The sequence below is a fragment of the Chenopodium quinoa genome, unplaced genomic scaffold (genome assembly GCF_001683475.1).
Source record: "Chenopodium quinoa cultivar QQ74 unplaced genomic scaffold, ASM168347v1, whole genome shotgun sequence".
Classification (NCBI taxonomy): Eukaryota; Viridiplantae; Streptophyta; class Magnoliopsida; order Caryophyllales; family Amaranthaceae; genus Chenopodium; species Chenopodium quinoa.
In genome coordinates this window covers 2,697,582-2,758,529 of record NW_018742418.1, presented here as the reverse complement: position 1 = coordinate 2,758,529, position 60,948 = coordinate 2,697,582, and the positions used below count along the sequence as shown (strand labels likewise).

The 60,948-nt window shown below is 35.7% G+C and overlaps 4 protein-coding genes and 1 long non-coding RNA gene across 6 annotated transcripts; 1 reads left to right on the top strand and 4 right to left on the bottom strand.

The window, feature by feature from the left end:
- Window positions 1-2,974: 2,974 nt before the first annotated feature.
- Window positions 2,975-7,057, bottom strand: LOC110709249. 2 transcript variants are annotated; one of them, XR_002508891.1, is made up of 2 exons: window positions 5,728-7,057; window positions 2,975-5,627 (listed from the first exon to the last, which is right to left on the bottom strand). It is a non-coding gene; the product is annotated as an uncharacterized LOC110709249 (long non-coding RNA). The 2 variants fall into 2 exon arrangements; XR_002508890.1 differs by having other exon boundaries at window positions 2,975-5,621; window positions 5,728-7,054.
- Window positions 7,058-8,237: 1,180 nt separating this feature from the next.
- Window positions 8,238-15,889, bottom strand: LOC110709241 (glutamate--glyoxylate aminotransferase 2). The gene is made up of 14 exons (XM_021887459.1): window positions 15,764-15,889; window positions 13,969-14,165; window positions 13,418-13,483; window positions 13,215-13,332; window positions 12,328-12,409; window positions 12,124-12,211; window positions 11,855-12,013; window positions 11,281-11,454; window positions 11,049-11,180; window positions 10,057-10,122; window positions 9,890-9,954; window positions 9,573-9,664; window positions 9,324-9,480; window positions 8,238-8,606 (listed from the first exon to the last, which is right to left on the bottom strand). Exons 2-14 carry the CDS (start codon window positions 14,080-14,082, stop codon window positions 8,474-8,476), a joined length of 1,446 nt encoding a protein of 481 aa, XP_021743151.1. The 5' UTR covers window positions 14,083-14,165; window positions 15,764-15,889; the 3' UTR covers window positions 8,238-8,473.
- Window positions 15,890-31,086: 15,197 nt separating this feature from the next.
- Window positions 31,087-33,516, bottom strand: LOC110709236. The gene is made up of 2 exons (XM_021887450.1): window positions 31,884-33,516; window positions 31,087-31,593 (listed from the first exon to the last, which is right to left on the bottom strand). The coding sequence occupies exons 1-2, from the start codon at window positions 32,341-32,343 to the stop codon at window positions 31,559-31,561; spliced, it is 495 nt and encodes a 164-aa protein (XP_021743142.1). The 5' UTR covers window positions 32,344-33,516; the 3' UTR covers window positions 31,087-31,558.
- Window positions 33,517-34,794: 1,278 nt separating this feature from the next.
- Window positions 34,795-39,783, top strand: LOC110709227 (ribose-phosphate pyrophosphokinase 3, mitochondrial-like). The gene is made up of 7 exons (XM_021887439.1): window positions 34,795-35,948; window positions 37,045-37,360; window positions 37,460-37,555; window positions 37,696-37,764; window positions 38,452-38,580; window positions 38,907-39,006; window positions 39,431-39,783. Exons 1-7 carry the CDS (start codon window positions 35,569-35,571, stop codon window positions 39,562-39,564), a joined length of 1,224 nt encoding a protein of 407 aa, XP_021743131.1. The 5' UTR covers window positions 34,795-35,568; the 3' UTR covers window positions 39,565-39,783.
- Window positions 39,784-40,014: 231 nt separating this feature from the next.
- Window positions 40,015-46,459, bottom strand: LOC110709223 (anthranilate phosphoribosyltransferase-like). The gene is made up of 10 exons (XM_021887433.1): window positions 45,911-46,459; window positions 44,314-44,793; window positions 43,992-44,149; window positions 43,603-43,686; window positions 43,455-43,507; window positions 42,982-43,063; window positions 42,596-42,703; window positions 42,266-42,389; window positions 42,068-42,153; window positions 40,015-40,552 (listed from the first exon to the last, which is right to left on the bottom strand). Exons 1-10 carry the CDS (start codon window positions 46,284-46,286, stop codon window positions 40,331-40,333), a joined length of 1,773 nt encoding a protein of 590 aa, XP_021743125.1. The 5' UTR covers window positions 46,287-46,459; the 3' UTR covers window positions 40,015-40,330.
- Window positions 46,460-60,948: the final 14,489 nt, after the last annotated feature.

Here is a 60,948-nt window from a genome sequence, read left to right as displayed (position 1 = left end):
AGTGTTTTGATAAAAGGTTAGAAGAGAGTTTAATATGTTTAACCCCTTTTCATTAAAAATATATTTTCTTGCACCCTTTTACTTATCTTTTGGACAACCCTTTTATTATTGTAGTGGAGAGAGCATCAATATTGACTTGCATGTGCTCCTATATGCTACGACATTTATATTATCACGTATTTATGTACATAAAATAAAACCATAGGATAAAATTATCTAAACATAGGATAATGGTGTCATGATGATGCTTAACAGATAACTAAGTACATTTTTATGTGGTTTGATCAACATCATTGCTTTGACATATGCTATACTTTAAAAAAAAAAAACAGGAGAAATATAAAAACACTGTCAGAGCATCAATATTGAAATCATTCATTGTTGTTAAGATAAAGAAATTTTCTGTATTAAAAGCATTTAAAGAACTGTTACACAAGTTTCATTATTGTAGAGAGTTGCATTTTAATTTTAGGCTTGAAAGACGTTTTTATTGAGTCCCTCTCTCGTTGACCCAACAAAATGAGCGAAAAAGTTTAATGAGTACTCCATAAATGAAAACTGCACCAAATTATACATAGCATGCAAAAAACCCGAATAAATGATACTCGGTATGATGTAAAAAACGACCAATTTAATTATTGTAAATTGTGATCCAATAGGAAAAATATGATCAACAAAGAAATCTACACCAAAATTTGTACGAAGTATATACAAGTAGTACGAAAAACATAAATATATCAATGCAAAAACTAGAAAAGATCCGTTAAAAAACTAGATAAATCGCAATACAAGCGATAAAACTAATAAAAATAACAGTAATTATAAATTTAAGGATGTCATAATAATAATAAGGTACACATCAAAATAAAATCTCCTTCCAAGCTACCTAGATGCCTAAAAAAGCTAAGATATAATTGCATAACATCTAGCTATACTAATTAATTAAAGTGATGTACCTAAGTCATCACAAAATTACAATATATTTTTGTCTAATTATAATAATAACTATTTTTATATAAAATTTTAAAAACCTGACTATGTTTAATATATCTAAATTAACAGCCAACATTATGACGACGAATGAAAACAGCTTCCAAATCAGGAGGAGTAATAAAGAACTCCCTTTTCACGTTTAACATCTTATTCTTACACAATGCGCCACCACTCCTCTTTCGAGGGGGTGGCGGGCAAGGAAGCTTCGAGGGGATTCTCGAACCTTCCGAAGTCGGAGTCGTCGGTCCCGACGACTCGTTCTCTTTTTCTCCATCACTTACAATGACACTAGGACCACTACTCGTATAGATTGGCATCAGAGGAGTCCTCACGTTCACCACCGAATTCGACGATTTCTCAGAAGAAATCCCCATAATAATAGTATTTTTTTTATTTTTATTATTTTTTGTTATTTTGGGAGGATTTAGGAAAAAGGGTTTAATTTAGAGAAAAGAAAAAAGATGAGAGAGAAATTAAACGCGTATAAGATGGAGGAGGAATTGAAGAAGAGAAAGAGGAAGAGTTGAAAGGAATTATATAAAGGAGAGGAGAGAGAAAAAGGGAACCCGAGGAAACTCGTGAGTTGAGTTTTATAATTTTCCCTCCAATTTAAGGGTGGGTGCCCGAGAATTAAGCTGACCGGAATTTGGAAACGGGCAGTCTACTCTATCTGACTTGGCCTTCTTCTTGGCGGCATATTATTTGTGGGTTTTAGGGATCTTCAATTGCTCTATTTGTATCAATGTCTAGTCTACTCACTTCAATTCTCTTGATTTTAGTGATATCCTTAAATTGATTGTGGTGAATTATTTACATTGGGATCCAATCAATTTGAGTTTCTTGTGTTTAATCCAACGATGGATCATTGGCCTGGTTGTATTGAATAATTATGATATAGATTATTGCATACATAAATTAGAGAATATAACATTGTTGTTATTACGTACAATATGAATAAGGTATGTAATACTGTAAAGTCATAGATGCATCCTAACACACTAGAGTCTCTTGTGTTTAACCAACGAGACAATGATTATTGATTCTGTTAATTATAAATAATACTACAATTTTATGTAAATTAAGATACTGACATTACGAAGTACTAGATTTAATTTTTTTTAATTGTGAAATGCGTGTAAGCAAGGAAGGTAATAATGGAGTTTTCGAATCAGACAAACATATAATGAATTGAATAATGGTATTGAGATTATTTATTGTTATTTCCTTATGGTGACTGATGGCATGGGATCCAATGAGAGTTTCATTTTTAAACCAACGACGCAATGACCATTGAGTTTGTTGATTACAAATAGCTTAGATTATTATTATTTATGTAAATTAAAGTTTTAAGATATTGTTATAACGGAATATATGAATTTTACATTTGTTAAAAATACGTGTAAGGAAGGTAATATTGGAGTTTTTCGAAAGTCTGACCTAATGGAATAAGATAAGAGATAAACATTGAGAAAAATGTGTGATATATTCACTAAACATTACTTGATGAATTCCATTATATTGTTAAAAAAAAACCTAATTTTTCGAACGTATTTATCATCTATATACAACCATAAAGCTAAGGTGGTCAATAAAATGATTTCTTAAGACAAAAAGGGCAAAAAGAAAAAATCAACTTCGTATAAGGTAGTTTATGTCATCCCCACTCCTTGGAAACTTTTCATCAGGAAAGAAAAAAGCAATTTATGCAAATTTTATACTATTAAAAAATAAGTCAAAGGTTAGTAGAATATATCATATGTCCTAGATATGTAGACATTGTGAAAGTCTTCCTAAATTGTCAATTTCCAAAGAAAAGTTGTTGCATGCATGCATAGCAGCAATTTTGTAACATGTTCGGAAGATTAGGAATCCGATTTTTTGGAAAAGTAAAGTTCCTAAAATTAAGTATATATACAATGTGTATTAAAATGATTAATAGAGTTACAACTAATTATTCTAAGAAAGTGACAAGCAGCAATCCTTATGGCTAGATAGATTATGTGAGTATACTTTAATTTGCTTGACCTTTAATACAGTATGTTGTTCAATTAGTCCTCTCCATTCCCAAACCTAGTTGTTAGACTTGTAATGGTTTATATTTTCGAAACAGCTAGAATATTCATTCTTAAATTAATAGTATGAGGGGTACTTTAATTTGGGATGACGATCTTACATATATTGCCATATATATTGGTGTGGTGTCGTTTTGACTGGAGTGGTTGAGAGTTATTCTTCCAATTCAAGTGTGCCCGAGAGCCTACAAAACTAAAAGACCTAAGAGTACGATGCCTTGGGGTGATCTCGGAAATGGCCCTTCGACAATCAAGTTAGGGATGCCCTTTAGAGAGAAAATGGCCTGAAAAGCGGGATCTAAAGATTAGAAAAGAATTACCAATCTTTATTAATTACAAGTATGATATACCATACATAGTAATATTATAATGACAAACATGCACATCCAGAGTAAATTAAGGATAAATAATCTGTACTGGTTATACAGTGACAATGATTATGTGCTAGTTTAGTAGTAATGAGTTTGATCATGATAAACATGATTCTTGAGAAGGGTATTGATATCATTATACCAATAATTGGGCAGTGACTTAAACTAGGCTCAAACTTTTTATTTTTTTCATCTTTATTCTTCTCTTTTTTTTATAATAGATGAATGCACTTTTAATTTTTTGTATTACTTACACAGTTATTTGTTGGAAAGAAATAAAGGAGCACTAATCTAAGTACTATACGTATATACCTATAGCGAATATTAAAAGGTTCAATACAAACACAACAGAGGGACTAAAATTACCTATTCAAACTGTATATAATAATATAATACTCAAACTAGCTAGCTATTTTAATTTGTTCAAAAGATTATATGATTAATCCCTTTAATCTATATACTAATATATTAAAAAGCGTTTTTATAATTCATGTCACCCACAATCAATCAAAGAAATTATAACATGATTTTTAAAAGATTTGATCTCTCATGCCCTCAATATTATAACATCAATATCTAAACCATAAATATTTGGATGCTTTTTTTTTTTTTTTTCAAAATAAAAATTTATAAGGTGAAAATAAATTGACCCGGGGCTACTCCCGGACCTAAAAAACTATTTTTCTTGAAATCAAAGACATGCATATAATTTTTTTTTTTTTTTTTTTTGGATACAAATAATAATGCCTTTACCATTATTCTTAAATCATGAAATTTTTCTTAAGAATTCACATTTCTCATATTAACTCAATTTTTATATGGTTTTATTTAATTTAATAGGTGACGAAACTGCTAAAAATATTTAATATATTCATAGTTATTTTAATTAACACAAGATAACAAAAGCTATTATTATGTCCAACGGTAACTTTACCATCAATAATAAGAGTATCCAATATTAGTGTTGTCTTTGCCAGTTTGCCAATTGTTAAAATATCGTTGAGTCAAATTCCTTTTTTATTTTATTTTATTTTATTTTTATTTTTTGGAAGACAGTCAAATTCTTAATTAATTCATAAAAAGATTGGAAGCTTTAGTAAAGAATGAAGGAAACATAATAAGGATACAATAAGGTGCCAACAAATCGAGGTGTGTCTTGTACAACGCCTATCCGGGGGGCCGTGTTGATGGAGAATTTATAAGCCAGTGACTTTGGACCTTAGTGTATGTTGCATAACTTATTACTGCTGTACCCGTCCTTGAATTCTATTCCATTTTTCTTGTGTGGAGTCGTTTTATTTATTTATTTATTTATTTATTTTTTTTAAAAAAAAAAAATTGAGTTTGTCCCATGCTACTAGTGTTCGAAAGTCCATTACATTACTCTCACATTTATTATATTTAATCTAATTAATTTCTGCTCTCATTGATTTTATCAATATTAAAATTAACAAAGCTAAGTAACAATTTTTTTGGGGGTAGGTAAGGGAAAGGATGGCCCAACTAGGTCAGAGCCTCTCACTAGTCAACGCAATAAAGATTATTTGAGAATGAATGGAAAGGTTAGGGTAAGGTAATGTACATATGTGTACAAGTTTAGAGAAACACTCATCTTATTTGGAAATAGAGTAAGAAAATAATTTGAATTTACTAATACTGGAAACAAAAAATTTACTCTATATAAGTATTTTGTAATTATGTAGCTAGCTTTAACAATAATTTCATCAATCTTTTACATGGAGTATGTATCATTTAGTACTGTATAATAAGATATGAAATTAAATTCCGTATACATCAATATCTTTTGTGACTCTCTGTACACTTAAAAAATTATACTAGGCCATAAAAAATAAAGCACAATCTTAACTTTTTTGAAGAAATGAACTCTATTTATAGCACATTACTTACCAAATAGAATTTGTTATATACACCCGGGTGTATCGTACACCCGGGTCATTTGCTCATTTAATCAACAAATGAGCAAATAATTATTGGTCATTTATTAAATGAGCAAAAATTATTGCTCATTTGTTGATTAAATGAGCAAAACAATATTTGAATCATTGTCGTCGTCATCAATGGTATTGCGAATAGCTCTACGAAACTTGAAGAACCCATATCGTCTTCCTCTTCTTTGTAATTTGATTCAACATCATTATCATCAAATTTGCTTCTCCAGCTCCAGCTTTAGCTCCACAAATTACCAAATAAATCAACATCAACCCAAAAATCATCAAATTCAACAAAAATCACAAATTAAAAAGATAAAAATCGGTGAAAAATCAACATACCATAGCTTTCTAGGGTTTGGTCATCTTTCATAATCTGACCTTTGTAGATCAACCTCTGCTGCTCGGCAGGAACATCACAGTTTTGCGCAATCAATAACAAGCAATTTGAAAGCGTTGATGTTGGAATCAAGCGTAGTTTTGACTGAAAATTTGGAGCCGTTGGAACATCAAATGTTAACGGAAACTTCGCCAATGGCAACAGGAACGATGTCGCTTGAATCTCCTACCGCTCTCATAGTTATGGAAAGGGGGAAAATTGATCGATATAAGAGAAGAAGAAAGTCTAACCAGGCAAACTAATCTAAACTTACGAATATACCTCCGGGTGTACTTAGAAGAAGGTACACCCGGGTGTACAAAACAGGCTCTCCTTATGAAAAAGGGAGCCTTTATAAATTTTACCTCAGTGAGATTACCCTCATAAATTCAAGTTTATTTCCTTTTTCCATGGCCATAAATTTAAGATCATTATTACAAGTAGCACAATTATGTGACACAAAAAAAAAAAAAAAAGAAAAAGAAAAAAAAAGGGACCAAGACCAAGGCAGTCGACATTAGACCCAAAAAAAAATAAAAATGTATTCGTATGGTGTGGCACTACGGCAGGATCTCCGATCTAGTACTTGAGAAAATTATCGAACATAAATAGAGATATTTATGATGTAAGCATTAAATTTTCTTCATGAGTTATTTACCAAATTTCTTGGTTTTTCTCTCGTAGGGTGACATCTGAGTATCTGAAATATGTACGAATATGATTATGTCTACTGAATATATTTTCGACTTCTATAGTTATTATGTTTTCAGAGTCTCACCGTCCAAAGTCACAAATTCTCTTGTATTTTTGGTTGGTATACTTTTTGTACTATATATAATTACACTTTGATTACTTTTTGTGATTTATAATTGCGACAAAACATAATCATGTATAATTTTGTTTGAATTTTTTTTAATATTCACTTTTTATAATTTTACAATGCTTAATTAGAGATACTAAATGCTAAAATTGTGCGTTGGCAAATGTTATGCTACTTTACATAGAAGCAATTAATTAAGAAATGGGGGTTACAACGATGATCAAATGGGGTTATTTTAATGTATAAGAGTTTTCAGTAATGGAAAAAGGGATTACTCTTATAAACAAGTATAGTTTTTCTTTTAATAGTAAAAATAAAAGGAGAGAGGCCGGGTTACTTGGATGAACCAATGGGGCTACTTATTTTTCTTTAATTAATTGATGTTGCTCGTATAATATATTGGGGTTACTCTTATGGACAAATTAAGGTTACACACATGATGACATGAGTAATTGATTATGATTATTCTTGTAAGCAAATGTGGCCACACCATATGGCTGGTCATACACAAGACCTAGTCTAAAATAATACAGTGTATTTATATTTGATATGGATGGGGGAAGTTAATTTTCCCCTTAGTTTTCAGGTTACAAACCTTCTTATAAAAGAGGTAAAAAACAGAATACTACTTAAGACGACTATAATATAAAAAATTTATACTCTGTAAATCTGTAATAATAAAATTTTACAATAATATGACAATCCGATCGACTCGAGTAATCGACTAGTAATGCAAGTATAATTATTGCATTTACAATGTTTATTGGGAGCATTGAAAAAGAGAATATTTAAGTTTCTCAACATGAAAGACAAGCTATTTAACGAAATCTTTACTCGTACTTTCTAGTTTCTAGTAAGGCAAATAGCAGTTGGTGTGTAAAAAGCCAACAATACAATGACTTTGATCACTTGCTTTACGTTATGTTTGGAATTAATGGATAACCAAAAAGTCTTTGGAGATTTAAAACAAGGGAAGAAGCAACCTAAGATGCATTAACTGATTTTTACACCTTCACACGTTATCATCATATAGTTAATGGAAGTGGTTTGGAGTTTGAAACTGGTACTATCTTCTTTAATAGTCCTAAAACCAGCCAGACAGTTTGATAATTTTACAAACTCATCACCTCCCTTGGTCTTATAATTCCAAGTATATCCTAATGCTATATACCTTCATGTCCGAAATTAATAGCCACGTTGATAGTGTAATGTTTGCAATGAAACCCAACACCCTTTTTACTATCCATATAAAATAACTGTAGATTGAAGATCTGAAACTGAAAAAGGATAAGAGAACACAGATGTAGTTGGCATGCCACTTGCCACCCCCTAAGACTGAGTTTAACCCAATATTAGTAATAAGCAGAAAGCCATTTCCACTCAACAAAATGAAGGAACACAATTTCTCTGGAAATATTAATATTATACATAACCATTTTACTGTTTCTAGAAAAAACAAACAAAAATACTGCCATTATGTTATAGATTGTTAAAAATCTTACCATTTTGTTTTATGTATTCTTGATACCATGTGACAGCACCTGATAAATTAAGAAACCATCTGTATAATATACTGAGATTAAATTTCTGACCGAAACCAGCTTATTATTGAACCTGAATTGAAAACCAATAGACAACTTCACATGCTGTGTATTACTGGCTTACTGCTATTTGATCTTCATTATTGAGGGAAAACGAGAGCTTGTGTAACAGAAAGCAACTAATTCTTTTACAAATCATACAAAGTTTGGAATCCTGTTTTGCATAGTGTACGTCAACTTCGTGTTTAAAATTTTACAAGCATCGTTTGGGGGGAGAGGGAGAGTATACACCGAATCATATTATGACGATATCATAAAGTAAGGGATTTCAAAGAAATCTCCTATAATTTACATCCTTGAGTAACCTGCTCGTTGATCTTCATAATGCTCCATGAACGCGTCATTGAACTTCTTAAAGCTCTCCATGATAGCAGGCATGTCTTCCTCAGCAGGTAGAATGGTAGTCCTCATGTGGAAAACCCTGTTATACAGTGAAATAGCCTATTATTCAACATCATTATCATGTTTTTTTATGGCTTTTATAAGTTTCTTGGGTTTGAAGTCTTTTCTTTCCTTTTCTTTGGATAGGATGCAGAAAATTCAATAGATGTACACAAATAATCAGGGATGAAGCTCAACATGGAACCTTGTTTACCTAAGTGTTCGACCTCAACCAGTAAAGAAAGAAGTTAAAGGTTTTTATATAGAGTGTGAACAGGTTCTGTGAATTCTAAGTTCAGCTGGCCAAACTTTCCTAGGAAAGGGCACCAGATGCCTATAAGTTTACCAAATTCAATTGGGAAAATGATGTGCATTTTCAAGTTTGACAGGTTCTTCCACATTGAAAAAATAGGCTAACAAACTAATTGAACAGTTTGTGCAAGATACTGAAGAGAATAACGATTCTGTAGATAAAACACTTGCTCTTATTAATAGTTTAATTTTCAACTTGCAGTTAATCAGAATCATTATTGGTGTATATTACTCGGTACACCCTCTCATAGTTACTATGATAGTTAATTCAAGATGCTCGTCTGTTATATACTGACTTACTGAGAGGGCCACGTATGAGACAAGACAACAGTTTTTTTGTTTTGTAAAATTAGGTTATGGAGAAATAGTAAAGGATTTTAATTGTGAAACGAAACTTAAGGCTGCATAATACTTAAAAAAAAAAATGAATGTAATGTTCCAGTACCCTTCTTTCTGTCCAAACCCTGAACCAGGAACAGTGGAGATGCCGGTGGCTTCCAAGAGCTTGAGACAGTAGAAAACATCAGGATGTTTGCCAGCATTCTTTGCGGCCTCAACTGCCTTAGGTGGCAAGCATATTTGAGGGAATGAGTACATGGCACCTGAATCAAGGATTTATCTCACGAATGAATTTCTGTTCAGAAATAAATACAGGATACACAAATTCACACAAAAGATGGAAATTACTCTTTACCTTCTGTGAAATTGCACACAACATTTCTACAGCTGTTAAACCCATCAGTCATTATTCGCGCTCTCTTCCTCAATGATTCCAGAATTCCTTTGCTGCAAAAATATTTATGCATTATTATATATATACTCTGCATGATGGGTTTTTGTCTCCATTCTAGAAATAAAGCCCTATCCAAATTTCCTTCCTCTCAAAAAACTTGTTAAGATAATAGTTCATTGATATAAGAGATTCTTCCTCTCAGTCGATTAGCGAATAGAACAGAAAGGAGAAAATTCATGTCTTCTAACTGCTATCTAAATAAAGTGTAAACCAATTACCTCTCTTGTTCAAATCTAAGGTAAGAGATATCCCCAGGCTTTGGTGGATTGACCATCAATCCTAACTGTTAAAGGGAAAAAGAACAATGATTAAGCATACAGAATCCAAAACCTTGCCTAAGGAAAAACAAGAGCATCCAAACTGCAAATAAGTTTGAGAAACTTACAAATATTTGCCCTGGTACATTGGGACTTAGTGCAATTGAGGCAATCTTGTATATTTCATCAACTGACTGCAATGGAGACCAACAACATCAGATGGCGTATACACTTTCCATTCATATGAAGCAGTCAAGCAATTGCTTACTTGCTTTCTACCGTAAAAAAGATAAGTTACTTGAGGATTAATATTTGAAATATTTCCACTTGCAATCAATGAGAAAATGACTGACTGAACATTTTTGGTAACTAAAGGGTGCTCCTCAGCCATAGCTATGCAGATTGTTCATGAAGCGCATGCCAGAAACACCACTAGCAAACAACTGAAGATTTTTCATGACTGCTAAGGATTGTATAATCAGACCCATCTTTAAACAAAGTAATATTAGAGGGCTTTGTTTTGCTTTATTTCAATTTTTGCAATATGAGGTATTAAGTCACTTATACAGAGTTACGAGAACTGAGGTCTGTGAACTGTGAAGTCATTATTTCTGATTTTTCATGCCACCAAGAAATAAATTATAAATAAAGAAAAGATATTTCCATCAAAAAGCATAAAATTTGGGGTCACCGACTGAAAAACGTACACCATTAGTCGGTCAAAGCAGCTTAAATTGAGGACCCCTCTTTCTCTCAATTAAAGGGAATACTTTGTTTGAATTTAATTTAAATCCAAGTGAGTTTTTTTAAAAAAAATTTCCCATTTCAAATTTCTCATTTTCATAAAAAGTTCATTTGGAAATCTTTCAAACACTTGGTTGTAAGAGAGCTTCAAGTGCTTAACAGTGTAGTTATCATTGGGAAATGGGAATGCACTACAGTATGTCAGTATCTAATGCCCCTTGAATAAGTCAGACACTAATTTTTACTAAAAGAGCTGACGAGGGCAACGTAAAATAGATTTGGAAGCTCTGTAAATGTTAACTAGTTAAGGATGGAATGAGCAGATAACAGAGTAATACAATCACAACTCAAACAAAAATTTGGGACAAAGACAAACCTTCTGAGGAATGTTTGTCATCTCAAAGTATCCACCCCTCTGTCCACATTCACCCCAATATCCTTTTGACACTGTGTGGAAAGACACAAGCTGGAGATCCTTGTTCATTGGTGGGCCCATGTCCATTAAAACCTTCCAGAAAAGGATATTAGGTAAGTTTAAATTCTTGAAGGAAAGATAAATGAACCTGAGCCATATTTTACCAGGCGCTGAAATATTCTGCGTGACATACCTTTCTTGCACTTACAAAGGGGCGCTCATCTTGGTATATGTTTTGTTGATATACTTCATCAGCTAGAAGCACCAACTTTTCTTGGATACAGAAATTCACTATTTCTTGTAAGTTGGCTACACTAAGGCATTGTCCTGTAGGATTTCCAGGGTTAATAATAACCATTGCACGTACCTGACCAACATGAAAGTTAATAATAAGATACATTATCTTGCAAAAACAATGACCAAATTGAAAAAAAAAAATAAAAAAAAAAATTGAGAAGTTCACATATATATTGCATTAGGAATATAGAACCAGAATGTAAGATTAGCATGCCATCAGTAAGCCGAGATAACTGTACGAAGTAGTACTTAGAGCACATATTCCAATAACAGTACATCAGTCATGACCTCAACTTAAACCTTAAAATCTTGGCATTCCAAAAACTAATGGGTATTTATCAACTAGCAAGAGAGGATAAACTTTTAGGAATAACCACACGCATCAAATACAGCTTTGCTACAATTTTCTTTCTGAAACTATTAGCGGTTTTCTATACATCAAACATCATGATTCAGGAGAGCATACTTACTTTTATTCCTTTGAATGTGGCTTGTTGAATTGCATCACGGAGATTATTGATATCAAGCCCCCAGTTTGCAGTCTCCTCCAGGTAATATGGGACAAGAGAACCACCCAATAATGATATTGAAGCAGAATAAAGTGGGTACTGTGGAACAGGAACTAGGATCTGAAAGAAAGATAGATCAATAAGGCAATAATGACCAGAGATCAACACTTCTACTTAAATAAAGGGAAAATATCGGCAAGTAAAAGAAAAAAGGATCAAAAGAGACTTACCCCATCACTTTGGCCTCCAATGACAGCATTCAAAATTTGCATCACTCCCTTGCTAGCACCATCAGTTAGGAAAATGAGTTCTGGATCACTGAAAACCAAGCAGAAACAACATTAGTCATACAGTCAACAAGCAAACTTAGACATATTGAGGCTCGAGTACTGGATGATCAATAACATTGCCATGAGAAACATGCATTAAATCACCTTGGATACCCATCCCGCCTTTCAATAAACTCTGCAATCTCTTTCCTTACGCCAGGAATGCCTCTTGAATCACTGTAAGCACCTAATTCAACATACAATAACAAATGTTACACATACCCCACTTTTCATGAAATATAGTATAACTTGGCATCAAAAGTTGCATTTTTTGTAAGGTTCTGAAAGCACCAAGAGACTGATAAAATAAGGGAGGTGAACAAATGTTAGGTATTATGAAAGATGAAGTTGACAAAGAAATATAAAATAAGGGAGGTGAACAAATGTTAGGTAATAAAAGACGTATCTGCAGAAAGGGAAAGTAAACAAAGTATAAAGTGGAATATCTAACAGAAAGAACATTTGCTACATGAAAAAGAGGTAAAGTTGGGATTTTGGGGTGGGGGTACACTTGCATGAATCAGCAAGGTATTGGGATTACAGACAATAGTACAACTGTATAGTTGTAGGCAACCTACAAAATCAGAAAGATTAGACGATGACAAGGAGAAATGACAATCAGCAAAGAATATTAATTGACATTGATGTATCAACGGATTTACTGATTTAGCATGAATGCAGATTGACTGAGCCAATCCAGCAACATAATGGATAACAGCAGTGTCATCAATATTTTCCCAGTGAAAGCAAATAGACCCAAACTTCTAATAGATACTTCTCTTCTTTCATGAGCCGCCTTTGGGTGATGTATGGAAATCGACTTGATATTAGATTAACAAAGTAACATAAATCCCATTATTGGTACAATCTAGGATGGTCGGATGCATGCAACCTCATTAAATAAGAATATAGATGCAAACATGAATAAGATTTCATTTGTAGCAATTCTGGCATATCACATCAGTAAGAGGAAACAAAAGTTAAAAATGTACCTAGACCGCCTGAAGTCATAGAAAGGTAATGCTTAGCCCTTGCAATTGCATCAGCTGGGAATACAATTCCAACATTAGGATCATCAAGTAGGAACGGAGCTTGACACAAAGCAACCACCTGGAAGAATACGCTTTTTAAAGTTTATACACAAACTTAAATACCGAACCACAAAGTGACTAATATAACTTCTATTATGTAAAACCTGGCGCGGGAATGTCAATGGTTTCTGCCCTAATGCATGAGGATTTCCAACATTTGTGAAGATGATCTGCATGGGTACATGAATAGTCAGAAAATAAGACAAGATTTGAGTGCGATAGAGCACTAAATTAAAATGTCTAGAAAGAAGATGATGCAGGAGAATTAGCTCGAGACATGGTTCATCACTGAGGTATATGCCTTGTGACTAATCACAAGATTAGCTATGTTTTTTCAGCTGTATAACATGTCATCAGGCAGAAGGCCAGTCTTCAAGGCTAGTCATTTAAAATAGTAAGTTTAATAGAATAAATCATTTAATATCAGGAGGCGTAATATCGAGTAGCAAGAGAAACAGAACACTCGAAGCAGTGTTATCACGCCCAAAACAAAAGAGATAAATTGTTCATATATTTCTTCATAAATGATATAAATGTGTATGACAGAATCAAATGGATGAGGAATCTGATCTCAAATCCCAACAGAAAAATCACACTTCAGGTAGGGGTCTCAACAAGCCCAAAGAATGGAGTACAAAAACATTATTCCATTTACCTTCTTCCCTTCTTTCTGGAGCTCAGAAGCTCGAAGATACAGCTCACCCCTAACAGCATATTGGCACTTCTTCACATTTTCATTCAATCCCTCATAGTCCAGTCCCTTCGACATTTTAGTTAAAACTCAAGCTGATGTCCCTCAAGTCAAAAAGAGAGACTAAACAGCACCAAGTAATATGAGCTCAGATCATAAACCTGAAATTCAAATGTGGTAATCATATTAGATACAAAATAATAATAGTAAAAAAAAAAATTGCATTACACAAGCAATAACAACAGAGGTTTTATTACATACATCAAAGACTAGGCAAATACAGAGTTAAACATTTCTTTCCATGCAATTTTTCTACAAACTGCAAACCCATTAGACACATTTGCATGCTTGATCACCACTGTTCTCTAGCCAAATAAAACATTAAAATCAAGCAGCTTTTCAGTCATCATGATCATCAGAGTTATCTACTTCATAAAATTTGAATAACTGAAAACAAATTGATAACACCACGCCAAAATCAACTTATTTTAGGGCTATAAAACCAAAGCACTTGGCTTGTTCTTGATCGTTTTTTATTTTCAGTTTTCTGTTTTTATGAAAACATAAAACCAAAGAAGAAACTAGAAAAAAGTTTGTTTCCAATTTTTTGTTGTCAGTTTCCAAAATTATCATGATTAAAATAATTTAGACCATTTTTTTTATTCATTATATGACTATATGTTAAGCCTTATATCTTGTATAGCTAATAGGCTAAAATTACTGGCCCTAATCTCTTGTTAGGTTGTATATATATAAACTTCTTCATACAGTAATACAACTACGGAAAATTAATTCCTGACATGGTATCAGAGCCAACGTGACACTAGGATCACGTTGGCGAATCTCATCCACCCCCCACTTTCAAGTGGAATATTAAGCGATGGGTATGAGAAGGGCCCATGCTACATCCACACTAAATGGGCTCTCGTGTGAGGGGGCGTGATAGCGTATAAAAACATATTCGAGGGCCTCAACCAGCGGATATTAGTCCGTTTTATGTGAATACAATTGATCAACCAGCGGATATTTTCACTAAGGCCTTGAGCAAAAACCATTTCTTGTATATACTTGTCAAAGTTGGGCATTTGTGATTTGCATGCTCCAACTTGAGGGGGTGTTAAGCCTTATATCTTGTATAGCTAATGGGCCAATGTTACCGGCCCTAATCTCTTGTTAGGTTGTATATATATATACTTCTTCATACAGTAATACAACTACACAACTACGGAAAATTAATTCCTGACACTATATCATATGGTTTTAAAAAATAAAAAACAGAAAACTACAGAGAACGGACCCAATTACGGCATCAATATCCGAAATAGCAAGCAAATAATGACAGCAAAAATTCACGATGTGGGTTACACTAATCATCCTCTTTTGAATAACAAACCATCTTTCATCAATAATTAACAAACACCATTAAGTTCTAATCAAAAACCATAATCAACTAATACAGCCAACAAAACCACAAAAAATTGTATAATCATGTAATTAATCACTAAAATCAATCGCTTAAATGCAAATTAATGAATTAATCTCAACCGAGTAATCATGCATTTCAATACTCAACAAATAAACAATTTCAAACCAAAAGAAATTCCATCATTGCTATCAACCCCAACACCCAGAAAATCACAATTAATCATATAATATGAATACCTTCACTAAAAAATTTCCCAGAATAATCATAAAGATCCTTTTTTAAAAAACAAAGTTAAAGAAAATAGACCTGCAAATTAGAGAAGAAGTAGGATACCTGAGAGTTCTTGCTTAGAGTGAAGTAGCCAAGAAACTTGGGCTCGTCAACTGTTGAGATATTAGAAATGGGAAAATGCACGAAAAGAAAATAAGAATATACGTTTTTATTTATTAGGTAGGAAAAGTAAAATTTCCTCCGTTTTTATTTATTTTTGCAACACTTTAACTTTCACATAATCATATACGGTAAAATTTGGTTAAACTTGACCCAATTGATATTTTTAAGGTATCAACTTTTGTATTATTTTTAATTATTTAAAATTATTGGATTAAAATTATAAAATTATGTAAAGTACAATATTAAATAACGTAAAAATGTTACAAGTATTAAGAAACGAAAATACTCTGTAGATGTTTCAAAAAAAAAAAAAAAAAAAAACTCAGTAGATAAATAAAATTAATTGGATTTCATTGTCAAAATTAAGGAATGAAAAACTGGAATTTAGCATAAAATATTGTCACGTGGCAACAAGGAGAGCAATGGTAAGACCACAACCACCCAAAATGTTTAGAGATAATTATATTTTATGTTGATTTATTTTCATTTTAGTTGATTTTTTTGAACAATGTTTTTCAATGAAGGAGGGGAATTGGAATTACAAAGAGATAAAGTTCAAAGAGGGAAGTGTGGTGTAGCTTGAAGCTACAAAAAGTTTCTTGGCGGATATTGAAACTTGTTTTGCTACAAGGTTTATCCATTTTGGGACACAAAATAATTGTATGGTATTTAGTGATTTGCAAAGACATTTTTGTTATTAAAATTTCTTAGTTTTGATGTTTGGTCCACGTATAATAAAGCAACTTTAATATCACCATCGTTCTTACTTCTTACGATTTTTTGTATTGTCAATAGCTTGATACTATTATTATTATTATTATTATTATTATTATTATTATGCCATGATTGATACTTCATATATATTAACCCTTTCAATGATGTTGATTATATGATGCTAGTTATAGGATTTCAAAATCAAATTAGAAACTATAATTTATTCAAACATAAGAATCTCTCTTTTTAACTCACTAAAGTCCCGTTTAGTAGTTTTTTTTTTTGTTTTTTTTTTTTTTATTTATTTATTTTTATTTTTATTTTTGAACGGGAAGAAAATATTATCATCAATAAATAGCTATTCGACATCTACAACAATAACATTGATGTATAAACCACAGATTTAGAGAAAATAACATAACTTTTACATTCAAAATCATAACTAGTTTGCATATTTGATTGGCATTGCTCACACTCCACCGCTTCAAACTTGGTAAGATCAGAAATTTTCGATGTATTCGCATCTTTCTAAGTACAGACCTTCGCAATCAGCGCTGGTGTTCTGATCGTAAAGTTGATGACAAACCCTAAATCCATATGAATCTAAAACACCTTCCTAATTATTAAAACCCTAAAAATAAAGAATCAAAATCCCAAAAAATTGGGACAGACTCTCACAAATGGAGAGAATAAAGGAAAGCAAAAGGAAAACAAAATAAACACCTAAATTAAATTAAGAAAAAAGGGTCGAAAATAGTCTAAAATTCGAAGAAATTAGACTATTTTCGGCCTAAACGGCCAAAAAAAATTGAAACCTTAAAATAGAAGAGAGGAGAGAGGAGAGAGAAGAGAGAAAAAGGAGAAGAGGGGGCTAGGTCTGTTTAGTTTGATGTAAAATGTTTTTCTTGGAAAATGATTTTTTCATTTTCTTGTGTTTGGTTTGTAAAGGGTGGAAAAACAATTTTCTCAATGGTCGAAAATTACATTTTGAATGATGGAAAACATTTTCCCTTACAAGACAAGGGAAACCACATTTTCCTCCCTTTGCCTTCCCTCCTTTTTGTTAGACGTATATGCTATAAAAAACTATAAAAACTTATCTCAATGGAATGCATGCAAACCAAATGACAGTAGCCGCGTCGTGGATAACCACTGACCTAATAAAAGACGATTCCGCGCTACCTCCCGGTGCAGTAGACGCAAAACGGTCACCCTCTAGGATAAGCATAGCGCTGGAGTTTGTGTGCACTCACAAACCTGACTGGAACTCAGAATGTTTGCCCAGAAATAAGAGAACAGTGTTCAGAATCTTTGAGGGTAAAGAGTTTTTGTGTTTTATATAATGGCTGGTGAAAGCACAACTATTTATAGGGAAGAAGCAATAAACGATTACCACAAGAAAGTATCTAGGTTCGTTTAGCCAAGTGACCAGATACGTTACACCAAAACGACAAGAAATAAATCTGCCAATTAATTAGCCGAAATCAAGGGCTAATTAAACTCTAACAGTAAAAATATAATTGAGAAAATTCCATTTATCAAAGTAAGAAAAAGAGATAAATAATTCTCCAAAAAGATAGAGGGCCCACAGTCCACCCACACCCGCGCATTCCCCGAGTCCACGAGTTCGACCCGGCTCGACGCGCGTGCGTGTGTGTGTGTGTGTGAGGTATAGTCAACAACCCACTTCCCATTTAAGCAACTAAGTAGGAGTAAGGTATTATAATATTTAAACAAGGGAGAGCACTCTTTTTCTTTCAATGTGGGACATTTACCTCACTTTTATATCACTCTTTTCTTTGTTTTTCATCAAGAATTTCCAACAATCCCCCATAGATTCGAAGATGAAGAAAAGAAAATAAGGAAACTGAATTCTGGGCAAAACAAACAATTTCATAAGTGTCAATGACTCGCGACTTAAATTGACACATAGCTTAGAGAACATCAAGCTATGATCCCTTTCCTACCAAGTGACCTTAGTCTTGAACTTAATAGGGGGTTAGGAACCCGTCACTTGAGTCACACAATTGACCATGTATAATATTCTGAAATTCCGCGAGTAAAATGACGCATTATACTGGCCATACGTTCGAGCCTGGATGCTCATAGGTGCTCTAGAGTATAAGCCCACGAAATACTCATAGGAAGCGGCCACACTTCCACACCTAAGTAGGTGAATCCCATCAAGTGTGAGCTAGAACACACCACCAAAAATATGGTTATGGGTTCATTAAGAGCCTTATGCTCAACCTCTTTCTCCATTGTAGCAAAGCACAAAACAAACATCTAGGGATGGACAAAAATAAAAATTTTGCTTCCGAATTATTATATAATGTTCCCCTTTGAACTCATAATGAGTAGGAGTTCATTACTTTACAATTCATACAACGGGCTTTAGCCCCATACCTTTCGATGTTTCCAAAACTAGTTTTCTTCTAGGCCTTAATTCAATGGATCCGCAACATTCTTTTCGGACTTTACATAGTCCAGTGATATCACCCCTTCAGATAACAAATTTCTGACAGCTTTATGCCTCAGACGAATGTGTCTCTTCTTCCCATTGTAGGCATAGTTGTTTGCAACAGCAATCACAGCTTGCGAATCACAATGAAGTGCAACTGAAGGAGCTAGCTTCCCCCACAGTGGAATATCATCAAGCATGTTCCATAACCATTATGCCTCATGACTTGCCAGTTCAAGAGCAATGAATTCAGATTTCATAGTAGACATAGCAGTACAAGATTGCTTACTAGATTTCCATGATATAGCTCCACCCCTAAGAGTGAGACATAACCACTAGTGGAGTTCACTTCGTCGTTGTCAGACACCCAGTTGGCATCACAAAAGCCCTCCAAAACTCCTGGAAATTTGGAATAATGCAAACCCCAATCCATGGTACCTTTAAGATACCTAAGCAATCTCCTGAGAGCAATCCAATGATCACTACTCGGGTTATGAGTGTACCTGCTCAATCTACTAACAGAGTAAGCAATGTCAGGTCTAGTGTAGTTCATAAGAAACATAATACTACCAATAATATTAGCATATTCAGACTGATGAATAGGATTCACCTTTATTTTTCTGTAGGTGGAAACTGGGGTCATATGGAGTCCTAACTGGATCGACATTAGATGAGTCAAACTTTTTGAGAAGCTTTTCAATATAGTGTGACTGGTTAAGATAGATGCCATTTGGAGTCTTTTTGATTTTTACTCCCAAAATCACATTTGCCTCACCCATGTCTTTTATTTCAAAATTAGAACTTAAAAATTCTTTTGTCTTATTTACTCGATCCAAGTTAGTCCCAAAAATTAACATGTCATCCACATAAAGATAAATAATCACACAACCATGGCTATCATGCTTAGAATAAACACAAGAATCACCTTCATTAACATGAAAACCATTACTAGTCATAGTCTTGTCAAATTTGTCATGCCATTGCTTTGGAGCTTGCTTAAGCTCATACAATGACTTGACTAACTTACAAACCTTGTTTTCTTGGCCTCGGAAACGAATCCTTTGGGTTGGACCATGTAAATCTCCTCATCCAATTCACCATTCAAAAAATGCAGTTTTGACATCCATTTGGTGAACAACAAGATAAAAAATGCAAGCAAGAGCAATCAAAGTCCTAATGGTTGCAATTTTAGTGATAGGGGAGTAAGTATCAAAATAATCAATGCCACGTTTTTCAGTAAAACCCCTCACTACTATTCTAGCCTTATACTTGTCTATGGATCCGTCGGGTTTTAACTTCTTCCTAAAGATCCATTTACAAGTAATGGGCTTGCAACCCCTAGGACAATCAACCAATTCCCAAGCGTTATTATTGAGAATTGATTGTAACTCACTATCAATTGCTTCTTTCCAAAAAAAATAGCATCATCTGACCTCATTGCCTCATCATAGATTCTTGGATCATCTTCCAACGCAAAGATATGAACAAAATCATCATCAATATTGAAAGATTCAGATAACAAGTTAGCAACAAAATCAAGTCCAAAACTATTATCCTTTCGTGCCCTTTTGCTTCTCCTTAGCTCCAAAACAAAATCATTGTTAGTAATAGGAGCATTGGCAAACTAACAGAACTACTAGCAGGTAATTCACTATCATTAGAAGGAGACATTTTCCAAGGAAAAATGTTCTCAAAGAATTCGGCATCTCTTGCCTCAATGATATGGCCACCTGCATAAGAGTTGTTAGTACCTTTAACAAGAAAACGATAAGCTGCACTTTGATAAGCATAGCCAATAAAGATAGTATCAATGGTTTTAGGACCAATTTTGTCCCTCTTAAAGCTAGGTATGCCTACTTTTTCTAGGCACCCCCACACTTCCAATTATTTCAGGTTTAGTACTCGACCATTCCATATTTCGTATGGAGTCTTTTCAAGCTTCTTGTGAGGAACCCTGTTCAAAACATGACAAGCAGAAAGAATAGCCTCCCCCCACATGTTATCAGGAAGCCCAAAACTAATAAGCATAGAATTCATCATATTCGTTAAAGTTCTATTTTTCCTTTCAGCTATACCATTTTGTTCGGGTGTATAGGGAGCTGTTGTTTCATGTATGATGCTGATTTTCTCACAGAATGCCTTAAGAGTGTTGGGGCCGTACTCACCACCCCTTATCAAACCTAACCCTCTTAATCTTCTGGTCCAATTCGTTTTCTACCTCAACTTTATATCCGAGGAATATTTCCTTAGCTTCGTCCTTAGACCTGACAAGATAAACCATGGTAAAACGTGAGCAGTCATCAACAAATGTTATGTAATACTTTTTTCCCCCTCTGCTCTCATGATTATTAAAATCATCCAAGTCACTATGAACAAGCTCTAGTACTTCAGTTTGCCTATCTACTGATTTAAATGGTTTCTTTGAATACTTAGCTTCAACACAAATTTCACATTTCCAAAAATCAGTATTAGAAAACCGTGGGATTAAGTTTAAGTGTTTAAGCCTTTTAATTGAATCAATATTAACATGACCCAATCTTGCATGCCATAAATCAATAGACTCAGTGATATAAGCAGAAGAAGTACTAGCATTCTTATTCATAGTGTTAACTTTAACATCAAGAGTAAAAAGCCCCCCATTATAAAAGCCCTTCCCCACAAATTCCCCATTGTGAGTAAGAACTAATCTATTAGAATCAAAAGGGAGCTTCAGTCCAGCTTTCATGAGAAAACTGCCAGAAATAAGGTTTCTGCACATTTCTGGAACATGCAAAACATTAGTAAGAGTAAGCAATTTTCCAGAAGTGAGAGTGAGAACGATCTTTCCTTTTCCTTGGACAGAAGCACTAGCTAAGTTACCCATGAAAACATTTTCACCATCAACCTTGTCGTAGGTAGTGAACATGTCTTTGTTGGTGCAAATGTGTCTTGTTGCGCCAGTGTCAACAATCCACTCAGTAGGATCACCTGTCATGTTAGCTTCTAAAACAACAACAATAATTTCATCAGTACTTTCAATAAGGTTAACTTGGTTCTGCTCGGTTTTCTTCTTGACCCTGCAATCTTTCGCCTGTGACCAGTCAGACCACCCTCAAAACAAGTTCCCTTAAACTTATATTTCTAGACTTTTCCTTTGGGTTTAAGTGGAGTGTTTTTGGACTGGTTGTTGTGTTTAAGTTCAACAAGGTTGGCTTTGGCAAAAGAAGAGGAAGGGAAAACAGATTGGCCTTTATATTTAATACAGTTCTCTTCCTAAATTTTTAGGTGTCCTACAAGTTCCTCTAGGGTAAGGTCTTTCTTTTTGTGCATCAATTGGTTACGAAAATCCTTCCAAGAGGGAGGGAGTTTCTCAATACAAACAAAAGCAAGGGTTATATCACAGAAAGACAAACCTTCAGCAGCCATATTAATACAAACATTCTCATAAGCATGCACTTGATCAATAATAGGTTTATCATCCTAAACTTGAAAACTCAACCACTTACTAACACAATAACGTTTAGTTCTAGCATCATCGGTACCATACTTTTTCTCTAAAGCATCCCAAATATCCTTAGCATGATAAAAACCCATATAAATATCCAACAGATTATTCGATATATGATGCAGCAACATGCCCTTACAGCTTCAATCATCCTTAGCAAACTTAACATCAATTTCAGACAAATCATCCTTATCAACAGGTTCAACAATTTCATCAAGCACATAAGCAACATCAATTTGCTCCAAATAAAAACGCATCCTAACAGCCCGACGTTTGTAATTCTTTCCATCAAGAGGTTCTAACTTAGACATATCAGGAATCAGAAATTTGGAAGCCATAATAGTCTTTTAGATTATTAGACCTATATGCTATAAAAAACAGTAAAAACTTATCTCAATGGAATGCGAACCAAATGACATTAGCCGCGTCGTGGATAACCACTGACCTAAAAGACGATTTCGCGCTACCTCCCGGTGGAGCAGACGCAAAGCGGTCGCCCTCCAGGATAAGCACGACGCTGGAGTTTGTGTGCACTCACAAACCCGAAACTCAGAATGTTTGCCCAGAAATCAGAGAATAGTGTTTAGAATTTTTTAGAGAAGAGAGTTTCTGTGTTATATATAATGGCTGGTGAAAGCACGACTATTTATAGGGAAGAAGCAGGAAACAGTTACCACAAGAAAGTGTCTAGGTTCGTTTACCCAAGTGACCAGATACGTTACACCAAAACGACAAGAAATAAATCTGCCAATTAATTAACCGGAATCAAGGGCTAATTAAACTCTAACAGTCAAATTATAATTAAGAAAATTGTGTTTACCAAAGTAAGAAAAAGAGATAAAAATTTCTCCAAAAAGAAAGAGGGCCCACAGCCCGCCCACGCCCACGCATTCCCTAAGTCAACGAGTCCGACCCGGCTCGGCGCGCGCGTGTAGTGGTGTCAAAACCGAACCGATCCGAAAAAAAAACATTCGTTTCGAACTGTAACTGATCTGATTTGACTCGAGAAATTATGGACCCAAATCCGATCTGTAACCGACCCGAACTTAATCCGAATCCGAATTTAACCCGATATGAACTTGACTCGGCACTGTTGAATTCAACCCGAACCGGATATGACCCGACTTGAACTCAAACCAAATCGATTTGACCCGACTTGAACTGAACCCGATCCGAAAATGACCCGACAAATAACCGATTTAATCCGATCTGTTTTTAAATTGAACTGATATTAACCTGACTCGATTTTAAACCGATCCGATTTTAACTCGGCCATAATTTTAAACCTAACCGATTATTGACCTTTTTTTTTCAAGTTCTTATACTACTATCCATTTACAAATTTACTAATTATTGATAAGTTAGAAAGTCTAAAACTCTAACAAATATCTTATACAAATTGAATTAGTAATAAAGCAAACTAATAGTACTCATAGCATCATGAGATTAAACAATTGAAAAGTAGTACCTTAAAAAAAGAGGACATTATTTTTTTGTATATCACCATATGAGACTATTATCTATCAATCTATTAGTCTATCACTAGTTCATTACTATTTGTCTCACTTATGTACGTAGGTATGATAAGTCATCGATAATTATTCAATTTGAATTTGGCTCCAAGATAAATATTGCACAAGAACTGATTGATTGAGAAAACTAATTCTTCACATTTCGTAATAATTAACCACGCAATATGAGAAATGACACATGAATGACTTGATATCGACCCAATAATAAGGTAAAAATTCAATAATTACTCTAGTTTAAAAATGACCTTATTTGGATATTGAATTTAGTCAACTCGACCTAATTCTAGACAAACACGGAAAGGATTTGAATCGGAATTGTCCAAATATTGAATCAACCTTATCTTAATCAAACCGAACTTGACCGAACCAAAATCATTCGAAATTAACCCGGTCAAACCCGTTTTGAACCTGATTTGAATTTATCCAAACCGAACATGAACCGATTTGGAATTGACTCGACTCATATCCGACCTGGACTCGATAGACCATGACCCGAATTTTACCCAACCCGACTCGATTCGAGTTAGAAGAATAATTTTGACCTGAACATATCCGATCCGAACAAACCCAACCCAAACTCCATCCGATTATCCAAATTAACACCTCTACGTACGTGTGTGTGTGAGGTATAGTCAACAACCCACTCCCACTTAAGAAACTAAGTAGGACTAAAGGGAGAGCTCTCTTTTTCTTTCAATGTGGGACATTTACCCCACTTTTATACCACTCTTTTCTTTGTTTTTTTTCAAGAATTTCCAACACTTTTTACTTTCAATTCCTCTCATCCATCCTCATATTTCCATTCCTATTTTACGTTTTACTATAACGAACTTTTCTTGTATGGAAATTAAATAAACAAAGGAAAACTAATTTGCAATTGTGGTTTTCTTTAAAAACATGTCTTTCATGAAACTAATTTTTCATTAAAAAAGTTTTATATCAAACCAAACAGGCAAGTCATTTGAATTTATAATAGCAAGAAAGACGTTCAACATACTCCAAGGTTCACAATCCTCGTGTTATTTTAAGAGTAATATGAATAGAACTTAGCGGTTTGGAACCACTAAGTCATGTTTAGGTTGGACTATCACTTCAATGTTTGGTGCCATGTTTAATGGGGTGAAAAACTTCGCTTCTTCATGACGAAGATTTTGCTTGCCTTCATGCTCTCAGGTGGATAAAAGCCTTCACTTCCATGGCAATATAGATGTACACAGACTCTACTAAAGTGGTTTATCTTCTTAAAACATCGAGAGTATGTAGGGGATATCTCTCTGCACTGGACATAATAGGATATCAAAATAATGGAATTCGCCTTTCAAAGTTTCAATGATGTTATATCCTCAAGGTGGATTGTGATTAAAGTAGTAACACATCAATTTGCAAATCGTTTTTACACCTGCAATTTAATGTACTTAGTAGTTGTAAAAAAAAAAAAAAAAAAAAAAAAAAAAAATTGTCAATTTTATTTTACTTTTCTTATATATCCCAGTACACTTATAATAAATGTGCGTGGATTAGTTTTAAGGTGCATCGTATATGATCTCATGGCAAAATATACAAATATAAATGGGGAGTTACTGTGATGGAAGGACGAGTGTAAAGTTTGTAGCATGTGGGATTTAATATCAATCGTAAATGCACATTTAATTATCACATGTAATTTAGAAAAAGATCAAAGTGTTTAAGGGACAACGAAGTAAGCCCTCTTTTTCGTAATGATATTCTTATTTGGAATCTTTTGTGTAAATTAAGGTAAGGAAAAGAATCTTGAGATAAAGTACATTTGGACCATTTAAATATTATGGGAGTATGAGACAACTTTTTTTTGGAAAAAAAAGTTCATTGGAACCCCTTATTATTTTGGAATAAAGACATTGAGACTATTTTTTTGGATTTGGACCATTAAAATGAGGGTATTATGAGAAATTAATGAGAACATGTGAGAAATTAAAATAGAAAGTAGAAATATCATTTTGAAACACTCAAAATGGAAAACAAAAATATCATTGTGGAACGGAGGGAGTAAAATTATAGACATTTCATGTAATTGAAAGGATGATTGAATAACAAGCCACATAAGAAAAAGAATAAAACTGGCAATCTGAGGCACTATCCCATGCTTTGTGAGATTAACTTGACAAGGTCCTTAGATTTTTTGTCAAACCTCACCTTGAGAGTTGAGACACAACAAGCAACAAAGAGGTAGGCAGTACGGAGTAGTTTACAATGTTACCGATGCAAAATGTATTGCTTGAGATTAGCAGATTAATACCCTTAATAGTCCAAGGGTTGATTATAACATAATGATGGACTATTGGGCCATATAGAAAATTTGGGCCAGAAGTTGGCCGAAAGGTCATATGCCTAAGCTTGGGAAGTATTTGTATAACTAAAGCAATTCCATGATGTATAGCTTCATCACTTTATGGAATAAAGGCATATATGGCCTTATACCGTTATACTTCGTACATGAGACGCCCTAATTTATCACATCAATAAACAAATTTGCTCACTCAACATGGTATTTTTGTAATCATGTCAATATCTATAAAGCCCACTTTTAATTTATTTACAATTTTGTCACTTAATAAACATATTTTGTTTATAAAGGTGATAAAATTGTATTTTCTCCTTATACATAGATTAGAGGTTTTGACAAATTAATCGCGAAAGCTCAAATATTCTCATTCATCTTTAACGTATATTTATACAAGAGAATAGCTAGGGGAATAATTAACCTATCAAGATAATATCACAATATATTCCTAAAATATTATCATATAAGATATATTCTATCTTAACATCCCCCCTCAAATTGGAGCATGAAAATCTCGAATGCCCAACTTGTCAAGTAAAAACTCTAATTGAGCCTTCCCCAAAGCTTTCGTAAAAATATCTGCTAGTTGCGCCTTCGTAGGCACATACGAAGGTGAAATTAAACCATCCTTAATCGCATCTCGCACAAAATGCATGTCCGCCTCAATATGTTTCGTTCTTTCATGAAATACCGGATTTTGAGCTATGTATAGTGCAGACTGACCATAACAAAATAGGTTCACCCAAATCCCCAAGTAGTTGTTTCAACCATTTCAGCTCACAAGTCACATCAGCCATCGACCTATATTCCGCCTTAGCAGAAGAGCAAGAAACAGCATGATGTTTCTTGGTTTTCCAAGACACAGAAGAAAAACCAAGTAACGCAAACCAACCTATCAACGACCTCCTCGTCAGAGGACAACTTGCCCAATCAGAATCACACCACTCTTCAAGCTGCAACTCGCTGTCTGAACAAAGAAGTATTCCTTGACCCGGAATTTTCTTAAGTAACGAACCACACGAAGTGCGACCTCCCAATGTTCTTCTCCAGGACTCTGCATGAACCGAGACAATATATGAACAGGATATACAAGATTTGGTCTAATCACAGACAAATAAATTAGGCGCCCAACAAGCCACCTATATTTCTCCACATCATCCAACACCCTACCTTCTGCTAGGGCCAATTTATGATTCTGTTCCATCGGAAAATCTGCAGGCTTATTACCCAATAATCCAGTCTCAGAAATAATATCAAGAGAATATTTCCGTTGACAAATATAAAATCCCTGCTTGTTTCAAGCAACCTCAAGTTTTAGGAGGTATTTCAACACTCCCAAATCTTTCATCTTAAAAAAATTTCCCAAATATGCCTTAAACCTTGACAAGGCAATTTTATCATTCCCTGGAACAATCAGATCATCAACATAGATCAACACATTCAACTGTAATTTTCCTTTGGTTAGAGTGAACAAAGAATAATTTGAATAGGCGAGGATTGTTTAAATCCATAATTCTTCAAAGCCGTAGTCAATTTAGCAAACTAACATCTGGGAGCTTGTTTTAGGCCATATAATGACTTCTTCATCCTACAAACATAATCAGAGTTATCTTTATTGAAACCAGGATGAATTTTCATATAAATTTCTTCCTCTAGGTTTCCATGCAAAAATGCATTATGCACATCCATCTGATGCACTTCCTAGTCTTTCACGGCAGCTACCGCAAGAAATGTTCGAACTGTCGCCATTTTAGCAATCAGAGTAAACGTCTCATTGTGATCTAGGCCTTCAACCTGATGATTTCCCAAGATTATCAATCTCGCCTCTAATCTTAGCAAATTACCATGTTCATCTCGCTTCTTTGTATACACCCATTTACTTCCAAGAGCTTTCTTCCCAAGCGAAAGCTTCTCAAGAACCCATGTGCCTTGCTCTTCTAGAGCTCTAATCTCCGCGGCCATTGCATCTCTCCACCCTGCATGTTTCATAGCCTCTTTAAAATTTTTAGGCTCATGACCTGCTGTTATTGATAACTAGTTATTTCGCATGATTTTAGGGTACTTTTGAACCTTGTTTTTGTTATTATTCGGCATCAAAGTTCATTATTTATCCTATTTTTATGCAAATTTTGTACCATCCATGCTTCACGGGTTGTTTGTGTTTTTGATGTAATGTAGCTATTTTTAGTACTATGGATGTGAGCAAGGAGAAGGGCAAGCTTGGTTGATAGATCCATGGAGTAAGAAGGATGAGTGCCTTAAAGAGAAATAAAAAGATTTTGGAGAGCCTTGAAGGGTTGTTTGTGTAAGTGTCAACTTAAACTGACCATAACTTTTGATCTAATCAACCTTTTAAAGTGATTCAAATTGGAGATTAAAGTTCGTCTCAAGAGCTTTCCGACGACTAGTCACAAGTCCATTTTTGGCAAGAAACAAATAATTTACAGCCTCCCGAATTTAAGCGATCTAGGCAGGGAATTCTGCACGGAGGTGCAACAAAATGGCACGACCGTGCAAAGCTGCACGTCCGTGCCAAAATCTGCACGTCCATGCAGACCTGCTCGATTCTTGGCAGCACTTTTTCACCCTTCTTCACGTCCGTGCCAAACTTTGCACGTCCGTGCCAAATTTCTCACGTCCGTGCAAGCTTGTTTCCGGGCTCTTTTCTCGTTTTCTCCGTCCTTTTTGTTTTGAGGGTAATATATATACCCCCTTGGCTCCCCTTGTATGCTTATCCAAGTTTTTAGAGCTTTTCTCTTAGTTTTTAATCTTATTAGAACATTAAAACTCTCAAATCATTAGTTAGATTTTAATTATTAGCTTGGAAAACTCAATTTCAATCATTGTAGAAGACAAAATTCCACCATTGTTGTTCAAGTTTGAAGCTTCTAGTAACATTCTTTTTCCTTACTCTTTTATCTTCTCTCTACTTAGTTGTTAGCTACTTGTTTAATTCTTGTATGCTTAGATTGTTAATTAGCTTAATTCTTAGTTTGATTTTGCTCATGAACTGTTTGAAATCTTTAATTGCTTTAATTTCCATGGATTATGAGTAGTCTAATTTCTAGGGTTTGGGTAAAACCCTCAATGTAGTCACAAAGAACTTGTTACATGTGCTAATTTGATTATTGTGGGGTGTTAATTAGTTGAGCTTAAGTGGTTTCATTGTTTAGTTTTTGTATATGGCCATTGCTAGAACTATTTATCTAAGCTTTCTCAACGAATGATCGAGAGATGAACTTGAGTTAGCTCCCTTATGCTTAATTGACTTGAAATGCCATGAGAATAGGAATTTCCATTCAAGGGAATGTTTATGTCGTCGTGATTATGCTTTAATACTTGTTTTATGCTTTGTAATCACGAGAGTAGGTTGTATTCATGATTCAAGTAATCCCTCTAGCTTGAGAGAGTAGTTGGGTGCCTTAAATGACTTCTCTTAATTTATCCCCTAATTTACCTTGATTGATGCATGTTAATTGTGATTTGTGATGAAGTTGAGTGGTGTAACCCGAGCCCTAGATTCCTCTTAATTAATATTGTTAATTTCCCCTTAGCCTTAGTTGAAATGAACTAGTAGAAGTTACTTAAAACCAACCCAAATTTGACTTGATTTAGCTTATTTAAAACAGTAGTATTTTGGTGGTTGATTCAACACCTCTCTTGGGTTTGACCCTTTCTTACCCTTGCTATTGGTTAGTGAGACCAAGATAGGATTTATATTTGGTAGGCTCGACGATGGCCTATCAGTTATAGTTGCAATGTATTTTTTATGGTTTTTTGAGAAACGTGAGCAATCAACAAAATATGTGAGAGGATAAGGAGTACCTGAGAAGGATGATGATGATGTTGGTGCCTTGTTGGATGTACTGTTTTTCCGTATTGTATGAATCACGTAATCCTTTAATTTTGTTGAAGGAATTTTATGTTGTTTACCTTTACCCATCTCCTCAACATCATTACATCCCTGTACTTGCTGAAATTCATTCACACACTCTCCCTGCTTAATCACATGGCGCTTTACACCCCTCTGTTGCTGCTGTAACTCATGCTCAGGCACACTTCCCCCCTGTCGCTGCTGCTCACGGCCAACATCCGCATGATTCCCAACGGGCTGGGCAAACTCTCCTCATGACTACTGGTTAGCCCTGCCAGTGCCTGCTGGGTTTCCATTGGGTTGTTTAGTGGGTTGGCGTGGCTGTGGCATCATCAATTCCCACTCGTCGTCACTCTAAGCATCCCCCATATTAATAATTTGTAAAGGAACCATGTTCCCCTCATTCGACTGAGCAACATATGGGAAAATATTCTCAAAAAATCTCACATCACACGAAGCAAAAGTTTCCTTGGTCTCCAAATCAAACACTTTCCATCCCTTCTTCCTAAATGGGTATCCTAGAAAAACACACTTCCTATTCCGACTCGCAAATTTGTCACCCTTATTCTTTTGATTGTGAGCGTAGCACAAGCAACCAAAAATATGAATATAATCATATGATGGAGGTTTATTAAACAAAACTTTAAATGGTGTTTTATTTCCAAGCAACGGGGTTGGGGTTCTATTAATCAAATGACATGCCGCTAAAACACATTCCCCCAAAATTTTTTATGGTAAATTTCCTTGAAATATCAATGCTCTCGCCACATTTAAAATATATGTTGATGCTTCCGCTCAACTCTGCCATTTTGTTGGGGTGTACCCACACACGAAGTTTCAAACAATATGCCATGATTAAAAAAGTAATTTTGCAAGGAATTAAATTCCGTCCTATTGTCACTCCTAACAATTTTAATTACTTGATTAAATTGTTGTTTAACAATAGCAATAAAATTCAAAAACATCAATTCAACCTCCATTTTATTTCTCAATAAATAAATCCAAACACCCCTAGAAAAATCATCAACTATTGTCAAAAAATAATGAGCTCCACACAAAGAAGGTGTTTTATACGAGCCCCACAAATCAATATGAACAAGTTCAAATATACGACTTGCTTTATTATCACTAATTGGAAAACTACATCTAGATTGCTTTGCACGAGGACAAACATCACATGTTTTATTATTAAGTCTCCTTGAAGAACCACTCACAATCGGAATCATCTTCAACACTGTCTCTGATGGATGACCTATCCGTTGATGCCATAGATCCAACAAAGACTCTCCATCTACTGCTAGAACCTTCACTTGTGGAACACCATGGAAAAGGTACAGTCTATCTTCACGTTCACCCACACCAATCACCCTCCTCGTCTGCAGGTCCTGTATACCACATATTTTGTTAGTGAATTGCATTATACATTTAGATTCATCATTTAATTGAGTTACGGATATTAAATTGCAAGTTAATTGAGGCACATAAAGAACATTCTCAAGTTGTAATCCTCCTGGCAATATCACCATCCTAACTGATCCGCGTTAGCCGATTGTCTATCTAGCAACCCCACGGGACAATTTTTTTACTCTCTTCACATTTTTTAGCATCGTAAAATCACAAGTAACGTGATTTGATGCCCCCGTATCGACAATCCAAGGCATACTATTCATCTTACCGTGTAATGATTTATTTGTTGGATTTAAAATATCCAATATTTTCTGAATTTGGGTAGCCGAAATACCCACCAAGCCAGCTGCATCATCAGAGGTAGATGCCCCACCTTGTTGCTGCTTTGTCGAGCCCCCTGCCACTTTACTTGCACGGACAGAAGACTGTTGGGAAGAGGAGCTAGACGGTGCCGAGCCACTGCTGCTGTTACGAGACCCTCGGCCACCACTGCCACATCCCCCTCCACGTCCACGACCACTTTTGCCTCGTCCACGATTACCCCACCACTCGGGATAGCCAATCAATTGAAAACAACCCACTTCATCATGTCCTTCCCGATTGTAATGGTTACATAATTTATCACTATTGTCAACAAACTTTGATTTCGACTTCGCATCCACCCAAAACGCCATAACCGTATCTTTGGGTTCCTTGGTCGAACCCCTACCACGAAGCCTCTCTGCCATGACTATATTTTGATAAGCTATATCAATTGATGGAAGAGATTTTTGCGCAAGAAATTATGCTCTGATCGGAGCATAATGGTCTTCTAGCCCAATCAAAAAATAGTGGAGGTAATCTTCCTCCCTAATTTCTTCCACCTGGGCAAGTATGTTGCATACACACTTCCCACACGCACACTTCGGCACATGTATAAACGTGAGAAGTTCTTTCCACACCTTCAAGAGCTGGCCAAAATAGTCAGCCACCGACTCTTGCGGAGTTTGCTTAGCTTGCACTCGCCCAAGGCTGTCTTCAATTGGCACAAATGAGTACCACTAACAACACAAAATCGATTCTCAAATTCGTCCACTAACACTAGCATCATCATAATCACCGATCGTGGGGCGTAGCTTTGAATCAAAAGTGTTAGAAATCTATGATACCAACACCAACTGTACCGCAATCCAGTCCACCAATTTCGATTTATCTTTTGGTTGTAGGATTGTGCCATCCACAAAACCAAATTTTCTTTTAGCCATCAAAGATCGACGGATAGCTTGTGCCTACTCATCATAATTCTCGCGCACGCAATTGAATAGGCGTGATCACATTACCGGGATTATCAAGGTAATATGTTAAGTCAATCTATCGGTGTCTTCTCACCCATCACTCACGATTTGTTCTCACACGGAAAAAAAATTTTATTTAGGATTTGGTTTGGCTTTTGATACAATGACAAATTAATCACAAAAGCACAAATATTCTCATTCATCTTTAACGTATATTTATACAAGAGTATAGCTTGGGGAATAATTAACCTATCAAGATAATACCACAATATATTCCTAAAATATTATCATATAAGATATATTCTATCTTAACAGATTTAGTGCATGTTGTAGTATAGAATGTATTAACCCATAAATCCTAAAACATTTAGAACACTTTTTTTTGTCCGTCTTAAATTAGCTTAAACACTTTCTATTTGGAAAAAACACACTATTATTTTCAATACATCTCATTCATTTCCAATAGGTTTAGCCCTAACCTTTCTCATAACCTTTCAAAACACACAAATTCTCCCAAAAAAAAGCGGGTGTACGTTAATTTATTATTAGACGGGTTAAAGTTATCATACAAGTATTTAAAGTTTCCCTTTATACCACAAAAGTTATTAATCTTTTAATAATAAATTTTATCTTACAAAAAAAACTTATAATGTATTAGATTAATTATATTAACCTTTATACTATATAATCACGACTCTATAATAAGAAATTTCACCTTAAAATAAAATTCAAACCAACGACAAATTAAAGTTAACCTTTTAGTGGTTATAGTTACCATAAAAATAGTTGAAATTACTCTCAAACTGACCGTCTTATAATAAAATTAACCTACACCCGCCTTACATAATACTTATTGTTAAAAAAAAATCACCGTTATTTTTATATCAACCATAATTGAATTATAATAAAGAAGTATTTAATAACATTCAACAACTTATCATCTACAAGAACAAGACTACAACTCTGCCCAAATCTTTAGGCAATGTGGCATTGTTTCAGCCATACCTAAGGAGGCCGTTAATCTTTAAGACTCATTACTAACCTTATAAATAGGCTTAAGGGACTTGTAAACTTATAAGTAACTTGTAACCAATCAAGACTTTATTTAATCTTTCAATTGTTTTGTTCCATCCATTTTTTGGCACATGTTACACCATTTTTAAATACAATAACTATTGTATGATTTGGGCGTTACTCCAAGTGTAACTTTAGTAATTTTTGTTTATATTAAAGGGTTTAAAAGACTTGTTGATTTTTTTTCTTATTTGTAAGTAAATTATTATACAATGACAACTACTCCGTAGATTTTTCACATTTTTAGCTTATTGTACATTCTTAAATAGTAAAATGTACTTCATATTATATATTTATGTGGTTCTAGCTAAGATGGTAGAAGTGTGATCCTCATTCAATGAAACATTTTAAGAACACTTTTTTTTTTTTTTTTTTTTTTAATACGAAGTACATTATATATTGGAAAAATTGTTAAAAATAATACAAATTTTGAGTGGTCCGCCAAAAACAAGTCAATCTTTTGATTATTTCTAAATAATACAAACTTTGGAGAGTATCCGCTTTAAACAAGTTATGACCTGTTAATAACCTAATTAACAGGTTATGTGGGACACGTGTCATTATCTTATTGGTTTAACCATTTAATTTGTTTTTTTTTTTAATTTTTAAAGATTATTATTATTATTATTATTTTATTTAAAAAAAAAACTCCACCCATCTCCTCCACCAGCCACCAACACCACCGGCACAGCCTACCTCCCAGCCCCCCGTCGTCGGCCGCACCCAGATCCCCCTCCCCCGGCGCCGGCAACGAAACCCCCCCCCCCCCCCGCGCGTCATCCCCGACAACCAGTGAACACCCTTTCGGGGGTCGATTAGGGTTTTTCGGGGTGGGGGATGGGTTTTTGGTGGTTTTACGGGGGAGGGAGGGTTTTGGGAAGGATATTCGTTGGTTGTCGGGGAGGAAGGAAGGGGGTACGGTGACGCGTGGAGGAAGGGGTTGGCGGCGGCATCGGGGAGGGGGATCTGAAAGCGGCCGGCGTCAGGAAGGATTTTGGGGGCGCCGGTGGTGGGTGGCTGGTGGAGGAATCAGGAGATGGTTTTTTTTTTTTTTTTTTTTTTTTTTTTTTTTTTTGAAGAAGAAGAAAATTTAAAAAAATATTTAAATTGTTAAGTTTTTTTTTTTGAAAAGTTTTAATTGTTAATCAACCATAATTAAAGTTGTTATTAAGAGTTAATTACATTGTTAAACAAATTTATTAAAAAAAAATAATTTAACCTGTCATTCAGGTTGCAGGTAAAATAACTTGTTTAAAGCGGATACTCACCAAAGTTTGTATGATTCAGAAATAATCAAAAGTTTGACTTATTTTTAGCGGACCGCTCAAAGTTTGTATTATTTTTGACAATTTTTCCTTATATATTAACAGTTCGCAAATGACTCAGCTCAAATCTTTAACGAGTAGACGTTATAACGAGCACTAGTCGAGGCGAGCCACACACAGCTTACGATCCAGTCCTAAAGGAGGTAGTTATTCCGAGACACCGGGGTAGTAGTTAAATCCCCTCAAAACAGACATGTAACAAACTCCCCCAACCTATATGCCTAGATCAGCTGAAAAATACCCCAATAACCTGTGTTCATCTGCTTAGCCAACCCGCCAAATGGCAGCGATTCCCAACCACCATCTTCATCCCTGCAAAAATTTCGCCATTTCTTCTTCATCTTCTTCTCATTCTAAAACCCTAAATCCCTCTTCTTCAATCTCCTTGAACCCATCAATTACATTCATCGGAAGATTACCCACATTCCGATGCGAATCCCAAAATCGTCGGCATTGGACGATGGTTGATTATCACATCTCTAAACTCAACCCAATTGAAATCATCCCCAATTCTCCCACATTTCAAATGTCTTCAAATCAGGAGAATTCTGTCAAATTTTCGAAGAAGATTTGCCTTTTTTATTGCCCTGAAACTAAAGCTCTTGCTGAGAGAATTGCCTCTCAATCTGATTCTATCCAACTTCGTAGCATTTCTTGGAGGTAATTTCATTGAATTTATTTGATACATTTTATCGAACTATATGATTTATTGATCTTGGTGCAAGCAATTAGATTACTTGTAGTATGATATAGATAACAAATTGGTATATCTACGATTTCTATGTTTCTGTCGGTTTTCGGGTGGGGTCAGTTTTTGATAGCTACTAAGTAATTTTAACCAAGTGTGTGAATATGGAAAATTAGGTAGGACCCATGTGAAGTTTTCTGGACTGTTTGCTTCTTAAGCTTGGAAGAGTGACCAACTTTTCTTGGGTTAATGTTTTCTTGAATGCTTGTTTATATAATTGTACGGAGTACCCCCGTAAATGGATCATCATAGCCTTATATACACATTTGCTTCTATTAGAATTTAGAAGCGTACATTGCTCAAGAACAGGCAATTTAATACATGTTATGAGAATGGATATAATTCTACTACCTAAGCTGTAACTTTTTTGGACTTTGTAGCATAATAATGTGATACTTTATTGAGTAAAGAGCATCAAAGGTATGAAACTTTTTCAATCAAAATTTTGGGTTGAAGATTATTATGTGCTGATCAGTTATATAAATGGGATTACTATTGGAGACTTGTGGCAGTATTTGTTAAATTTCAATTTTCGGACTCTTACAAGCTTTTGTTTTGGATTTTAGATGCCATGGTGATATAGCTGACCTCAGCGGTCCTAAAACTTTGGTGTGGTTGTTTTGCTATTTGTTTATGGCATATAAATGATAAGTATGCAACCTTGATTTTTAATTTTAACCGAAGGAAAATTAATACTGTTAACAGGCATGTTTTATGATTAGACTTTATTTCTCTGTAGAAATTTAAGGTTTAGGGCTGAGTTCGAATAGTTGATTCGCCTGGAGAGTCACTCATCATTGTGGACGTAACAGAAGCAGCAATTTGGGGAACAGGTGTTAGGAGAAGCACATGGTGGGCTTCGATGAGCCCTGACTTAGGTTTCCTAATCTTGCATGTTAGTTGGACTTTATATTTAGTGACTTAAAATATCATCATCTTGTGCTAGTATCAGTCACGCTGGTTCAACATTTTTAAGAGGGTTATCTCACTGTATTACAATGTAATTAGGACTTTTGAAGATGGCTTCCCCAACCTGTTCATATCTAATGCTCAAGGTATACGGGGGCTGCATGTTGCTTTCTTGGCATCATTCAGTTCCCCTAGTGTAATATTTGAGCAACTCTCTGTGATATATGCTCTGCCGAAGCTTTTTGTTGCCTCCTTCACCCTTGTCCTTCCCTTTTTTCCTACTGGCACTTCTGAGCGGATGGAAGATGAAGGGGACGTTGCAACTGCTTTCACTCTTGCTAGGATTTTGTCAAATATACCAATTTCAAGGGGAGGCCCTACTAGCTTGGTGACATTCGATATACATGCCTTGCAGGTTTGCATTGCAGTGCCCCTCTTCTAAAGCCCTCACCTCTTAATGCTCATTTATCTTTGATAGTATGACTGACCTTTCTTATTTATTTTCTGAACTTAGGAAAGATTTTACTTTGGTGACAAAATATTGCCATGCTTCGAGAGTGGAATACCTTTGCTCAAAAAGAGATTGCAACAACTGCCTGATTCTGACAATGTATGGTTTGTTGTAGATCAAATTTTGTATGTGTCTTGAATTATCCAAGCTAGTTATGCCCCCAAACCTATTTTGTGAGATAAGGAGACCCTCAGACATGATCCTGGTACTTACGATGAGTCATCCCTTTTTTTCTTCAGATATCTATTGCTTTTCCTGATGATGGTGCATGGAAACGCTTTCATAAGCAGCTGCAACACTTTCCTACGGTAAATTTGTTATTTGTAAAACTGTAAAAGACAGCTCTCAATACTTGTATCACTTTTCTACGTTTAAAGATTTAAATCAGATATATTATTGTTGCATTTTTAGTCATCACTCAATCTACTAAAAGTTTCAATAATTACTTATCTTCCACAATTTTCTTGAAATCTTTCTGTCCATCTCTATCTGTCCTTTGTTAAGGATAAATTATCATTCTTGATGTGTAGAAGTTCAAACAATGTCAGACACCAGTGGAAAAACATCTTAAAAGTGCAAGATATGTATTGAATCTCAGTGCACACATCTGAATGAATTGAAAAGTAGTAAAAGTGCAGCTAAAGCGTGGGAGCGAAAAAAATATCAACTACCTATAATTTTTTTTTTCTTTGACATAGAGGTTTAATGAAGCCTATTGTGTAGCTGAGTTGCTTGAGTCATTAGATGAGGATATCATGCTTTGTGCCACAGATTGAGTGTTAACTCTTAATGAATGTTCTACTGGGAAAGGGTAGAAAGGTCTAACCACAACACTCTTACCTCTACAACTAATGACTATGGTCAGAAGGACCTCTGCGACACACTCAGCTTTTTATTTCTGTATCTGCTAAACAAAAGACTACATTGTATGATGCAGTTGAATTTTGTATTGCTGATTTAACTTTACTGATACTAAGTACACCTCTGATGTCCAGATAGTTTGTGCAAAAGTTCGAGAAGGTGATAAACGTATTGTTCGTCTGAAGGAGGGTAATCCTAGAGGCCGTCATGTTGTGATTGTTGATGACCTAGTACAATCAGGTGGCACCCTTATAGAATGTCAGGTAGATTCTCTTATGAACTTTAGTTGCTCTCTAATGCTTTGGGTTTCATCTACTGCCTATCAGTTTTGTAATTTCTCACTTTTCACTTGCATTCGTTCCTTGTTGCTGAAAAAGCCATGGCAACTACACTTATCGCATTATTATCTCACTGCTGGTGATTAATTCTCTGAAAAACAAATGTATTGCTGTAGTTTTTTTTTTCGTAAAAGAATAGAGTAATGATGCCCTATGATTTCAATTTATTTTATTATATTTTTGTTTTGACTACACATGAGGCACTCATTCATTTTGCCCTGTTTTCTTTTTTTAATTGTAATATCCTCTAGAAAGTATTGGCTGCTCATGGAGCTGCAAAGATCAGTGCGTACGTCACACATGGAATATTTCCAAATAAATCATGGGAACGCTTTAAACCTGATACATCAGGTACGCTTTTTCAACTGTGATCAACTGATTAAAATCTTTGTAGCAAAGTTTTATGATCGCAGTGTCATTCATATTGGTATAGAATATGCTACCCTCATCCCAAATATTCCGCCACGTAGCTAATTTAGGCCATCACTAAAGAGAACCACTTTCTAGAAATAGTAAATACAACTTCAAACTTTGTCATATTACCCTTGATCAATTGTTCCAAGGAAAAACTAGATTGGTATGTACCGTATGGTTGGAGATGTGAAATTTTATGATTAAAGGATAGTTGCTTCTTAATCAAATGTGGCGGATTTTTGTAGGAGCGAAGAATGTACTTATTGTACGGATTATTTACTTTCATGCTTTAAACTCAATTTACTATTTCAAGTTTTTGGTGCTCAGCTGTGGGTTCACAATTTCACTATTTTACTCACAGGTTGCCCTGAGGAGGGAATGTCATACTTCTGGATCACTGACTCTTGCCCTCTGACAGTGAAGGAGGTGAAGAACCGGCCTCCTTTTGAAGTCATTAGCCTTGCTGGATCAATAGCTGCAGCTCTTCAGATTTAATACAATTGCGACAATTAGCAAAAAGTAGTGCACAAAATGAGTTTTAGTAACTCACCCAGTCTAATCTTTTGTTGTCAGTTTTGTTTGTTGCATATTGTGAAGTATACAAGAGTTTTGGTTTCACAGAGATTGTAAATTGTTGACGGAATTTCAGCAGTTGCTTAAACAGCAACAATTATATGAGATAGTAGACATCAAATTCTTTTCATTTCATTGAAATTCTTGACTGGGTTCTGAGTATTCTGACTGCAAGAAGGGCTCCTACTTCAGAAGTTATGCTTAAATTTTGCAATAACACTTCCCAATAAATTAAAAAAATAATCTAATTATTTGAAGTTACTCCCAAAGTAAGTTCTTGGAATTAAAAATAAATAAAAAAATCCTGCGACATGCAATTCAAACAGAACCACACAGTAAATAAACTTAGGATTAGCTCGCACTGCAATGGGGTTGTACTCAGTTCTCATGGAAAAAATGTCATTGCAACTGTCAAATATACAACTTCCAAACTTAGGTTCCCTTTTCCTACAGAAATTACATTAACAAAATTTCTGACTCGCCAAATTGAGAGGAAAAAATAAAACAAAAAAAAACCTGACATTCTTCAGCCTTGTAAAGAGATTGTAATTTGTAAATGTAGAACCTAAACCACTAATTAAAGAAAATACCCAAACCGACAGACTTCAAACAGATGATAAACAACGAAAGAATATAATTACACATTTGGCTTTGATGTACATAAAGAAACAACACTCCAGAGAGCCTTTCACTTCACTTTATGAGAAATCTTGATGTAATTTAGAAGCCTCTTCAAGGCGTTACCACTGTCAATGGCCTCTCTAGCCCTATCTAGAGCTGATGTAATATCTTCTGCACCACTGCAACCTAATAAGTGATCCACAATTCCTGCATTTAAGACAATCCGATCATACGCAGGGCCCTTCTCCCCACGAAGTGCTGCTATACCAAGCTCTATGTTCTTTGCCACCTGCAGTCAGTCAACAGTTCATGATTTTTCATTTGTACCTTAGGAAGAGGAACAAATTGCAAAAAACTTACATGATCTAGAATCCAAAGGAAGATTGGCTTAGGTCATAGGTTTAATGCAACTGAACCCTAGGATACTTTAATACTACATATTTATTTTCACAATCTATATGTTCTAAAAGACTAAAAGTACTTAAAAGGTTTCTTTTCTTTTCTTTGCTACCCTCTCACTGGGGTACCCACCTATCACAGAATCACAGGCTAAACCCATATAGGATATTAAGGCAAAGTGTAAGGGTTTTTTTTTTTTTTTTTTTTTTTTTTTTTTTTGAGAGAGAACTAAGTGTGGGATATGCATTGAGGGGTATTTGACTTGATATTGCAACATCAAAAACTAGCCATGAAATAAGCTAGTGTCGATAATATTCTACCCCTTTATTCTTAACAGGTCCACACACACACACACAAAATAACTGGACAGTAGAAAGTGAAATTCCTACGTAAACAGGTTTTACAGGGTTAACAGGACCAAGTCACTAAACAGTTACTTCCTCTTTTCCTCTAAATATTGCAACATGGAGGACCGGAGGTATTGCACTGATTGTACGGTGAGGAGAGATAAAGAGACATTAAAATAGAGAGCCATGTGATGAGGAGAGAGAGAAACCAAGTGGAAATAAGGAATTTTCAATATTTGTGAAACTTCCTAGAATGGAAATTGTTTCAATTTAAGGGGAACAGAGGAAGTATAATCTAACCGCCATGTAAGAGTCAAGCATTTCAATTCATTTGAATAGATTCAATTAGCTTTGTTGAATGCATTTAACTTTCATTTGATTCAAAACGCTTTGCCGAATGCATTTGATTCAAAAAGCTTTGTTCAAATGCACTTGACTTTCAATTGATTTAATTAGCTTTGTTGAATGCATTTGACTTTAATTTGATTCAAAAAGCATTGTTTGAGTGTGTTTGACTTTCCTTTCATTTAATTAGCTTTGTTGAATGCATTTGACTTTCATTTGATTCAAAAAACTTTGTTTGAATGTGTTTGACTTTCCTTTCATTTAATTAGCTTTGTTGAATGCATTTGATTTTCATTTGATTCAAAAAGCTTTGTTCAAATGCACTTGACTTTCAATTGATTCAATTAGCTTTGTTTTTAGGTCATGTTAATAATTCCCTGCTTATTTAACAATATCATGAATATGAACCAATCGACACATAACAAGTATACAATTCACACATACGACATCTGCGGATAATTGGACAATCATAAAATTGTACAAAGGTGGATAATCGGACAATCATACAATTTTACAATCAAACAATTATACAAAGGTGGATAATCGGACAAGTCATTTCAAGAAAGATATCTGCTGTTCCGAATTGAAAAAGATGTTCAAGATTGGGAAAATTGAACATGTACTTCGTAAATTTCACAAAGTATGTTACAAACGCAGAATTTCAAACATGAAAAGTAGATCAGTAAAGACCTCAAAAAAAAAGTCTTTCTTACCAATCTATCAGTCCTTGGAGTATCTGAGGGCTCAAAACCATAGTCTTTTGCATTCACTTCCATGCAGAAAGCCTCCCGTGAGACTCCTGAATCATAAACATGCCAGCCTCAACTATTAAAGAGATTAATCAAAGGGAAATAACAAACAGCCAGGAATAAGTTCAAAACACTGAAGAATTGGTGGAAAGTATAACACACCATCAGCTTCAAATGCAGCTCCATTGACTGATGACCGAAATCCAGAACAATAATTGACCGGAAGTCCTTTTGATGTATTTGTGGGCCGCAATCTGGTTGTCATAGACAGTGCCCCTTCTTCACCCTGCATGAAGATAGCTGTATTATAAAGTTGAAGGTTTTTACTTGGAAAGTCATGCCATAAGTAAAAGATGTGCCAACAGATGAGTGTACTGAACTAGAACCATTTAGTTGAGCATTTCTGATTAATGGTCTACAGGGGGGGGGGGGGGGGTGTGCGGCGGACAAGCTAAAGCAAAGATTAAAATGAAAACAAGAAAGCTTTCTGACCTTGACAACTAAGCCAGCATGGATGCCTCTTCTTCTCATAAGCATTAAAAGTGGTTCTTCATATCCTTCATGATAAAATCCTGCAACAATAGATTCCTTTCCTCGAGCCTGTTCAAACCATTTATCTTCTTTTTCATTATATCAAACTCATAAAAACAATTGATATTGCTAACTACATTGATAACAGTAAGCATATAGCTAATATGATACAAAAAATTAAATTTAGAAAACAACAGTTCTCAATGGATTTCAAAGATGACACGTCAGAAAATGCTATCTTGGATATTGCAAGATAGTATACATTATACATAAATCTTAATCTCAATCACATTTCATAAGCAATACCAAATTGCCAAATGCCAATAAGTGGATCGCCTAAAACTTACCCTGACAAACTGCTGAACCTTTTCAGATGTTGCCAGTGGTGGACGCTTCTTTATGTGTTCTCTCAGTCCAATTAATGAGTATCTGCAGAAAGATACAATTCGGACTGTTATAGTAGAAAGCTATGCAACAAAAGAGGGACTCGCCACAGAACAAGTAAAGGGTCAACAACCTCCTAATTGGAGTAAATAAATAAATTAAGCAGAAATGACCACTTTTAAGAAACTTCAGATATTTGGTTAGCGAAGTTAACATTATTTAAGATTTTAAGTGTAATAATCTTTAAACTACAATTCAAGAGGCAAGGATCAACTGACTGTACACTTATTAAGTTTATTATACTTGATTGCTGTCACTGTTTGTCAAAATGTGTAACTCTCTTTGACAGTGACAACTAACAACAGTATTAAAAGACTTATAATTTTACTCATGCAGACATATAAACATAGAATTTGAGACAAGAGCTATAACTTACAGAGATGGACGAACTTCTCGTAGACTTACATATGCAAAGCCCCCATTTTCATCCTGATAAACAATAAGGAAAAATTAATATCATGAAGCCAGTCCAAGGATTCAGCTGGAAGCTAACATTGTCACAGAACCATAATATAGAGGTTAACCTCAATAAGTTGTTTTGCCTGCAGTGCCGTCAAGTGAGTATTAGCCCCCATAAATTGCAGCATTTGTTCTTCAGTTACACCACCCTAAACAAAAAGTCAAAACATTCATATTTATTATTAAAAAAAAAAAAAAAAAAAAAATGAGCAACAGAATCACTTCCAGAGCATCAAAAAGGAATGAGTTTTGAAACTATTGAGCAATGCAACCAGTATTGGCAGAGATTTATGAGACAAGCACATTAAGAGCATACCAGTGTACCACAGCTTATCTGAATATATATATTTTTTGAAGTTCTTTTAGATGTTGACGTTGAATGGTAGAGAGCCACACCACTATATATTTCTATTTGCTCCTACTGTCTATCTATTCCATATAACAAACAACTTACCTTTGGTGGCATCCAGTCCACACCATGAAGCAAGGATGATTGACCATAACATGATCTCACAGCAGCTACGAATAATGTGCTCCTGAAAAAGCGTGTGTTGCCATCATAAGGTTCACCATAATGGGTCAAGGATTCAACATCAGCAACAGGAGGAGGACCTAATTTTTTAGAAATAAACAATCAACTAGTGCATTTGAGATGATGAACCAAAACCAGTTATTTACCACATATAGTGCCCCTTTAAAGCAATAAGCAAAATACACTTCTAAATGATATGCCAACAGGGCATCAGCCCCATATTTTGTCAAATTAGGGGCATTACCAACTTCATCATCAAGCGCAAGACAATACGCTTTAAGCTCTCGATCTGTTTCCCTGTTCATGCGCTGACCTATCAAAAATGCTGAAAGTAATGACTCGCTCACCCCTCTTGATTTATCCTCAGATTCTAGAGGTAGAACATCTCTTAGTACGCCTTGAACCTCCTCGAATCCTAGATGACCTCCAGCAAGAACTTCTCGTAAGGCACCAACAAGTCTCATTTCCCTAGCATCTTGTCCTGTATAGTGTGGTCCAACACAACTTCCTAGACCCATTATAGATCCTTCTGGATCAGCTATAAATATTACATCTTTCGGAAGAGTTCGAACTAGCTCAGGCCAGAAAGCATTCATGGCACGCCTTTCACCTTCATTCCATTGGGTAGCTTCAGGGAAGGCATTGGCTCGGATTGTCATTCCCGCAAAGAAGGCACCAAGTTGAGCTTTTGAAACCTCATCATCATCTTTGAGTTCCCCCTTCGCTGATCATCCACAGAAATACCAATGTGAGCAAATTCATTTTCCACCCTTTTTTGTAAGTAGATGTTTTGTTGTGTGTGTCTGTGGGAGAGAGAGGGGGGGGGTGTGTTAGGGAAGCATCAGAGAAATTAAGTGGTTACAATGATACATTATGGTGGGTCTGTTTTGCAATAGAAAGAACTAAAATCACTCAATTTCCAAGCAATTAACTTATTAATCCGCATATGCTACCTACAGCCTACACCATTTCTAAACCCCAACAATAAAGAAACAGGCATCTTCTTTCCAATTTAGAACACCTTTACAAGTTCTTTACTGTACTCCGAAATTCACTTACAAACATTTTCGACTTGCAACTTACTCCCAAGGCCCAAACAATAAGCAGCCAAATACTTACCAACAGAATTTCACAATACAAATCACAAAACTAAATGCATCACAATATCATGTGGTGTCCGGTGTCCCAACCTCTACATCATTAAAAGAATAACATATACTTCTATCTAGTTCACCATCAAAGATGAAAAGGCAACTAATGTACTGAGTTCCACGGGTAATGACAACAGGCAAATAAAAAACCTCCCTCCTCCATTCCATATATCTCAATCACTTAACTAACTTTTCTAATTCCATACTATCTCATACTCATCATCAAATGCACTATTACATCCCAATTCAAAAATAGCAACATACAATCACTATTTCGTGTTTAGCCATGAAATAGAATACAATTATATTCACTCCTTCAATTCTTATGCATAACCTTAACAACAGTTAAACTAAAAACAGCCCGAGCGCAGAATAATTTGTAACCGATGATCGGAATATTGCACATTAATTTCACTCTACAATCCTACATTATCTAGCTATGCTCTTGAACTATCAATGCCAATTGCCAAACCATCAATAAAAACAGGTAAAAATAACTAAAAACTGAACTGTTTGAACTACTACTCCCCTCGTCTACTTATTCTGTGAGACAATCACCATTAATCCATTATAGCAGGAACAAATTTTAGAGACGGAGTATAATTGATTAGAAACACAGATTAAATAACTAAAACAAAAAAAAAAAAAAAAAAAAAAAAAAAAAAAAAAGTAAAAAGCAATAAATTGGACCTGATTTTAAGATAGTATCTAAAACCTTTCTAGCTTTTTCTTCGGTGAGAGGCTTGGTCTGAGTGGGACCAGTACAAACACGACCTTGAGCTTCTAGAACCGTCTGATTAGGCCTCGGAATATCCGGACGTCGGTACGTTGTCGATAGCGCAGGGTTTCGGACACTATCTTCTTCGTTGAGGGAATAATCCTCCGTTTTCATCGAATCGGTCATCACGGCGTTTATGGTTAGCCCGTATCTCCGGCGAATTGGACGGTGGAGTTTCGCCGGAGTAAATTGAAGGAGCGGCGGTTTGGTGATTTTAGCGGCAGAGAGCTTCGCCGGCGCCGGCGAAGTCAACGGGTAAATGCGATCGGGATTTAGCACGAGTTTCATTTTTGGGGGTTTTCTGAAATTCGCACCTGGTTTTGATTTTGTTATTGTTGGGAAGTCCAAAAATGGGAGGTTCTATGTAAAATATGTTTGTAGTCGTTAAATGCAGAAACTGCGAGCGAAGGGTAGAACCATTTTGATGTATTGACGGTAATACCCAGCTACCTAGCAGTTAAGGAAAGTTAACCAAAAAAGAAGTTTAGCAACTTTTTTTTTTTTTTTTTTTTTTTTTTTTTTTTTTTTTTTTAAGAACAAAAAGAATTTTATTAATGAAAGATAGTCAAACGACAATTACAAAGAATTTCGAGGAAATTTAGAATTCCAACACAAGTACAAATCACCTTAGATCTAGTTACATCGCAGATTCGATCGACTATCGCCTTAATAAAAAACTTCATGCGAAGCAATACAATTTGTGAGTTAGCACTAATTCGGCTTAATATCCACTAACGAATAGTTGTTTGAGTGAAAATACTCATATGGTCTTCTAAATACTTCCGGAGATTATGAAACTCTAAATCTTCAATTTTCGACAGACAAACACAAAAAGAAATTAACCCTAATAGAATAACCATCATATCAAAGATGGGATCCATTTATTGAAAGCAATTAAAAAAAAATTTGGGGCTTACCATCAGTAAAAACACCGATGAAAACCCCTACAAAGATTCACAAAAGAGATCTAAAGATAAGAGATGAAGGAGAAAGAGAGAAAAAGAAAAGAATGAAGGAAAACCTTTAAAAAAGCAAAAAAAAAACTAGCAATGGAAGCTAGAAAAACCCTCCCAAGGAAGAAACCTAGAGGGAACCAGAAAAACCCTCCCAAGGAGAAACCTTAGAAGGAACTGAGTATGTCTAATATAACATTACTACTTTTAGTTATAGTCAATTAGGGAGTGATGTAGAGAAATTTGATATCACGGCACCAACCATTGGTCCATCGTAGAGGTTGCTTTTTTTTATTGGTAAGGATGATCCTAATCAGACCTCAACCCTCACGGTTTTTATGGCCCAGTATATGTGGGATAGACACTTGGGAGTAGAGGGAAGGGTAAGAGAATCCCTACCTCTAACTTTCCTCACTTGGTAGGATTCGAACCCCAGACCTCAAGGATTTGAGGTAATTAAGAACCTTAGTAAGTGAGCCAACATTTTGTTGGTAAGCTTGGGGTGGTACTTAGAATAATCAACTTTATCATTATACGGAGTATTGGAGTAGTAGATAACTAAGGTCTCGTTTGGTTGACACGAGAAATAAATTCCCGTAGGAAGTTGTATTTCATGGGAGATTATTTCCCAAACGAAATTCCTAGGAATTTCTGTAAGTTGTTTGGTTGTGACAATGGGAAGTTGGAATTCCCATGAATTTTGAATGACCAATGGGGGCCTAGGTAATTTACTTCCTACATTTTGTGGGAAATGGAAATTTCCATGAATTCCAACTTCCCCTATTTTTGCTTTTTTTGTGTCAACTAAACAACTACTCAAATTACAAAATCACATGAATTTTCACTTCCCCCATTTTGTTTTGTCAACCAAACAAGCCCTAAATATTCCATATAAGATTATTGTAAGGTTAAGGTGATGGAGTAGTAACATCGCTTCCACCTGCTTGTATCCCTGAGGTTTAGGGATCAATCTTTATGAAACTCATTTAAAGGATTTCCCATATAACCCCCCCCCTTCAAATGAGCCCCCTTCTTCTTAACCCAACCCCCCTCCCCTCCCCCCCCCCCCCAAAAAAAAAAAGGATTATTGTACTTGATGATTCCATTTATTTTCTTTGTATTTTATAGCCTTACATTCATTTTACATCACCCACATCGTTCTTAAGGGTGGTCACAAACTCACAATGGTGGATCCACCTTAATAACTTGCCAATTATAACATTTTTTTTATAAAAAAAATTGTAGTAGTAAAATAAATTAGGTCTCATTTTTTAGTTAAGGTTCTCAGAAAGTAGACTCTAGTTACAATGTTTCTAAGGACATGATTACAAAGTACACAAATTTTTATATGTGTCTGACCACACCGTATGACCAACCATCATGGGGGTTACTTTGATAGTGCTACTGGGGTTACTCACTCGATCAGGGGTTACTAAGTCGGTCATTGGTTACTCGGTCAAGGGTTACTTGGTCGGTTAGGGGTTACTCGATCGGTCAAGGGTTACTCACTCGATCAGGAGTTACTCAGTCATGGGTTACTTGTTCGGTTAGGGGTTACTCGGTCGGTTAGGAGTTACTCGAGGCTACTCGTCGATCAACGTATATAATTAAACCAAAAACACAAATTTACTAAGTTTATTTATAGTAAGGTTATGATTAGAGTCTTTGACCTAGGGTTTCGTGAGTCCCTAACCTAGGGTTTCGTGAGTGAGAAAAAATCTTTCAATTGTCGTGCAATTCAACACAAGTATTGATTTGTGAACCTTCGATTGGCGAGAATGGGGGATGAATTACTGAATTACTGGAAGAAGCTTCGATTGACAGACAATGAAGGAGTGGTTCTAGGTGGTGATTATGTTGAAACGGTGACTGATGATACAAAAAATCAATTACAACTTACACTAGTTGGGAAATTGTGGATTGTTAAACCATATAATTTAGAGGCAATGAAACGTACCTTGATGAACGTATGGAGATTAATTAAAGGAGAAATTCGATGTTAGGGTTGTGGAGAAGAACTTCTTCGTCTTTCAATTTTTCTGTACAGAGGACAAAGAGTGCGTTATGGAAGGAAGACCGTGGTTTTTCGATAAAAAATTACTCCTTTTACAAGATGTGCAGGGGGATGAACAACCTTCAGAAATTACTTTCAAACACACCCCTATGTGGGTGCGCCTGCTGGACGTGCCACTCAATAAAAGATCAGCGGCTGTGATATATGATGTAGGAGAGGTTCTTAGGGGTTTTATGGAGATGGATGATTCTGACCCCCTAGGATGGGGGGAGCGTATGCGAATAAATTTCTTGTGGACATTGATAAACCTTTGCGTAGGGGCTTGTTCCTTGAAATGGGACAAAATAAGTCGCGATGGATTGACATAAAGTATGAGAGGTTGGCAGAATTTTGCTTCTTCTGTGGTAGGCTTGATAACACGGAGAAAGAATGCCATCACAAGGAGCAAGCGAAAGATGCAGAGTCGAAGATAGTGTATCAATATGGGCCATGGCTCCGTGATTCTCCAAAGAAAAGGAGTAAGATTGATACAAGGGAAAGGGAACTGGAGATAGCTTGGGTGGATAAACTAAGGTCCTCGGTCAATGTAAAAAAAAACACTAAGCTATAATGATCCGAATGTGATTAAACTGGGGCATGTGAGTGCTGCTAGGAGGCTTCTATTTCCACCACATACTAACCAAGAGGATGCGATTGAGGCGAGTCCTACTCAGGTAAAGGAAGCTGAGTTTATGGTCGTGAACAAAGATGATGGTGAGAAGTCGGTATTTAGGACAGTGGGGATACTTAGGATTGTGGGTGATGATGCTGTAGAGGAGGGTAAGGTGAAAAATGCTAAAAAAGATGTCCAGGAGGGAGAAGAGCAGGTAGGAAGAGGGTATAAAAAGCTGGGGGCTGATACAGGGGAGGGAGAAGCAGAGACAGTGTTGGAGGCTAATACTCTTTTGGTAGAGCATAGTGTTAAGGAGGATGTAGCAGTAGAAGATAAAATAGAGGAGGAGGGTACTGCGAAGGAGGGAAAGGGTAGGAATTTGAGAAAAGTAGTAATTTTAAAGGGGGAAAGAAAAGGGGGGGGGGGTGTTAAAATGTTAACAGGTAGTAAAAGAGAGAGTTGGAAGGAGAGGGGGGTGAGGAGGATTATATGCAGCTGGATGATGATGTTATTCATGATGACACAAATAAAAAGCGAAAAGTTGTAATTCTGTCTCAAAATATGGCGGGCCCTACACCATGGGCTCTCGGTGAACAATGAATTACGCCCTCTCATGGAATTGTAGAGGTTTGGGGAATACCTCGGCGGTGAATGCTCTAAAAAACGTTGTTTTTCTTGAAAAACCCTAATTGTTTTTTCTATCGGAACTAGATTGAAGAGTCATGAAATCGAAAAGACAAAAGCAAAAATGAAGTTTTATTATATGTTGGCAGTTTGTTGTGATGGGATGGGAAGGAAGCATAGTGGGGGAATTGATTGTTATGGAAGGATACTCTTGAAGTGGAGATTAAATCTTTTTCCCTAAATCACATTGATGCTTGGGTGGAGTGGGTGAGTGATGTAAGGTGGAGGTTCACAAGAATTTACGATCATCCCGAAGAAGAAAATAAGTATAAAACGGGTCTACTTCTTGATAATATCCACAACAATCATAGTGGTTCGTGGATTTGCGAAGGTGATTTCAACCTTATGCTTACGTCAAATGAAAAAAAAGGGAGGGAAGGAATTTAATCTTGTTGAAGCTGAAATTTTGAGGAATGCTATTGATGTGGGTGAGCTGGAGGATTTAGGATACTTGGGGCATGCTTTTACTTGGACAAATAATAGAGGTGGTGATAAGAATGTCCAAGAAAGACTTGATCGGTTCCTTGTAAACAAAGAATGGAGGGAACTCTTCTCTGGAGCTTTTGTAACCTATCTCTCAAAGCGCAAATCGGATCATGTTCCTATTCTTTTATGCATCAGTGAAGGTGTGGGAAAAGTAAAAAAGAAAAAATTCAAGAAACGCTTCAAGTTTGAGGAGATGTGGCTAAGAGAGGAGACGTGTGCTGACATTATTGAAAATGCGTGGAATCGAGGTGGGGACATATGCTCAAAAATTGCTCATACACCCATAAATCTGAGTGCTTGGAGTCGCAATAAATTTGGTGATTTTTTGAAAGAAATGAAAGATTGTCGAGCCCGGATGGAAGAGTTGATGAAAGAGGACCAAACGATGACATTATAGCACAAATGCGAACCCTTGATGATCGAATGGACGAGCTTGAGCATAGAGAAGACCTATATTGGAGACAGCAAAGTAGACAAAACTGGCTTTGTGAAGGGGACAAAAATACAAAAAAAAATTCATCAAAAGGCCAGTTAGAGGAGGGCTAGAAATCAGATTCGTGTGATAGAAGATGCGGCTGGTAATAGTTTCAAGGATGAAGCTCAGATATCAGAAGTTCTAGCAAGCCATTTTGAAGATTTATTCACTTCTGGTGGTCATGGAGAAACGCAGGAAGTCATTGATAAGGTGGACTCGAAAATTTTGGATGAGCAGTATGCAGATTTAATAGCCCCCTTTAGGGGGGAGGAAGTTCGGGAAGTGCTCTTTCAAATGCACCCTCAAAAGCTCCGGGCCCTGATGGTATGTTTGCGATTTTCTATCAAATTTTCTGGAACATTGTTGGTGATGATGTGATTAATTATTCTTTGAGTATTATAAATAATGTAGGGGATATAGGTCGTATTAATCAAACTCATGTAGTTCTAATCCCGAAAAAAGATGTGTGTGAGTCTCCTGTTGATTATAGGCCTATTAGTCTGTGCAATGTATTGTATAAAATAGTAGCAAAAACTCTGGCAAACAGACTAAAAAAAGTACTACCTACTATTATTTGTGAATCTCAAAGTGGTTTTGTTCCGTGTAGATTAATCACAGACAACATTCTAGTTGCTTATGAATGTTTTCATTATTTGAGAAAAAAGAAGACTGGGAAGAAAGGCTACTTGGGTTTGAAGCTTGATATGAGCAAAGCATACGATAGAGTACAATGGGATTTTCTGGAGAAAATGATGAAAAAATTTGGATTTCCAGAGACCTTTGCGAAGAATATTATGAACTGTGTTTCATCGGCTTCTTTTGATGTTTTGGTGAATGGTCGGCTGTCTCGGGAATTTAAGCCAGGTAGGGGGCTCCGGCAGGGTGACCCTCTATCTCCATTTCTCTTTATTATGTGTGCGGAGGGATTATCGGCGCTTCTCAGAGATGCAGAAAAAAGAAAAATTATTCATGGTGTGAAAATTGGGAGGCATGTTGAGCCTATTTCTCACTTGTTCTTTGCAGATGATAGTTTGCTTTTTGTTCGGGTAAATGAAGATGACACTAATAGAGTCCTTGAGATTCTTTCAACCTATGAGGTGGCGTCAGGCCAAAAGCTAAATATGAAAAAATCGAAAGTGTCCTTTAGCTGAAACATAGATCGTGAGAAGAAAAATATGCTTCAGATGAAGTTGTTTAAGGTTGTCGATGGACATGAAAAATACCTAGGGTTTCTAACTTATATTGGAGGGTCTAAAAAAATCATTTTTCAGAGTATTCAGGATCAGGTCTGGAAAAAGCTGAAAGGTTGGAAAGAAAAATTCCTATCTCAGGCTGGTAGGGAGATTCTTATCAAGGCGGTGGCCCAAGCTATTCCTACGTATGCAATGCAATGCTTTTTTATTCCAGTAAGCATTTCAAAAGAGGTGGAAAGAATGTGTAGGAATTTCTTTTGGGGTCAGAGAGGTGATGAAAGAAAAACCTGTTGGGTGGCGTGAAATAAAATGTATCGGCCAAAGAACAATGGTGGCATGGGGTTCCGAAATATGCAGCTCTTTAATAGAGCAATGCTAGCAAAGCAGGCATGGAGAATTTTGACAAACAAGACGTCTCTTATGACTTGTGTGTTAAAGGGAAAATATTTCCCAAAGTCGACTTTCTTGGATGTACAATGTGCCTCAAACTCAAGCTTCATTTGGAGATCGATATTGAGTGTTAAGGATGTGATTGTTAAGGGGGCAAGAAAATCTGTCGGAAAGGGAAGTAGTATTAATATTTGGGATGATCCATGGGTGCCAAAACTCCCTGAGTTTCGGATTGGGACTCAAAAGACTAAGAGTGAGTGTACTCCAAACCATGTAAACGAGCTGTGGGTGGAAAGGAGCTGGAATGTGAATATGTTACATGAATTTTTTTCTTAGAGGGAGATCCCAGTTCATGTATTTGATGAAGAGGATGGTTGGTCATGGCACTTCTCGAAGGATGGACATTACACTGTCAAAAGTGCGTACAACATGCTGATCGAAGTAGAAGAAAGAAATAGATCTTCTGCTTCAAATGTGAGGCATGAGGTCAATTGGAAGAAGATTTGACCGGCTCATATACCACCTAAAATTAAATTTTTTACGTGGCGTTGCGTGAAGAATAACATCCATGTGAGAAACAACCTGGCTGCTAGAGGCATGTGTATTGAGCAAAGATGTCCTATGTGTGGGGAGGAGAATGAAACAATATTGCATATGGTGCTAGGCTGCCCGATAGTACATTTGATTTGGAGATTTTCCGCACTTAGGTTGGATATAAAGCTGGATGGAGAAAGAGATTTTGCTGAGTGGTGTAATATAATGATGGACAAAATTAAAGAGCCAAAATGGTGGGACTTATTTTGGTGCTTGGCTTGGGGTATATGGCTGAAAAGAAATGGGTGGGTTTTCGAAGGGAAAATAAGGAATGAATTTGATGTCATTCATAAAGCTACCAGCCTTGTTAGGGAGGTTGAAGAGGCGTTGATAAAGGTTGTGATAGAGTAACCCATTCAGCAGCTTGGGTCGATTTGGAAAGCTCCTGCTGTAGGCCTCTACAAACTTAACTCGGATGTTGCCTTCTTCGAACAACAGTAGCTGGGAATTGGGGGAATTCTGCGAGACAATGTTGGTGATGAGCTGATGGCTTGCTGCTCGTGCATGAAGGGGAATTTTGAGGTGGACGTTGGGGAAGCAATTGCAATGAGGCAAAGCATAATGATAGCAAAAGATGCAGGGTTTAGGGACTTTGTTCTTGAATCTGATAATATCAAATTGTTTCACCATATGAAGAAGGGCATCACAACCCCAAGTGCAGGATATTCTCAAGCTCACCAAAGACTGTAGAAGAGTGTTTTTCTCCTTTGTTAAAAGGGCGGGTAAGGGTGTAGCGGATAGATTAGCCAACTTAAGTTGCAATTATAGTGAGTGTCGTGTTTGGCTTGAAGAGTACCCTCTTGAACTTCAAGAGGCTATTTGTATTGATGTTGCAAACTTGATGCTTTAATAAATGGCTAAGCTTTTGGTTTGTGTCAAAAAAAAAAATTATAGTAAGGTTATGAAGATCCCTAATTATGTCATTCGAATTGCTAACCATTTTTATAACATCTCTACGATCTATTTGTTGGTCAATTCAGTGATAGTGGGTCTTGGCCTTGTTAATACTCTACCAATTATTACATTGATGCATAAGTTTTCAAGCCTTGGAAGTCATTGACTCATTATATATGCTATATTTTAATACGATCATTTTCTTTGGTATATTTTATAATGTAGTACATCCACATTTTGCTACTAAGTGGATACATACAACTATACAAGTCATTCACAAAAATCAATGTGGGTGTTGTTGACAATCGAACTGCTTAATATAACAACTTTGAGTTTGTAGTTTGGACTGATTATTGAATGACTATCTTCTTACCAACAAACTGTGGAGTAAGCATGTTGTGAAGCTCACACATGAATCTTTCAATGGATGATAAGCCTAATTCAAACCATAAAATGACTAGCTTGATGAAACTATATGTTATTCTTAAAAAAAACATATTTAAATGGCAGTTATAAAAAATTCAAAAGAAACAAAATTTAAGATTGTTGAAAAATTTGTAAACATGATTAAATAGCTAACATCATCAATAACTACATACTAAAAGACACATTAGCAATGACATGTGTCAATTTCCTAGTGTGTCCCTTATTTTTTTTAAAAACAAAATTTAAAAATTCCATATACAAATTAAACAAATTTTACACATAAATAAAATATTTGATATGTCCTTCCACGGTATATATTGCCAACTATAAACTTAAGTAGAAGAAACATTTAGATTTTTATTAACAAAAATAAAAGATTTGATGTTTCTTTCCACAATACAATATGTAACACCCCCAATATTCGGGTCTTTGTAAAACGATAAGAGTAACCTTTTTACCTTTCAAAACCAACCATCGAACCTTGGGAGTGTTACTGCTACACTTATTTTCCATAGAAAATAAATGCAAAGCAAAACAAAATACCATTTTATAAACTAAGTGATCTGAGTGGCGACAAAAAAAAAAAATAGTCGTTACATCCAAACTGTAAAACATTTTAAAAACATAAAATAAAATAAAAAAAGTATAATAAATATTATTATTTTCGGATTTAAAAAAAAATGGCATAAATGGTTTTCGGATAAAGGCTAGTAACAAAATCAGTTTTAATTTCAAATTTTGATCCTATCCTACAAACCTTCTAGACTGATACCTACCATCAAGATTGATTTATAAATATATTCATCATATCCCTCTCCACCGTCATTTTCAATCCCTTAAAAAAAAATACCAAATCCTTCTACATCTTCATCCATGGTAAGCCATGATCACTCCTTCAACTTTTACCTTCTTCTTAGATCACTTAGTTTATAAAATGGTATTTTGTTTTGCTTTGCATTTATTTTCTATGGAAAATAAGTGTAGCAGTAACACTCCCAAGGTTCGATGGTTGGTTTTGAAAGGTAAAAATGTTGCTCTTATCGTTTTACAAAGACCCGAATATTGGGGGTGTTACACAATAGTTAAATGCGTATGTTAAAATATCTTTTTGGCAAATAGCCTTTTTATTATAGATCCAATATATATATAAACGTTTTGCGTGAGACCGGACTCACCGTGAGTCCAATATATATCTGACATTAATAATCTATATCTGACATTAATAATCTAATATCTAACATAAGAAATCTAATATCTAACATTAATCATCTAATATCTGACATTAATAATCGAATATCTAACAAGAGAAATCTAATATCTGACATTAATAATCTAATATCTAACATGAGAAATCTAATATATGACATTAATAATCTAATATCTAACATTGGTAATTTAATATCTAACATTTATAATTTAATGGAAATTTTGACTTTTGGTACCACAAAAATGGCCTCTATTGACTTTTGGTACTTACCTAAAATTTTATTTTATTTTGGTACCTATCAAAGTTAAAAATTATAGCTTTTGGCAATGGTACCTCCGTTTAACTTCTGTTACAGTTTCCGTTAGTGGGGGCCAGCAATCGTCCTGCCACCTTCCAATCACCCCTTCCTCATTAGCCACCTTCACTGCCAGCCCCCCTCCCCGTGCCGGTTGTCGGCGACCCAACCCCCTCCCTTTTCCCCACCCACGCTGCCCACCCCCTTCCCCTTTCCCACTCTCGGTTGTCCCCACTCTCTGATCTCTCCGTCCAAATCCTCTCACACAAACTCAACTCCACCTCCTCCACCGCCTTCCATGGAGTTGGCCTCGAATTGTGACATTCTTGCGCGGCCAATGCCAGCATACGATTTAGGAAACCCATTTTTATAATGAGAAAAAGGCAATGCCAAATCTTCGATTGATAATCAACCCGAGCATAAGGGTTTAAAATTGCCCCACATTTGATACAAATCAAGGGTTCATATTATAATATAGGAAGCTCAGAAGATTCCATTAAAGCTAATCGAGTAAACATGATTGAAAGTGGGATTACCAGAGAAGTTGCGTCGGATTTCGACGTCGGCCATGAATTCCATGACCATTGTAAACCTACAATTCCTTCTAATTCTAGGAAATTCATTGTTGTTTTTTTCCCTAATTTTGTATTTGTTTTTGTTTTTACTTTATTAGGGTTTTGCAAATTAGGAATTCAATTTTGGATGGTGGTGAGAGTGATTTCCAAGACCTCCAGCTTGATTGAATTGTGGTTGTTTCTGTTGAGTATGCCGTCAGCATCGGTGGAAGGATGAGCGAGAAAATGGGAATTTCATCGGAGTGGGGGCAACCGAGAGTGGGAAAAGGAGGGGGTGGGGTCGCCGGTGCCGGGGGAACGTTTGGGCACCGACAGTCGGCACAGGGAGGGAGAGGTGGCTGACGGGGAGGGGGGAGGGGTGGCAATGGTTGGGATTTTTTTTTTAATAAAACATTAATTAATTAGATAATAGGCCTCACTTAACGGAACCCTAACGAATTCTGTTAAGTGGTACCAAAATCTATAATTTTTAACTTTGATAGGTACCAAAATAAAATAAAATTATAGATGGATACCAAAAGTCAATAGATTCGTGGCCTCAAAAGTCAAAATTTTCTAATATAATATCTGACATTAAATCAAGTATCTAATTTCCTTAGTTTTCAACCTTGCTGCTGCTACATCTTCTTCTTCAACCTTCATTCTCATCTTCAACTTGCTTCTCTAGTTTTCATTACTGCTGCTTTCATTGCTGCTGCTACATCTTCTTCTTCAAGTAACATTCGTCAAGAATAAGGTATTTTACGACTCTCTCCTTGTTCATAGAAGAAATTGACGAAATTCACAATTTAAATACCCACATGATCAAACTTCCAAATTACCCAATTCCTACACCCAATAAACACTCCACTCAAATTCCCCAATTTGATCAATACACCAATAAATTAAGCAATTCTACTAAAACCCCAATTCACAAATACAATCAAATCAACAAGAATTGAAGAAAGATTAGAATTTTTCCATCGTGAACGGCGAAGGAGCTTACTCTGACGGAGGAGAGAGAGGAAGGAAGAGGCCATGCAAGGCGGCGGCACGGGCTGAGAAAGCAGAAGTGGGTGGTGGAAGAAAGTAGCGGAAGGGGTGTGTATTTGTGTAGGCAGACTCACCGTGAGTCCGTTCTATACAATATTTTTCGATAATATATGTTGGAACAAAGTTGTTTTGAGTGTGAATTTGTGAAAATGCTAGAGTCCCACATTGGTGGGAAATAAGAGTGTTGCTTGGTTTATATAGGTGTATGTCACCTAAAGGGGTGTGGCCCTTGGGCTACCCACATTTTGTGGAGAGGAAGGACTTACCTACTAAACCAATCAAACACACGCGCGCCGAACCGAATCGGGCCGGGCCGGGTTGGGTTGGGTTGGATTGGATTTCTTAAACAGATTTATATTTTTTGAACAAGGATTAATTCCTTTATTTTGTAACTGATTTCATAGTCAATTCTTAACCGTTATTGTTTTCATTTTTGTTTTCATAGTCAATTCTTAACCGTTTTTATTTGACTGTTCTGTAACGGTTATTGCATTGATTTTTTGTCCGTTTTGCAACAGCTAATTGACGTGAATTAAGCCCTTAATTACGTCCGTTAACTGCTTGCTAAAACCGTCTAGATACATTCTGCTAAACCGTCTAGATTTGTTTTTCAGCCACTATAAATTTGAGGCTCTCCCTCACTGTTTGAAACAGAAAAACAACTCACAAAAATGTTTTACATTGTTCTGCTTTTACATAAAACGTTTTCCAGAAATATTCGAGCATTATTATATTAGTGTTGGTGTTTAGTTGTCCGGTGGTTCTGTGCAAATCCATCGGTATATCCTTTTGTTACGAGAGACTGTTTTATCCTGGGGGACATCCGGTTACGTTAGAGCTGCTTGTACACATCAAAGGCAGTACCGTGAATGTTCTAAAGAGAGCGACATAGTCCGCGACTCAGTCTCATTCCCGGTAACTTTGTTCCTTCTTTATTTTAGCAGTTTCGTTTACAACAATTTTAGAACAATCTTTTCTGCCTTTATAATCATCATGTCTACCGAGGAATTGACTATGTCCAATGACCTAAACAAACCCTTTCATTTTGAGGGTGCCCACTTTAAAAGGTAGAAACAGAAAATGCAATTTTTCCTCACTGTTAAGAAAGTTCATTCTGCCTTGACGATCCCTAGGCCTGTTATTCCTGATAATGTTGAACAAGATGACCTAGTGTATTGGAATTCTGAAATTGAAACTTGGAATGAAACCGATTTCATGTGCAAAAACTATATTCTTAATGGTCTGTCTGATAACCTGTATGACTATTATAATCTGGAAAACACTGCTAAGGATTTGTGGGATGCCCTACAAAAGAAATATGACACCGAAGAAGCCGGTGCCAAAAAGTATGCAGTCAGCAGGTACTTGAAATTTCAGATGACTGATGATAAGTCCGTGGAAGTGCAGTCCCACGAACTTCAAAAAATTGCTCATGAGATAATTTCCGAAGGTATGGCTCTTGATGAACAATTTCAAATTGCTGTTATTATTGACAAGTTGCCTCCTTCTTGGAAAGATTTCAAAAACAGTCTCAGGCACAAGACTAAGGAATTCTCCTTAGAGAGTTTGATCACTCGGCTCCGTATAGAGGGAGAATCCAGAAAACAGGACCAGAAAGAAGAAGTCTTACAGCTCACTGCAAACAATGCTCCTAAGCGATCTGCTGCAGTTCTCAAGCCTGCTAGTAAGAACTTCAAGCCTCAGAACCGGAAGAATAACTTCAACAAAAATAAACAGAATGTTCAAAAGAACAATGGAAAGCAATAGTCTCAACCACCTAAGAATGGTACTGGTAAATTTCTATGCTATAGGTGCGGAAAACCAGGCCATATGGCACGTAAGTGCAGGAACATGTCTAACCCTGCAACTGCACAGGCAAGCATGATTGAAGAGCCTCTTGTGGCTATGATTACTGAGGTCAACCTTACAGGTGGATCAAATGGGTGGTGGGTAGACACTGGTGCTACGCGCCATGTCTGCTATGATCGTCGGATGTTTAAAACATATTCTGAAAAGACCGATGATAAGAAAGTGTTGTTGGGTGATTCCCATTCCACTATTGTTTCTGGTATTGGTAATGTTGAGTTGAAGTTTACTTCTAGCAGGACTCTCATTCTGAAGGATGTGTTGCACACTCTGGAAATGAGAAAGAATTTAGTTTCTGCTTTTCTTCTTAATAAGGCTGGTTTTACACAAACCATAGGTTCTGATTTGTTTACTTTAACTAAGAATGGCATGTTTGTAGGAAAAGGATATGCTACTGATGGCATGTTTAAACTGAATGTTGAGATTAATAAAATTTCTGATTCTGCTTATATGTTGTCTTCTTCTGTTAATATTTGGCATGCTAGACTTTGTCATGTGAACAAAAGACTCATAAAAAATATGAGCAATTTAGGCCTTATTTCTAATATTTCTCTCAATGACTTTGATAAATGTGATTTTTGTAGTCAGGCAAAGATCACAAAAACACCTCATAAGTCTGTTGTTAGAAACTCAGAACCGTTAGATTTAATTCATTCTGATATTTGTGAATATAATGGAACGTTGACCAGAAATGGACAACGATATTTCATCACCTTTATTGATGATTATTCTGATTATACTCGTGTTTATTTGATGAAAAATAAGAGCGATGCTTTTGATATGTTTAAGTTGTTTGTGACAGAGTTTGAGAATCAGTTCAACAAGCAAATAAAAAGGTTACGTAGTGATCGTGGAACTGAGTATGATACTGATGCTTTTGTAGAGTTTTATAATTCACACGGTATCATACATGAAAGGTCAGCTCCTTACTCTCCAGAAATGAATGGTAAGGCTGAAAGGAAAAATAGAACTTTTATTGAGTTAGTAGTTGCTATTTCCTTAAATTCTGGTGCTGCTGATCATTGGTGGGGAGAAATTCTTCTCACTGTTTGTTATGTCTTGAACCGTATTCCAAAGACTAAGAGTAAGGTTTCTCCTTATGAATTACTTCGTAACAAACAACCTAACATTTCTTATTTCAGAACTTGGGGTTGTCTGGCATATGTTAGGATTCCTTATCCTAAAAGAGTTAAGTTAGCTAGTAGAGCTTATGA

Coding starts and splice junctions, on each gene's coding strand:
- LOC110709241 (XM_021887459.1), bottom strand. CDS start 14,082: ATGTCGAAGGGACTGGACTATGAGGGATTGAATGAAAATGTGAAGAAG. Junction 12,410..13,214: donor TATGACTTCAGGCGGTCTAG/GTACATTTTTAA, acceptor ATGTTGAATTAG/GTGCTTACAGTGATTCAAGA. Junction 10,123..11,048: donor TGACAAACATTCCTCAGAAG/GTTTGTCTTTGT, acceptor TCTCCATTGCAG/TCAGTTGATGAAATATACAA.
- LOC110709236 (XM_021887450.1), bottom strand. CDS start 32,343: ATGGCAGAGAGGCTTCGTGGTAGGGGTTCGACCAAGGAACCCAAAGAT. Junction 31,594..31,883: donor AACAAATAAATCATTACACG/GTAAGATGAATA, acceptor TGTGGTATACAG/GACCTGCAGACGAGGAGGGT.
- LOC110709227 (XM_021887439.1), top strand. CDS start 35,569: ATGGCAGCGATTCCCAACCACCATCTTCATCCCTGCAAAAATTTCGCC. Junction 37,556..37,695: donor AACTGCCTGATTCTGACAAT/GTATGGTTTGTT, acceptor TTTTTTCTTCAG/ATATCTATTGCTTTTCCTGA. Junction 39,007..39,430: donor CTTTAAACCTGATACATCAG/GTACGCTTTTTC, acceptor TTTTACTCACAG/GTTGCCCTGAGGAGGGAATG.
- LOC110709223 (XM_021887433.1), bottom strand. CDS start 46,286: ATGAAACTCGTGCTAAATCCCGATCGCATTTACCCGTTGACTTCGCCG. Junction 43,064..43,454: donor CGAGAAGTTCGTCCATCTCT/GTAAGTTATAGC, acceptor ATCTTTCTGCAG/ATACTCATTAATTGGACTGA. Junction 42,154..42,265: donor AGCTGCATTTGAAGCTGATG/GTGTGTTATACT, acceptor TTTATGATTCAG/GAGTCTCACGGGAGGCTTTC.